The sequence below is a fragment of the Theobroma umbraticum genome, unplaced genomic scaffold, assembly GCF_002168275.2.
Source record: "Theobroma umbraticum cultivar Fairchild unplaced genomic scaffold, ASM216827v3 scaffold_147.0, whole genome shotgun sequence".
Lineage (NCBI taxonomy): Eukaryota > Viridiplantae > Streptophyta > Magnoliopsida > Malvales > Malvaceae > Theobroma > Theobroma umbraticum.
The window spans coordinates 7,143,266-7,209,724 of record NW_018397259.1 but is presented as its reverse complement, the minus strand read 5'-3'; the positions used below and the strand labels follow the sequence as shown (position 1 = coordinate 7,209,724).

The following is a 66,459-nucleotide window of genomic DNA, read 5'->3' as shown; positions in this document are numbered from 1 at the left end:
AAGAAAAAAGTTCGACTAGCTCCGGTAGCCTACACTGTCAATGCAACAGGTGGGGTTTACAATTTAGAGCCGAAAAACACATATCCAGCCTGTTAAGGTAAGCAAATGACCTGATTGGCTAGATTCAATTAGTCATGCACGGATTTAGCCTTATCTTATCTGATGCAATCCGTGACGCACACAAACCCAATATTTTTCCCTTCCAATTACCCTTCAATTCTATTTCTCCCCCAACAAATTTTTGCATCTTATCTTTTGAGGCAGTCACATCAAAATCCAGATGGATATGACCTGTCCATTGACATTGGCATGATCAACGAGACCGCTGCCTCTAGTGATGCATCGTGCGACAGTTTAACGAGTCTGCCGAGGGATCGTTCCACTGCTCGCGACGATTGACAAATCATAAAAAATATTCGCAAATTGGAAGATACAGGGTTTCTAATCTTTACACATTTTTTTCATTACAATTTTAAAACATTTAGATCGTAATAAAGCATCATATGAAAGTGATTCCTTACCAGAAACTATGCTTTCCCTATCATTGTTATTATTTTTTTCTTTCTTGTGCTGCAGGGTAATGCATTAAACTAAACCAAATTTTAAGTAACATGCATTAGTAATTTTATACTATAAGGGAAATACCTGCATAAGTCCACAGAACTCTTGAGTATTCCGCACGATATTGGCATCGAGATAACCATATCTTCAAAACATAGGACACCGAGATAATCATGTATAATGTTGATGGAGATTGGAGAGTGACCTATTCAATACAAGGAGAGATGATTGTAACAGATACAACTTACTAAAAGTTAGGACTTTTGGTCTTTGTTTTTTCAGATAATTTATGAATCTTATAACTATTTCCGTCGTTTACAGGGAATACACAAATCAAAATATAAGGTAAAAAATTAAAATTATGATTTAAAAACTTATAATTTATACTTGAGTTGAGTAACAAAAACCGAAAACTAATACTCAAACCTTTTGTGAACTAGTGGCACGTAATATTCTTTATACCCGACAAAGAAAACATGAGAAAAATCAGTACTCACTTATACCATAGAATCAAACCTTGTTAAGGTTGCCTTGTACAAACTCAAATAGGCTTTAACACATCCCTAATCATTATTAGAACTACATTCCTGAAAAATATTTATGTCAAGAGAACGCAATTCAAACTCATTTATAAAATATTTTAATTTTATTTTATCAGATCAAATTAATAATATTGAACACCCATTTATAATCTATTAAAACTGTTTTCTATTGTCGTTCGAGTTAAGTTCACAAAAATATTCATGTTGAGAGAAAATGATCTTAATTTTTTTTATAAGATATTTTAATTTTACTTAGTTGAGTTAAGAAAATCGAATAGTATGTTTCATCGAATGGTGTCATATACTTATTTATAAGGGTACTATATATCATCATCTTTAATCATCATTAGATGATTAAAGAAAATATTCATGTAAGCTAAAGATGATCTGAACTTATTTCTAGAGTATTTGAATCCTAATTAATTTGATCAAGTATTATTTGACACTCATTACAAGGTACTATCACCATCCCCAATCACCCTAAGGGTGCTAGACACACGAATAGATCAAATCGGAATAACTGCACAACAAGGATGCATATCCCATGGCCCTTTTTTTTTTGTTTTAATGTGGGTGCTGCAGAAAAATGCAGCCATTAACCTTTTAATGGCAGGTGTGTTGGAGCTGCTTTTTCCTAGAATTGAAGCTTGTTGATTTTCTTTGGGGCTTTTGCCCCGTTGCTAACCGGATAAGAGGAAATAAACAAAAGAAAGGCTTTAAAACCTATCTAACAAAACCTAAACCACTATCAAAAGATATTCAAATAAAAAGGTAGAGGGTCACAAAGTCAGAAAAGAGTACCTATTTGCTTTCTTTAGCATGTCAGTTTCGCACATTGTGGGTGTTGAATATGCACCGTGTCGCATGTCAGCCTGGGAGATGTTTGCGTCCACCTTATCAGTTCACTTCTTCCCCACCTGGCTTGAAGAAACTGTTAGCCTATAATCTGCTGTAATCTTCTAGTTGCTAAAATCAAGTTGTTTTTTTCAAATATATATATATATATATATATATATATATGTGTATGCATGCTTAATGCAAAGTTCATTTTGAATCCAAATCCTCTGTCCCATCAAGTGTCTATTTTTTAATTACTGATTAATACATGTTTAATTTTAATTTTTTCCCTTCTTTCTCTCTCATATTTTTCTCCTGTTTCTCTATCTTCCAGATCCCAATCTTAACCGGTCTCCGGTGATGCAACTCCTGCTACAGCAGCCTCCTCTACCCACTCCTTGCTGTGATCCTCACGCCGATCGTCCTAATCATCCGACAGGAAAACTACCAACCCCTTTTTCTTGAAAGCCAACTACCCTGTAATCGTGGACGTTCACTCCAAGAAACTTTTATAACTCATGATAAGCATATCTTAAACAAAGCAACTTTGCCTATCAATTCCGTAAGAAGCTAAAGCAGACACTGAAATAACATACGAAATATTTGTCTTGCCCATAAAAAGATGGAAAAGGATGATTCTAACAGCTTTGACCAGAGGCCAACTATCTTGGTCACCAATGACGATGGAATTACGCACCAGACTTGCAAGCCGTGATTCATCTGCTTTCCCTGCTGGAACAACAACATATGGGGAAGACTGCAACAAGAAGTAGATGAAGAAAGAAGTTTACTTGGTAATCTTCCGGCAATTAAAGACCATCTGCCATTAGAGAAAGAAGAAAAAAATCAGTAATAAATATAAAAATGTGGAAATTTATGAAAGATGAGTCAAAAAATGGGGTCAGAGGATTTGAATTGGTTAAAAATTCCTTTTTAATTTTTTACCAAGCCGCCATCAAATTCATTAAATAAATGCTTGAGAAAATCAAGCAAAAGTAAGTCTTGCATATAGATGCCTTCAAGCATTGTTAAGAGAGCGCCAAAACAAAGTTCCAACTATACCGTACAAGAGGTCTTTAACCTCCAATATGTTTTGTATTAATTCCAGCAGAGATACAAAATGCTGATGAAGTCTTTAACCTCCAACAATGGCAGAAGATTTGTTGCAGTAGAACACCGTCCGCATGTAACATCATTCACTACCAGAATATCATTGTTTCTCTGCAGAAGAACATAATGAATTATCCTGCTATTTACCATCCCTGCAAAATTGAGGTCAACCAGAAGAATATAAACACGCCTCATACAAAACAATTATAAGTAGTTGAAAGATTGTAGCCCAGGAGCACGTTAAACTAATCCCATACACCGAGGCACGTTAATTTTTCCTTCCTTGATATCGATTTCCAAGGATTCATCTTTTTCATTATTTTTTAATTCATTTGAAAGGAAACATTTTAAACTTTTTATCTAAGCTTCAAAATGGAAAAAGATCATAACATGAGGGTAAGGATGGGAAGGGTTTGGTCGGAAAATTTTGTACTAGTGAAGAACATATAGTTATGATCACAAAAGGTTATATTTCTGCTTTCAACCGATCAAAATTATAATGGTTTATATGGATGGCTTCGCCTCAACATTGACCAAGCATATAAACCAGGTATCGGGTAGAGACAATCCCGATGTAAAAATTGACTGGCGTCTCTTCAACCAGGGTTGCCACTGTAGCTGCCGGCAACCAGAAACTTAAATGCCAGGATAAAAAGGCCTTATTCAGAGCAGGCATAGCTTAAAATATCCACCTGTAGACACCAATCTTCAACCAATTAATTAACACCACAGCTTCAACGCTTTTTTTTTTTTTTTTGAAAAGTAGCTCTAATTGATCACCTCTTCGACATGCCACTTCAAGTCTTAAGCTTGACTGCAAAAGACTCTCATGGCATAAGCGATGGTAAGAGGAGTGAAGTCTGTACAATTACGCAGAGAAGGCGGTAACCAAGTCTAATTAGTGGCTTCACTAAGTAAGGCCTAAAAACCACAGCTTCAACGCTTAATTTGCATAAGATAATTTTTTTCTCCCTTGTTTGCGGTGTAAACAAGACTGACACCAAAAAATCAAAGGGAAATCTCACAATCTAGCAAGAATTGAACCTCGAAATATGGTTCTTATTTCAGGGACAGAGAAAGAGAGAGGGATAGATGGTCATACCGAGCTAATCTTAACTTATAAACATGAGAAGTAATTTCCAAGCCTCCTTTTTTGACTAAGAGCAAGTGATAGCTTGTTTTCTTTTTAAAACAAAGTAATGCATTTTCCCGTTGGCAATAGGAGTTGTGGGACCAGCATTTTTGCTCCTAACAAAAGAAGACGTGAACAGAACAAAACCAGGCTTGAAGCCATGGAGCACATGATAGTATTTAAAGTGTACAAATGACACATCACACACGTTACCCAGATATGTCACCCCAGATATTGAACAGATTAAACCAAAGACCATAAAAACTCTAGGTTTAGACCTTCGAGTCCCTGTACATATTAGTCAAAGCTCGTTTAAGTTTTAAAATTGAAACGAAGCACACGCGGTCCTATGGTCCATATACTGCAACAAAAGCAAACATAAACATCATACAAAGCACTGCGCCACTTATTAACTTCATTCCAAAATAAGGTCATTCACTTATTCTCCGATTCAAAGGAGACCCAGCTTGAGCATCAGAAAAGCTTCAATTTCCTTCATTTTCAGAAGCTCATTCATTCCCGTAAGCAGGTTATCCATCACTTCACTCCTTCTCATAATCATCTGCGCAAATTCTAACTCGATCAGATTAACTGCTTGTTGCACCGCCATTAGAGACTCAGCCGAGTCCCTCATTTGCACTTTCAGGTTTGCCAATTCGGTTTTCGTCAGCTTAACCTGCTGCGGCCTGGATTGGAGGCGCAGCTTCTTTCCAACATCTTTGGGGCTGCTCCCGTTAATTTGTCTGCAGAGGCCTGCAAATAAATTTGAGTTAGACAGAAGAAATAATTGCTTCAGTAAAGAATAGTGTTAACGAATATTTAAACAACAAATTTTTATAAACTTGATGGATTTGTATGATAAATTGTTAAACAGTAAACAATTGCCACTTTATTTGGTTTTTTGTTACCAAAATAAAAAGTAACATGCCTTTGTCTTGGTGAGCCAAAAACATACAAATAGGAGTTATACAGCATCGATTGACCATGTTTAGTAGGTAGCCTAGTACCACAAAAATGAATATTAATTTGTAACTATAAATAAAGTATCCACAAAACTCAAAATTTATTAGTCATTCTTGAGAGAAGACAAAGACATCAAAATTATTTTGGTCACCAATTAAGACCATGCTATTTTCCCCCTCAAGGATGTGACCTGCTGTTTGTTCCTGGTCAAAGTTATATTTTACGATTAATTAAAAACTCAAAGAGATATTTATTTAATTAAGGGACATTATGGAGTAGATATATTCTTCAGAAGTTTGTAATTTGACTTTTTGAAAATTAAAGAAAAAATTGGAAATGTTATTTACAAAATTACAAATGTATAATATTTATAAGCATTCTTAAACAATTCACAAAAATTTAAATTAGTATTTATGTTTTTATTATATTCAATCAATTTTTTATATATTTTTATTTTAAATTAAATAAACTTTTATAATTAATGGTTAACTAAATGTTTTTAGTCAAAACACCACATACAATTTTATATCACATGGTACTAGTGTGATATACTGACATGTCATAGTGGATAATTACGTATTATATTAATGTAGTATAATGATACGATTATATGATATTTTTACTTTGTCTCAGTATTATGTCAATATTACGTGGATAGAAAAATAATAAATTTATTAATTATAAGAGTTTATTTAATTAAAAATTAAAGTAAATGAATTTGATTGGACAACATAAAAGATTAAAAATTTATTAAAAAATTTTAAATAGTTTAAAAAGTTTTAAACCAATATAAGATTTAAAATGTTCATCATAAAGTTGAACCATATCAAATCTAGGTATTTAATCCCTAATATCATCAAGTTCTTAAGGTGTTTGAGGAAGAAATTAATCTTACCAAGACTGCCGGTTTCGCTGCTTGAAAATGAAAAGTTCTTGCTGCCATGGTTCCCGTATGACCTGAAAGTAGATTGGAGTCACAGAAATGCAAATCGATGTAGAAAAAATACACGTTTTTATTTTCTTCAATTGATTTAAGAAAAATAATTATAAAACTAGGTAGTTTATGCTTTAATTGCTTGTGATTTATTGTAAAAATTAATTAAGTATGATCCGTGTTGTAAACTAACAATTCCTTTTCCATTTAAGTTAAGATTTCATTTAGAATTCAATTTAAATTAAGATATTCAACTCATTAGTTACCAGTTACTAGAGTGGTGCCCTGCTTTTAGTGGGTGTCAACTTTTACAATCAAGGAATAATAATTCTTTATATATACAACTAGAGTAACTCGATAAAGTAAAAAAATAAACCAAACTTCATGTTATGATGGGACAAGCTGTATTGGAGGTCAACCCTTTTGTGTTCATGTAGTGTTACGTAGGAATTAAGTTTAATTAGTCTAGAGATAGTGTTAGCCGATCCTTCTTTTGTACAGGGGATGTTTACCCCTTTGTTGTGCTGCCAAATACCTTTCTGATCAGCTGATCCTTTTGTAAATGTGCTAAGTTTCCTCAAAAGCTAGTCCTTTATGCCAAGAGGAGTCTTTTACCAATATGGTTAAAGACTTGTTATGGCATGCCAATGTTTAGTCCAGTAATAAAATCCAACTTTGAAGAAAAGAAAAAGATAAAAGTAAGGTTTTCAATGGCTCAAACCCGTAGGAATGTTGCAGTTGTTGTAATTGTGGCGTGCTTCTGTATGGGCTTTGGGTTATGTTATTGGTCTATTATTGTTTCGGACAAGAGTTTAAAAATTGCGCTTTTAATTATTTTATTACAGAAACAAAAGCAAACATAAACTTCATAAAACCCAAGTCAAAGTCTCTAGTGCTTAGGCATTTATTAACCATACATTAAGCTGAAGTACATTCTAATTTTTGGTTCTAATATAAGGTCAATTCACTTATTCTCCCATTCAAAGGAAACCGAGCTTAAGCATCAGCAAAGTTTCAATTCCCTTCATTTTCAAAAACTTATTCTTTCTCCTTATCAGGTTATCCATCAGCCCATTTCTTCTCCTGATGAGCAGTGCGAATTCTGACTGGGTCAGATCAGCTGCTTCTCTTGCTGCCATTAGTGACTCAGCCAAGTTCCTCATCTGCACTTTCAACTTGGGAAATTCGGCTTCCATCACCTCAACCTGCAGGAGCCTGGATTGGAGGCGCAGCTTCTTTCGAGCAACTCTGGGGTTCTCCCCTTTAACTTGTTTGCAAACGGCCAACAATTAAAAATTTGAGTGAGACAGAAAACATATTTGCTTCAGTAAAGAATTTTGACTAAAGGAATAATTAAAACTAAATAATTACTTTATTGAGTTTTCTATTACTAAAATAAAAAAAGTAAAATATTCTCACTTTTTTAACTTTTAATTATAATTTTATGTAATGTTATTAATTTTTAAAATGACACTCATCAGATATGATACTCTCTTAAAATAAATTTTTTAAATGTATACAATTATATTTTTTAAATTAATAAAAAAATTATTTTTTTAATATTATCACATTATCAAACAAATGAAAATATTAATGATTAATTACTTTTTTACAAAAATATTAATAATTAACTAATAGTTGGATTTATGTGTTTAATGAAAAATATTTTTTTAGAGTTTAAAAATTAATAAATTTGTATGAAATTATAATTAAAAATTAATAGTAAATATATTTTACTCAAAATAAACTTTAACTTAAAAAAGAATAAGAAAATTCTTTTGAGATACACATCCTCCATTGACCATGTTTAGAAGGCAGTTTAGTTACCACAAATATAAATATTAATATTTAACTATAAATAAAGTATCAACAAAACTCGAAGTTTAGTGGTCATTCTTTGAGAAAAGACAAAAGACATCAAGATTATTTTGGGCCCCAAGACCACGCTATTTGACCCCTCACGGATGTGACCTGCTGTTTGTTCCTACTTAACAAAGTCCTCTTTTACAATTAATTAAAAACTAAAGAGATATTTATTAAATTAAGGATGATTGTGGAGTATATATAGAAACAAGTAATCCTTATAGAAAATATCAGTAATTTTTTAGGATGTTGGACAAAGAAATTAATCTTACCTAGACTGCTGGTTTCCCTGCTCGAAAATGGAAAGCTCGTCCTGCCTTGATTCCCATATGACCTGAAAGCAGTTTGGAGTTATAGAATTGCAAATCAATGGAGAAAAGCACATGTCTTTTATTTTCTTCAATTGATTTGAGAAAAATAATTATAATAAGAAGATAGTTTGGGCATTTAACCTCTTGTGATTTATTATAAAAATTAATTAAGTAGGACCCACATTGGAAATTAATAATTTTTTTCCATAAATTTAGTTAAATTGAGATTTCCAAGGTGATACGTAATCACAACTCACAAGGAAGTGATGTAATATCAACTCAAATGTAGGGAAACAGGGTTAACACAAAAATGAAAAAAGAGATCTCACTCCTTCCTTAATTGTTTCTTTTGAAGACAATGTCTGCTTTATATTTTATAAAAAAATGTATTATATCGCATTAAAAGAGAAAGAAAAAATAAAATTATATGGCTTGGGATGGGAGTAAGGACGCGACGAACATTCCCCTGGCTCTGCTGTTCATAGTGTGGAATTTGGCGGCAAAGATCGCCATCCATTCCTGATTCCAACTTGGCCGGCGGGGATCGATTAAAGTTCTCCAGGGAGACAAGTCCGGTGATTTCGGTTTAATCTTTGTTTAAAGTTTTAACTGAACTTAACCTGGTCGGGTTTTGAACTGTTGAAAACACCAAAAACCCAGACCTATCCGACCAGGAGGCCAGAGCTCCACAGGCTTTGGTATCATCCAAAAGAATAATAATAATAATAATAAATCAATGAACCAAAGTAAACATTGGTTGTTGTCTTTTTGCAGTTTCCCTTGGACTAACCTTTTCCCTGCCTTGCCTCTTTGCTCCTCGCTTATTATTTCCATCTCTGATTGCAGCGTTTTCATATCTGCTCTTTTCTGGGGAAAGAATAAACGAAGATGTGAGAAGTTTACAAGAATTCAACAGTTGAACAAATTTTATAAAGTAAATGGGATTTTTCAAGTACCCTCTGCTTGACGTGCCCTGACTTTGCATGAATCTTTGCAATCCCTCTCGTCATAGAAGCTTTCCAATTAAAACGATGTGCTCTATTTTTTATAGGCGGAAAGTAATGATGCCGTTAGCTCATTTGCTTTGAAAAGTAACCTAGGCTCGGGTCATTATCAATTCCTTGGTATCATGGCATTAGGTTATTATCTCACAATTTATTTTTTTCAACATTGATATTTTTACCTTTTCTAAGTTAAACACAGTATATTTATTTGGAAAGTACTGCTAGTAAAAAAAGTATTAAATATAATTTATATAAATACCCAATAAACATTATTTCAAGTTCAATTGGAAATGTTCAACTACATGACCATCTACACCTTTTCATGTATCAAAGGCAAGAATAATTTTTCAAATGTCACTTAATTGGTGCAATAAAGGTAGAGCCATAGAAGTTTAGAGGTCACAAAACCCTTTTACCATATTTTTATAAAGAAACGTAAATTAAGCCGAACTAAGCTTATAAGGAGGTTAAATTACTTTGCAAATTAAAAATAAAGGACATGGCCAAATTCTGAATGCTATTAGTATATTTTTTTTCGTTTTCAGTGCACTACAATAACAGCATATTATCATTAGATTCTAATGTCACATTAAAATTTACTTCACATAATATTTTGAATAATAATTTTTGTGAAATATATATATATATGCTAACTAATTGGACAAAGTTTAGATTCTCGTTGTCTCCTTTTATAAGAATAAACCAAATCAATTTCTTTAAAACATTAGAGGAAAAAAAACTCCATTATTAGTATATAGCTTAACTCATTCATGTTTTGTCTGTAGTGAAAAGGGCTGCAAAACCAAAGAATTCATGATCTTTGTAATTGCCCTCACTATAAAACAATTTCAACATGGTTTAAAATCAATTAAATTCTTATTTGGTGAATTATGAAAATTCGAATTTGGCTAATTATATTGTTGCTCTTCTTCTAAGGGCTCATATATAGTCTGTTCAAATCCATTTTTTCTTCTTTTTCTCCCTTAATCTTCTGCAATAATTTACAAAAGAAGGAAAAGGTTAATCATGTGTTCTTCTTCTTCTTCTTCTTCTTCTTTTGGGGGGAGGTCAGCAAGGAAGAATTTATAGATTAAGAAATGAATCAATGATGTGGATTTATGCTTAGCAACTTGCTTCTTTTTCTTTTTTTGGTTTTACCTTTTTTTTATTGGCAGGAAGGAAAATGCAATAGGATAAATTAACCAACAGATTGAAGATTCTAGGACACATTAATCAATGCTGTCAATCCATCGTGTGAATCGTTGAAGCCTTGCATAAATTCTATGAAAATCGAAGTAAAGGTCCATATATCGTGCGATCACTAGCTGTAAGTTCCTACAAATTGAGTGACTGCCAACAAAGAGATTATGGTTAGCAGTTGGATTGAGGCTGAAAGCTTGACTTTATCACGAACGGCCTATCATCGCTCGATCACTCGCTTCAAGTCTGTACAAATCTTACGATTGCCGACGAACATCATGGACATTGACATGGCAGGGTCTGGAGAGCGAAAGTTTTGTCTTCATCATAAGCAACATGTATCAATGATGAAGTGATGATGGGATCAGATGGAAAATAGCTTAAGTTAAACATAAGCTTCGTTAAAGAAAAACAAAAGACAACATACATCATCGCACGAACCCTCACACAAATCGAGCGATGGTTGACAATGATAACAACGACACCATCGAGATTAATGCCGATTGAAAATAACCCTATGAAAGTGATCAACGCACAATGGTTCATCGATAGTGATATTTTAGTTGACTTCAACACTTCCATTTGAAAAGAGAAAGGGCTTCACTTAAGTTTCAGGATTAGTCAAAAGATTTAGGCCCAGCAGCAAGGCCAGAATTTTCAGAAACCAGGGAATCATAAATTAGAGAACTTCACGCCTACGCCCTTTGCAAACTTATCGGCCATTTCTCATATCATGGGGGAAAAATTCATTCATTTCAGAATTAAATTTGATCTAAGAATAACTTTTTTTCCTTTGAATATAATCTAAAAAAGATAAACTATATATAGATATTGTATAGTCTCAAGATCAATAGAAGATATATCATATCCCAGAAATAATTATGAATTACAGTTAATGAAAAATCAGGGTTTTGAATTCAAGACTTAAATAAGCGTAAAATATAAGTTTCATTTTATGCTTCAGCACATAACACAAATTTGCTTCAGCACATAAGTTTCATTTTATGGTCCAAGCCCTGCCATCGGTCCTACCTTAAGGACCATGATGGGGCTTACAGGACTGATCAATATTGCCCACATATTCAAACGGAGACAGCCTCCGGTAAGAAGCAACAACCCGATATATTAGTGGCAAAAGAAGTGGAAGAAAAAGCTTTGCCTTATCACTTGAAAGTTGAAACACTTAAGCTTCAACCTTCAATTTGTAAAACCTTTCTCCTTTTTCTTTTTACTTATTGATAAATGAATGAAATTAAAAAAAAAAAAAGGAAGAGAGAGTGAAGCTGACATCTTCGTAAAACCTTTTTTGGGTATTGATAAATGAATGAAATTGAAAACAAAAAAAGGATGAGAGAGTGAAACTGACACTGTAGCATATATCTCACCATATGTATAAACGAAAGTTGAAAGATTCTAGCGTCTAAATCATCGGCTTAAGACTCTGATAAAAAAGAAAAAGGAAAAGAAAAGAGAGAGAGAGAGAGAGAGAGAGAGAGAGAGGAGGATGCCAGGAATGAGATCATGGGGGTTTCGAGGAAGCTGCCAGGAAGGAGGTTTATTTATAGGCGGTGACTCGGGGCTCCTAATAAAATATTCTTGGGGAAATAACAAGTTCAACTCAGGGGGCAAGTTTGGTGAAAACTGAAAATGTGGGTCTTCATTCTTGACTTTTGATCCTCTAATTTAACAGTAGTTAATGTACAAGTTTGTGATTGAATTGGGATCTCCTTGTCCTTTATGTTTTCATCTAAAAAAACATAAAAGAGAGGTATGATTGAGTGCAGGGCCTACCCATCGATTGGGCCAGCTAAAAAATAAAGATGGTTAATTGGTTATGCATGGGAACCAGAGATATCCATAATTTTCTATCTATAGAGTACTGGTGATAATACTTCCCCCAAAAGAAAAAAAAAACTGGTGATAATTTGCTGTAGGCCGGCTGCCGGTTCTTTGAATGTCCAAGAACACTTTCAAGTTAGCTTCTGTCAACTAAGGTAATATTCAAATCTTTGCAGTTTTGCTACATCAGGACACAGTTTTACTATTTTTTATTTTGAGTTCAAGCTGAAGTTTGCCTGCCTGTGGAACGTTGCTACAATTCCTGATATTAGATGGTTTTTCATATGGGGAAGGTGAAATTCAAAAGGACTTAAGGCATTAATTAGCTTAAATTGGACTAGTAGGTGAAACAGACCCATCACTGGATACCCTCCAGAGTTTTAACTGTTTTAGAGATTTGACTAGTTTCATTAAGTGAAAAAACCAGTTACAGTTTCAACTTCTTGTGACTACCATTCAACCTGGCTGCAGAAAGAAGAAACAAAGAAGATTTTTTATATGCATGCCATGCGATCGGATAAGAATCCATGTGGTAAAAGATTAAATAGAATTTTGCACTGTCTTATTCATGTGTATATTGACAGATTTCAATATTATCAGATCAAATAGCCCATGAAAGCCATATAATTTCCAAGCTGTGATGCCTAGTTGAATGCCCTATAGAATTGAAGAAGCATTGCTGGCATGTTACTACATTTAATTGTAGTAAAGCGGCACAAGTTTGATTACAATTGCAGCCGGTTGCCCACAGCAGCTTTAGAATTACGCTAATGACAATGAAGTGGCTCATTTTAAATTCATAATCACACTTAAGAAAGAAAGGAAATATTCAATAATATGTGAAAAATTACTAGTTTGATTTCAAAACCTACTGATACAAGCAATAAGCATAGGGAGAGAGGGAATTCAATGATCAGAGGATTGCTAATCAAAGAATGATTCACCCAAAAACATGAAAGAAAAAGGAAATGATTGTAGACTTGGTCTACCTTCTGGTTTTTGAGGCCAAAATATAAATGAAATTCAATGACTCCAACCTGTAAATTAGCATGCTCTTACTCAAGATTTCACAACCCTCAACAAAGTGATAAAACTAGGAAGAGTTTAAGCATAATCACAGTTCATGGTATCAAATTTGTAAAATATCTAGACTAATAACATAAAACTGGCTATCCCAAGTTCCAATGAACCCTTACTTGTGCTTCTTTCAATTAGTAAAATTGTTAAGAAAGTTCCAATCCTATATGCCAGAACTAAATAAATTCACAAATTGCTTAGTAAGACAAAGCTAAGAAGTGAGCTGTTATATGGGAAATGCTGCAAAAATACATACAGATATTTAACTCGTGGATTGGCATCTCGTTAATACCACCCCTCTCTCCCCCCGCCCCCTCCCCCAACTATAATTTGCATATTCGTTAAGTGCGTCCAAATCGACTGACACATATAAATATATATAATATATATATATAATTACTTAATTTCTTTAAGTTCAATTCTATCAAATATCTTTTTCTTTGAGGTAATACTATCAACTACCTTAATAAAGAAAAGTGGTTTCTAAACACAATGCCTGTGTATACCAAGTTCCCAGCTGTTTTCTTGATGCACTTGAAGTTATTGTGAACAGTTTTGATGAACTTGGTGTGATTCCTGCATTGCCATTCTGCCACTAATAGTCTTTAGCAAAGCAATTAAGTCAAAGATGTTTAGCTGCTCTTTATACCGGGCAATGAGCAAACCTTGTTTTTCCAATGCAAACACTATAGAATTCTCCTAAACCTGCATTCTATTTCTTCATTGTTGTTCAATACAAGGCAACCATGTTGAGCCAATTATAACAATGATTAAGAAAAGAATATGTTCAAGGTTCTAAGTAGTTATAGTTCACCTGTTTCTTCCACCTACTTAAAAAGGGAATTTGCACCAACTATCAATATGCACCAAAGACAGTTCTTCTATATCCTCATCATTTCTTGACTGCGCTCATAATTGACAAGGGAGTTTCCATGCCAAAGAAAACGCTCAAACTTTGCAATCGCCCAAAGACAGTAACCACAGATGCAACCCTGGCACCTAATCCACAATTTTCTACATTTCTTTGGCTGTGCTTTGATCGTAACAGGTCACTATGGCCTCAGAAGTAGCCTATTCAGGTTCATTCGAGCACAATCCCACATTACCAAACGTGACGTGCCAGGGGTGAGAAGCTGCCTTTAAAAGATGCGGGCTTGGACTTGTTAGAGCATACCTTTCTCGGCCTTTTGGCTAAGATCAAGTGTAGTATCTGTTCTTATCAGTTTAATATCTGATACGTGGGCCATCGGTCCACATGATATTAAATTAATTTTTGAGGGGAGAGCTCGCTACAGTAGCTTGCTACTGGGGCTCTCGAGCGTCGCCCAAGCGTTGCACTGAGCTCGGGCCTGGCGCACCTCACCTAATCACAGTCTCAAAGTTCTAAACTCAATTGATAGGTCTGTGTTTTGTAAACGAAAATGAACTAATGTTGGGACCAAAATCTACTTGAATCTGTTGTTCGAGATGGCTCTGTGCGAGTCTAGCTTCCTCTGCCGGTGGCTATTGAATTGGTGGAGTTAAAATTTTAGTATGAATCTAGGATTATGATCAGCCGCAAGTTGCGGAATCTACATTAGACTTTAGACTTTTTTTATTTCAGTACTCCTTAATCGCACCATTCATTTGAATTGTCACAGTTCCAAATTCCAATCAGTTATGTGTTATTGACCTGTTTCAAACAATTTGAGAGATTAAATGTTTTCATCAAGAAAGCACCACGTTAAAGTGAGTATCTAATTAAGCTTGAATTGAAGAATTGAATTCCAATAGGAGGTATGAAAGACTCATCAACAGTCCCTTTTCGATTTTCATTTTTTTTTTTAAATATGCCAATCTAATTGCTAGTTGATTTAAATGCCATGTGTTAAATAGGGAAGCTTCCTATGTTAACTACTCCAATAAAAACGTATATAGAAGTCTGGAAGATGTCAACATTAACCATTGTCAACTTAATTTCATTTGTAAGTTGAATGCCTGCAGCGCCGGCGTCCCACTGCAACTTCAGAACTGTGCTGAAGTCAATGAAGTGAAGCATTGGAAGAGGGAACTCCACGAGGTAAATCCAGAAAATAGCAGGAAAAAGATCACTTTAGACTTGGTAAGTGTTACATCTGCTTCTTGGGAAGAAAATTTAATAAAGAAAGAACAAGCTAAGACTAGTTTAATGACTCCAACTATAAATGGGCAAAGTTGTTCAATCAAGATTTCTCACCTCTCACCGAGCATTAGAACTCGGAAGTTTTGGAGCTAGAAATCTGCCTTGTTTGCAATGGAAGGTTTTAAAATCCTTGGACCAATTTCCCTATTGGTTCTGGCTTTCTCATTTGCCACTGCCTCTGATCCTAGCCCTCTTCAGGACTTTTGTGTAGCCCTCAAGGACACCCAAAATGGTGGTATGTTCTGCCTTTATTTTTGTTCAAAGTATTTAAATTAATGTCTAAAACTCTAAATTAAAGACATTCTGCAAAGAGCCAGAATTTGTGAACAGTTATACTCTCTAATTAGAATCTCTATCATTTGCAATGCATGATGTACATCAACTCACATTTCTATCGTTTTAATGCAGTGTTTGTTAATGGCAAGTTCTGCAAGGATCCAAAGCACGTCAAAGCAGAAGACTTCTTCTATTCAGGACTCAACATGCCAGGAAACACATCAAACCAACTAGGATCAAAAGTCACTCTAGTCAATGAAGAACAAATACCAGGACTTAACACTCTTGGTATATCTCTGGCTCGAATTGACTATGCACCTTACGGTGGCTTAAACCCTCCTCACACTCACCCTCGGGCTAGCGAGATTCTAGTAGTCGTGGAAGGCATTCTCTATGTTGGGTTTGTTACATCTAATCCGAATAATCATCTCATCACTAAAGTCCTATACCCTGGAGACGTTTTCGTTTTCCCAGTTGGTCTAATTCACTTCCAGTTCAACATAGGGAAAACAAATGCAATTGCCTTTGCTGGTCTTAGCGGCCAGAATCCTGGAGTAATTACCATTGCAAATGCAGTGTTCGGATCCAAATCATCCATTAATCCTGATGTTCTTACTAAGGCTTTCCAACTGGATGAAAATGTGGTTACGTATCTTCAGTCACGTTTCTGGTGGAATAAGAATTAAAGGATTGTTTCAACAGACTTGAAGTCTTGAAGTAGTAGCTTATGTTAAAGAATGTTTGACAGGTTTTCTCATTGTTGCAAACTAGTTCTTGTTGGAAGTGTGATGAAGAGGTTCTTTAGGTACATCTTCTCTTGTAAGGCTCGTATGTTGATTTTAATTTTGTTTGTAAGTTTGCAGTTTGTTTTCAAACTTGGACCAATGTCGAGGTATAACTTTGTTTGTTAATGACCAGGGTGCTATGCAACTTTTTTTTATACTGTCAAGTTTGAAAATACTTTACTTTTTATATGTATGAATATTTGAATGAGTACGTGTAAATTAATTACCAATGACAACATAAAAAATTTTTTAAAATGATTTTTCTGTGATTCTTTTAAGATTAATAAATTAAGAAAGTTCTAATACTAATTAAGATATGAAGAGAGTATAGTGAAAAAAATAATATATTTGTTGTAACAATGAACAAATTGATTAACAAAGCAGCAACATGTACTGGGAACAAGGCTTACAAAACCAAAGCTTGGTTTTCTCCCCACAAGAAAAAGCGTTCTTCCCTTGTTGTTGGGTCTTAACTTATGTTTTCTTTGACAATGAAATAAGATATTTATGTAGATAAGATCATCATAGTAGAAATGAGCAAATATAATCCAAATACTAAATGAATCACTTACTGCTTACATGTCTAAGTTGTGATGGCTAACATGCTTTTTCCTCATGGGTCTGTGGAACTCAAACTTCTGCTATTTAATTCTGATATTAGTTTGTATATGAATATGTTACAAGGACATAGTTTTCTACATTCCAATTATTTCTTGACTAGCAACTATGGTCTTAAAGGTAGATTTCAAGACAAAATGAACATGCTCAAACTCAAATGAAATTGAGATTGAAAGGGAGATTTCATGCAGAATAGAGTTCGGTCAAAGAGGGTTTTTATGTTTTTAACGTTTGCTGCGCACAATTTCATGAGATCCTCCCACACTGGCCAGCAAAGACAAGAAGGGACAGGAGATTGCCTATAAAACAACTGGGCTTGGACCGATCAAAGCATACCTTTCTCGGCCTTTTGGCTAAGATCAAGTGTAGTATCTGTTCTTATCAGTTTAATATCTGATACGTGGGCCATCGGTCCACACGATATTAAATTAATTTTTTAAAGGGGAGAGCCCACTGCAGTAGCTTGCTACTGGGGTTCTCGAGCGTCGCCTAAGCGTTGCACTACAGCTAAGGCTGGGCGCACCCCACCCAAGACAGTTTGAATGATTAGAGTTGCCTGTTGCTTTATTCTATTAGTCGAAGTCCCGTCAAAACAATACGAGATTTCTTATAGGAGAACATGTCCCACAGAAACTGTGTTGTCTGCTGGTTTCAAACTGTTCTTTCGAGTTTCTTATGGACTGCTCTTTGTCAACCAGCGATATTTTAGTACATCTTCTTCTCTTGCCACAGTTTGTGTTCTACAAGAGTCCAACTTACTATACTTGTCCTTATCTCAAGACTGGATATGCCACGATAATTGTGTTCTTGGAGTCTCCAACCTTACTAAACTTGTCCATATCTCGGAATCCCATTCCTTCATCAGCTTTCGAGAAAGAAAGTTCATTCTCTGAGCCAGTGAATACCCTTTCTATCATTACCATGATTCCACCAGCAATTGCTAATTATGCTGTTATACTCTCCTCTAACAAAAGGATTTTGGTAATTACCATCATGGCAATTAAGGGTGAAACCCATTTTGGAATGAAAGACAATCTGCGTATTTGGTAAAATTATCAGTGTTTAGGATAATGATAATGATCACGGTTGATGTTATCAAAGGGTTATTTCAGTAATAAATATTTGGACGGCAGGAAGATAAAGTCTTAGGTTTTTTATAAATGGGTGTACTACATACTGTAATTTTTTGGGGAGAGGGTAATGATCCCGTGACACCTAGTATCAGTTCCAACCGAACCTCATCCGAACTCACGTCAAGACGACAAGTCCCCCAATGGATCGGAGTGGCCGACGGCGACAAGGGCTTTACCGGGATTGAAGGGGAAAGAGTGTTATAAAAGGTGTCTCTATCCCACATCGAACAGGACGGAAAGTCCTGAGTTCCTTAGGGGATGTGCACGCCAAGCGGCTCAACAGATCGGGATAAGCAAGATGACTGACGGTAATGAGGACTTTACCGAATCAAGGGAGAGATATCCACAAAGGATGCCTTTATCCCACATCGGACAGAAACGAAAGATCATGGGCTCCTTATCAGGGTGTGCACGCCAGGCTCCCTAACAGACCGAGGTAGCCGAAGGCATCGAAGGCTTTGCCGGAATTGAGTGGGAGAAAGTGTCACAAAAGGTACCTCTATCCCACATCGGATAAGAATAGAAAATCCTAAACTCCTTATAAGGAAGTGTGGTGAGCACCTCACCAATCGTGCTTTTTGGAGAAGGTAATGACCCATGACAAATGACTAAGGTACCGAATGTGGCGATGTAAACAATCCTAAATTATTTTATGTTCTCCAAACGGAAAGGAGGAGTTCCTACATCTTGTTGTCTCAGTTCTAAACAAACTTGCCCTTAGAGTTGGACCCATCTAAACTACTTTCAGAAACCAACATTTTCTCAAGATAAAAACTGAAGATTTTCTTATCCCTGTGAAACTGATACCCTGGACCCGACATTGCTGAGTTTACAGTTGACAATTTACTAAATCTTTGAACTTGGGATTTAGCCCGCGAAGGCCATCACAGCCCAAGCAATGATCAGTTTTTGACATTGAGGGCTCTGACTGCGGGCAGTCTTCACTGCAGAAAACAGAAAGGCTTATAACCCACTCTCTTTTTGCCCTAAAGCAGAGCCTCCAGCAACGCTCTAAGGCGCAGGGTGGCTCAGAGAGAAGGGAGCCCTGAATTCTCTGCTCAGATAAGATCAAGCAGTGAGTTGCCCAGGTTTTGGCTTCCCTTCCCCATTTTATAATACGGTGAAAAGCCCTAGTTTTGCCACATTAGTATACCTAAAATATCCCATATATGTTTGGGCTGGTAATGGATTGGGTTGATCCATAAAGACTATATCCTAAGCCCAGACCTCAAAGAAAGTTAAGGCCCAAGATAGCCCAATACAAACATGAAATGCATGTGCTTCATTAACATCAAAATAATTTCAACATTTTCATTGGACAAACCATTGGAGTTTAAGAAGAGGTTTTAAAATTTTGCAGTGGCCAATGCCATTTGTCATTTTGTGAGGAGATCACATTTCAACATTCCAAAGTAAATTAGAGGTGCTGAGCTACCTTCATGGAAGATGAAATGCTACCAACCAATTGCCCCATTACCCCTTACAAGAAAAGCAAATAAAAACTCTATATTTAAATACAAACTGTTTTGACATTAACTATAGTATACAGTTGAAGCTTACAAAATGATTGGTGAAGGAAGTATTGAACTAAAAATGTCCTCCACAGGACAAGTTTAGATAATAAAAAAGAGAGAGGACACCATTCCTTTTGTCTACCCTTTTCTTTTACCTCTTGAGCTCATTTCATGATCTTTTCCAAATCATAATTCACATCAACTCCCTCATTCTCTATCTAAAAGGTACCAGAGAAACATCCTCTCTTTTCACCATGTTTTTTAATGATATCTGAATTTCTTAATGTTTCTCTTAATTTGTCTTGTTTTTTCTTTGCAAAGCATAAGTTGGTGTTTGAAAATAATATTAAGCAGACAATACTTCAAATAATTTTCCCCTGATGATTGTTGCATTATTCTTCTTTGAATGAAATAAACTGCTGATCAAATATTATATTCTCAGCATTGAAGAATTCAACTTTAATCTTTTTCATTCTGAACTGTTTCCTTTGACATGTTTGCCCTTTTTCTTTTGTGCTTCCTCTGTTCCTTTCTAATCCTATACTATTGCCATTTTTTAATTGTATAATGGAGCAGCCAAATATAATTCTTAGTTTTACGTCTAAGAAGAAACAAAGCATCCATTTATCCCTTCTCATAAAATTAGAAAAAGAAATTTGGTGCATTAGGAGAAGGTCAAGGTAAGTTTGTTGCAGATGATTATGAAGAGAATATAGCAACATAAAAGGGGTTCTTTGGTGGAGCCTTCACCATGGGAAGTACCTTGTTCTGAGTTGGTTACTTGGTTTCCTGTTATCTTAATTTCTTAGCCCTATTCTCTTTCTTTGTCTACTTATATTTTTGTTTGTAAAATTCAAGTAGGTTGTAGAGAAAGATGGGGGATAGGATGGTAGGTAGATATTGGTGTTACATGTGCTCTCAAATGGTGAATCCAACGATAGAACCTGAAACCAAATGCCCTTTTTGCGAGACCGGATTTGTGGAAGAAATGACCAGCATGAGACAATACTCCGACGACAATGGAATTGATTTAGGATCAATGAACACTCTGTCGCTTTGGGCTCCAATCTTGCTTGGTTTGATTGGTGGTTTAGGTTCTGCACAGTTGCGTATCACAGGCAGGGAGCAAATCAATGATAGTAACTCACAAGATGCAGTGGAAGATGAACTAGGAAGAGAATTTGAATCCTTGCTTAGGAGGAGAAGGAGAACCTCAGCTTCAGCTTTTCGGATGCTTCAGGAGATGCGTACTGTAGCAGCTTCTGAATCAGAGAATCCTGAAAATAGTAGAGAGAGGAGTGGCAGAATGATCTTATTCGATCCATTCAACGATGAGGCCTTAATTGTTCAAGGTTCATTTGGTTTTAACCAAGGACAAAACTCAACTCATAGGGCAGCCAGCTCTTTTGGTGATTACCTGATGGGACCTGGTTGGGATCTGCTGTTACGGTATTTGGCAGAGAATGACCCTAACCGCTATGGAACCCCACCAGCACAGAAAGAGGCAGTTGAAGCAATGCCAACTGTGACTGTAGAGGACAGTATGCAGTGTTCTATATGCTTGGAAGATATTGAGATTGGAAGTGAAGCAAAGGAGATGCCATGTAAACATAAATTCCATGGTGGGTGTATTGTTCCGTGGCTGGAACTTCATAGCTCTTGCCCAGTATGCAGGTACCAGTTGCCTTCGGATCATTCCAAGATTGAAGCAAATGTGAGCAGAAATAGTGAAGGAAGAGTTGACACTAATGATACCCAAAGTGGTAGCAGGGTAGGAACTGGAAGAAGGTATTGGATCCCTATTCCATGGCCTTATGATGGTTTGCTCACCTTACCAGGATCGCAAAGTGGTTCTACTTCAGCTTCCTCATCAGGGGCCACGCCAGGAAGTGCAAGTGCAGGTCAGACAGAAGATAATTGAAACTTTTTCTTATTCCTGTTATGTAATGTACTGGACTACATAAGCTAATACTGCTTCTGGCCTAGCCTGAAAACTTTCTGCAGCATATTTTTGGCTGCATTGAGGTGGTCTCTTTGCTGCTGTTGTAAATTTGTTTTATTCCAAAACTAAAAACAAAAAAAAAAGATTTTATTTTATTTTTTGACAAGCAAATATTCCATTGATCTGTGCTGGTAAACCAGCTTATTTTATTTTTTTGTGGTCTTAGGGTATTGCTGTCACTGTTTGAGTTTGTTTTCTAAAAATTATGTCTTTGTTGTATAGCCTCATTGTTTTCTGCTGTTGTTTTTTATCATAGGCAGGATCGAGTTTATTTGTGAGGTTACTGATTGATGAGGGTATGCTGCTGGGTTATATAAGCAGTGGTGAACCTTTTTGTTCTGGCTTTTCTTGCCATACCGATTTTCATTCATACTAATGAGAGTCTCTGGCAGCTCCAGTTCGAGACTATCAATGGTATATTGGTTAATCGCCAATAAATTTCATTTTTCAAAAAAAAAAACCAGCTTGTTACATGTAGAATAATGGGGTAACCCATGCAAAAGATAATTACCCTCTCACAGCCTACCATAACTGAATCTACATAAAACAGGACATCAACAATCAGTCAACCTTACATCAAATTCAGCCACTATAAGCGCACCCACACGCCCGACATATCTAGCATCGACCCAGAAAATTGGACCAGAGACATAGTTGAAAGCCATACAGCATATCGTGCAAATAAGACCACCACTAAACATCCCAGAATTGGCATTCAGAACAACCAAAACTCAAAAGGATTTATACATTGTATCAATATGCTCTTGAAAATTAATTGAAATGAAAAGGATGAATTGATTAAATATTTCGTTACAAAGAATTGCGATGACATAACATTCATGTGAAATTGTCCTCCAACACTCAATCAAACTTGTTTGTTAAAGAAGCTACCAAAACTAAGCTAGAAAGAAGGTATCAACAGTTAGAAGCCGCCAAAATCTAACCTCTCTATCAAACTGTCAAGATCTTAATCACTGAAGGGTGCAATGCCACAATTGAGTCTCCAGGTTTGCAAAGTCTTCTTTCCTTTGCATATTGAAGGGCAAACTTGGTTGTTTCCTCAATAGACTCACTGTAAGAAGCTTTTGCAGAGCCAGCGCTCAAAACAGGTATCAGACCCCTGTAAATAAGGCAATGCCTTGCTGGAGCTTCATCACTGCATGACCAGTCAAGGGAATCTGTCGTTATCTCTGGGATGATCATAGACAAAATAGGCATACTTGGCCTATACTTGGCCACCAGCTTAGCTGTGGTTCCAGTTCTGGTTAGGACCAAAATTATAGATGCTTTAATGCAATTGCCGGTCCTCACAGCTGAGGAAGCCAGACTTTCTAATGGGCTCATAGGCGTAGATGCAGTTTCCATTATTCTCTTGAAAAGATCTCCATAGTTTATAAAGTTTTCTGCCTCTATGCAAATTCTGGCCATGGTTTGAACAGCAAGGTCAGGGTAGGACCCAGCAGCAGTTTCTCCACTTAGCATCACACAGTCAGTACCATCGAGAACTGCATTGGCAACATCGGTAGCTTCAGCCCGAGTTGGCCTCGGAGATTTGATCATGGACTCCAGCATCTGAGTTGCAGTTACCACAGGCTTTCCCAATATATTGGCCTTAATAATCATCATTTTCTGAGCCAGGAATATCTTCTCAATTGGGATCTCCATTCCCAAATCACCTCTTGCAACCATAAATGCATCAGAATTTGCTAGAATATCATCAAAATTAGCAACTCCTTCTTGATTTTCAACCTGCGAATCCACAACAAAAATGTTAAAATGGAGAAAAACACATTAAGTTCTAAGTTTGTCAGCATGTAGTCTGAAAGTCTCATTGTCTGTTAAAAACATGACAAACCTTTGACATGAGAATAATGCTATTTCCATTCTCTCCCAGCAGCTTTCTGACCTCTACAAGGTCTGAACCTTTACGAACAAAAGACAAGGCGATTATGTCTATCTTGTTTGGAACACCCCATTGCAGGATATCTTCTTTGTCCTTCTCTGTTAAGGTTGGAAGATCAACCACAACTCCTGGAAGATTGACATTCTTCCTTTCACCCAGAACTGCAGAGTTCTCACAGCGGCAATGGACCAATCCCAATTCCTTGTCACAAGCCAAGACAGTGAATGTAATTGTCCCATCGGAACACAAAATAACGCTCCCAGGCTTTAAATCTTCAGCCAACTTCATGTAACTCATGGAGATCAGATTCTCATCACCCTTTACGCTATAGTCAGTGGTAATAGTAATCTTTTCACCCTGAGTGAGTTGTATGGGCTTCCCATCCTTCAAAAAGCCAGTTCGAATCTCTGGTCCCTAAAATATTTACAGAAAAAAGAAAAGTAAAAAAACATTGCCTGGACAAATTCCCCATATTATGCCCTATAACTTTTAAAATTCCACAAGCAAATTAAGTAACTACAACATTATCCTTCAAAAGATTAAAAAGAAGGCAGTGCAGCAAGTTATTAATAGTTTTCTGAAATAAAATAAAAATTCATTGAAAAGAAGAAAGCTATTTAAATAAAAAGATTAGCTTGAAGCATGACAGACAGTTTCTATCTAATATAAGTTAATTGCCTTCTAGTAGAGAGAACATGAACTCGCAGAATCTCTTTCCATTGTTTTGAAACTTAGAAAGAAAAAATAGAGATCCATACTCCATATTATTTATGAACAAAAACACCCTTTTCAATAAAGTTCAATCATAAAGAAAAGACTGTCATTCAAACCGAACCGCATGCAACTTCTTTTTAATAAAACATTTGGCCAAAGAACTGCACAACATTAATCATAGTAACAATCCATAGATCAAAAACAGGCTACAATGAGAATCTTGAGAAGGAACACTAAAGAAAAAAACAAACAGAAGGGTACCTTAGTATCCAACATGACAGCACAAGGAATGCAGGTGTTGTTCATGGCAGTCCTTAGATTGTCCAAGGTTTCCTGGTGGTATGCATGGGAACCATGCGAGAAGTTGAAACGTGCGACGTTCATGCCAGCTTTCAAAAGCTTCTCAATCATCTCAACCGACCTCGAAGCTGGCCCTAAGGTGCAAACGATCTTTGTCTTTGGCTTCACCATGCCCTCTACTCCTGTTAGAATCACGTTCTCCATACCTATGACAAAAAAAAACCACACAAAAAAAACCAAGGTTTAGGGTTTCGTGGGGGAGTGGTAATGGGAAGTTTTTGGAGGGATTTAGGGTTTTAATAATTGTGGATGGTTTTGACGAGAGGTTGTGTTTTATATTTATAGTGTTTCACTAAACAAAGGACTGAAGAGAGTCAGGCTGCTTGGAGGTCAAGGAAAAAAGTACTAAATTTTTATTTCCTTTTCCTAACTGAAGTCTTCTTTCCCTAAAACATTCCAATAATTAGGGATAAATAACTGCATTTAACAATTTTTTTTATGATGAATTTCATAAGTAAATAAATGTTTTATTACCGGTTTTCATTATTTTCCAAATAAATATTCTTTATATATAAGTAATTATGATTTTTTTTTAATTAAGGGAGAAGGGATTGGAATCCTACTTTTTAAGCAGGAGGATAATGCACTAACCAATAAATCAAATGCTTGGATGCAAGTAACTGTAATTTTAACATTTTAACACTGAAAAATTTCAAACTTTGACTGACAACTTATGTAAATGTTTAAGTTTCAATATTTATGTTGCTGGCTATATAAGTTTATATTTAATAGTAGATTGCCTAAAGAGTATGAATTTCAATGTGTTTTAAATATTATAAAAAGAAAAAAAGAATGAAATAGAATCAATATTTTTATTTGATTTTATTATAAAATATCAAATTATTGGTCTTCTGATTATATATTGGTCTGAAAATTAACAAATTTATCATTGATTTCTGACCTTAGATTTGGTTTAATTTTTCTTATTTATGATTAGCTGTTGTAATATTCTCATGCATACATATATATATATATATATATATTATGTTCCAATTTAACACCTGTCCAGTCAGTAGAAAGTGAAGGTTTTCACCTGCCCCAGTCAGTAGAAAGTGAAGGTTTTCAAGGAGCTATAGCCTCCAATAAGACAGAACCAAGAATTAAGAATATACACTAAAGCACAAATAACAACATTCTTTGTGCACTCCAAAAAAAAAATTCTTTGGGTAATATAAAATGATATATAGCTGGGTTTCGTTCACTCTAATAATGTCAAGCATAATTCCTTAAAATCCCACTTTTCTTAAAATTTCTGGCATTTGATTATACTAGTGACTTGGAATAGTTTGAACATATAGCTCAATAGGCTACATATTCCTAAGCATATTTGTGATCACTTGATGGTATATGCTTCTTGGCCAGGATTTTCTTCTTTTCATGTCATAGCAAGTGTCTTCTTTTACTCTTGAATGGCATCTGGGGAGGGGAACGCCTCAACAGGCGTCAAAATCTTTTGAACTAAAAATTTTCTCATTCAAGAGGGAAATCAAACATTACTCCAATATTTCAATCCAGAAACAACATTATTGTAATGGCTAAGAATGTAGCCACGTTCTGGTGAAGGTGGAAGGTCAGGTATCAGACCAGAAGACCAAGTGCTGAAAAACGGGTATCCCTACCCATAAACAAAAGTTTTGGCATCCTGGAATTTATTCAGTGCGTGCAAGTGAAGCATAATCATAAAAAAACATAAATGCTTTGCCCCCCCATTTGTTCTTCACATTCAGAAGCTTTATAAATCACTTGTTCATATGTCTGTTATAACTTTTGGCCCTTCCCAAAAAAAATGATGCAGTTATGACAACAAGAGAGCTTGAATAGCTCCACTCATGTACTACATTCACCATTCCTTAGGAAACGAAGACAAGACCATGATATCAAGTCTCAATTCTTGTATTTTCAAAATTAGCCTGGCTCATCTTGTTCCCGCAGAGAATGTTATGGAGTTCTAAACAAATGATACGTGTCTTTCTAGGAAATTCTAACACCGTGTAACCTATTAAGCATGACAAAAATCTTGATCCTGTTTCTCAGCCGCAAAAGAAAAACAAAAAATTACATGAAACCAACAGTTGTCGGAAGTTAAGCAGGAAACGTATTGGTGTATCTGTTGAAAATTGCAATCTGCTTTGAGTTTCTGATCCACCCTTTGGGAGAAATTATAGCTGTCACATGGAGTTAGCTCATAGACAAGCTTCTGATCCACTCTTTGGAGAAACTACAGCTCTTACATTAAGTTAGCTCATAGACAAAGATATCAGTTGGCCACTCTGAAACGAAGCATGGAAGACAATCAGATAACCAACCCCAAGTATGATCTTTCAAGAATTACCATTGAAAGAATGAATAGACTGTCCAAATACCCACCAGGATCGAAGTAGATGTAGGCAAATCAAAGCTCATCATGACTCCATGGTTGTTCTCTGTTCATTGATTCTAGTTTCTGTTTAAGTTCCTGCCAGATCCACCATTTGATAGAAGATACAGAATAAAAGCAAAAATACATGATAGCTTCTTCTACAATAAAAATTACCTTAAGCTTTTCCTCTAGGCAAAGGGCAGGGGTATACATGAGAGCAACATATCTGCCAAGACGAAGCAGACTTAGATGGCAAAATTGTTCAAGTGCATGCCGCACATGTGTGCCTGTATGTGTATGTGCACGAAAGAGAGAAAGAGAGAGAGAGAGAGATACTCGCAGCGGCTTGGTTCATCCACACTAGTTAATTCAGTTTTTAGTCCACACCTTAACTTAACCTGTAAAAACAAAAGGATCACTGCTCAGAATTTTGCATCTAAACAGAATGCTTCTCAATGACAAGCCTTTCAGCTAGCTCAATCCAGCCAATTTGATTATATTTCAAAGTGGTGCAACTTTTCTTAGGATCAATCCATAATTTAATCTGTAATCAAATACAATTCATATAGCTAACATGGACCGCAAATGGAGGAAAACTTTTACAGTTCTGTACAATATCACTATTTTTCAACATATAAAACTTTAATTAAAAAAAAACATATAAATCTTACCTTTAAACTTCTATCAGGTCCATTCCAGCATCCATCTCCATTTGAGAACAGCATCATTCTATATGAACTCCCAAACTTCTCCCAGTTGCTACAACAAGGGGGAAAGGTTAAATTTTATTAGAAGAGAACTATTTATTGAGAAGAAAAAAGGCATCAACCAGCCAAACTACAAAATTCTCAAGTGTTTGGCCTTTCCAAAAGATTGATGTGCCTTAGATTGAAATTCATATTGAAGATGTAAGTGAACCCACAAGGCATCTTCTCCCAGTTCCATCGTTTTCTTTTCTCAATGTTTTCCCACTACCCTCAACACATTTAGATTTGAATGTTGTTGCGTAACCACATATTTGCATCTACTTGTTCGTGATTAAAGGTCAAAGAAGTGCGACCCCATCTATCCATTTAAAGATGTGCTTTTTGTCAAACTACTTAATTGCAATCTAAACTTAATATATTTTGACCTCATACTGTAGAATTGTTGATAATAACTCTGCAAAAGGAATGATTGATTTTCAAAATCTCTATTAACCTGTCCATATTTATATTTCTTCTTTGCTTCTGAGATATTATGATGCAACTAATTATCTTATCCATAAATCAGAACAGGAAGTAATATTCTAGCAATTATTTCTGCATCTTCATCTATTCTGCCTTGTTATTTACAACCATTTTTTTGTGATCAATCTAATTTGCAGCAAAAATATTTGGTAACTCTGACAACAAATAAATTCTATATGGTACCCCCAACATTTGCAGTTATGGAAGCAATTATGAATAGAAAAGGAGACACATACCCCAATCGGGTTTCACTCCTGCCTTCCTCTTGTATTGCATGTTTAAATGGACAAACTTTATACACATACCTAAAACCAAAAAATCCATTTCCCAACGAAACAACATTGAGAGAGTAATAATACCAAGCATTAGCACAAGCACAAGGTAAGCCTTATTCTTACTTGTCCTGCTTTGACTCAAAGCAACGATCATAGAATAAATAGAATTCATTATCTACACCTGGAGTTTAAAAGCTAAAGTCAACAAGTGGAGAAAAAGTACTAACACAATTCTTGTATAACTTAAATTGTATCATATAAAAGTCACCAAATTATATCTATGACTTACCAAAATCATATTTGAACTTTTCTGTCAAACTTGAAATCCTTGACTCTATATCATACAATCTTGTAGTGTGGTTATTGTACTCATTCTGAACCTGATTTGCATCTAGAAAAACCAAAATGCAAGATATTATGCATATTATGTGTTTATTAGTTTTTATAGAACATTGAATATAGGCAACCGTAAATTCATTTACCTAATTAGTGACAGGGGTTGGATAAAAGTTAACTGACTGTAGTATATTCTGAGCAGTTTCTTGGATCTTAACCAACCAAGATTGATGGCTTGGAGTTGCTATATCTGAAGAATCAAGAAACCAAAAATGAAAAAGTTTACTAGATATAACCATGCAAGTGATAGTTTGCCTAACTGCTTCAGAAGAGCTAAAACCTGATGAGTTCTCAAGATCTTCTGAGCCAATGTTGTAGCAGATGCTAGAACTACCAGCATCATCTGCTACAGACTCTTCATCTCCAGCATCATTTCTGCCTTTCTCATGATGCTTTTGAGTCTTTTCATTGAATTGTAAAGCATTATTAATAGAATGTTCATCATGTGCAATCTCTTCTTTCTCCCTGTTGCCCACATAGTCCCTTTTAGCTGTATCAATCTCCTCAACTTGGTCCCCAGTCTTTTTCCCTGTCCAGCGTGATGCAACAAGACGACCAAGCTCTTCTCTAGACAATCCTTCAGTACTTTCAAATTCATCTTTCTCATTCTGAAACCAATAGATTCAATATACAGTAATGACAATATTCTCAAACAAATTATTTTCCTAGCACTAAATCAAGCAGATCATAGCATTAAAAGACAACTGTTTGTCCATCTGTAAGTTTAACCTTTAGATTTTCTATGTTAACCTACAATGTTTATGCTTTAAATATCAAGATCATATTGACACTCCTCCAAGAGTTAATGGTATCTAATATTCAATCAACAGTGAACAATTCCGCATTGAAATTCAAGAGAGCCATTAGGAAAAAGTTTGGATATGTCAACCTTCAGTTACCATTGTTTAAATAATATGACACTAGTGCAGTCAAATAGAACAAAGTGTGAGACGAAAAGAGGAGGGAGGGGTGCTATGAAAAACTCATCTAGAGTCAATAAACCATTTGCTTCTATTATTACATCTCCTAAAAGATTGTCACTATAGAGGACTTAGGAAGCAATCTAGTTGTGGACCATGCTTTTGCTATCCCTCACAAACACACTATACATTTTCCTCATAGTTTTACACTTTAGCCAATATCTTGTTTTTAGTTCTTCATCATGCAATCAGTTTCATTTTCTCAGCAAAGATTTTGCCATTTCCTTTTTCTCTCAGTTTTCCCTTAAGTAAGAAGGAACCAAAATTGCATAGGGAAAATCTTTCAAGCAAAACTAAAAAGATAGAAAAACATGAACAGATAGGCTGAATTCTAAAACAGAAAGACCAAGAGAGACAGAATAAGGAAAGGAAAAGCAACATTAGCCGACAACACAAGTAGAAATGAGGTATGGGAAAATATAAACATATAATTGAAAAAGAAAATAACAGTAGGAGGTAGAAGGAAGGGATCAATTTGACTTGCATTTACATCCAACCTGATTGGACGGAGATTTCCATGACAGCCCCATTTTCTCCTCATCTGATGTTTTCAAAGGTTCTTTTTGGCTGTCAACTTTCTCCTCAGTTTCACTCTTTTCCTTTTCAACTTTCTCATTTGAAGCTTCTTTCATCTTCTCTTCTTTCTCTAGGTGCTCTTTCTGCTCCAACTTCTGAATTTGCCCTTCATGTAATATGTTGGAAATTAAATAAACAAGATATATAGCATGGACATAATAAATTATCAATCACTAAGCAAAGTTATACTATTTTGCATATATATTAATTCATGAAGCAACAATGATCTGGAAGCAATCTTCTCCAAGACATATGCACATTTTTTATATTTATATTGTTTACTGCTTCTATAATACTATTAAACTCATATAAGGCATTACCAATGGGAATTTAGAAAATATACATTAGGTAGAAGGCCAGGGCACTTTTGGAATAATCATGATAAAAATGATTACATTTGCTGAACATCAAAGAGATATAGACCATAAACCATAAATATTTAAGGACAAACAAATCAGAATTATACCTTCGAGCTGCTTAACAAGATTTTCAAGAACTTCCTTTCATTTTTCAGTGCCAACAATTCTTCTCTGTCTCTGGCTATTGCTTGTTTTGCTTGCTCATTTTCTTGTCTCCGCAAGGCAACACCCTTGTGATACATTTCAATCTTTTTCTTCAACTTGTCCCGGGCTACTTTGCCAGCCTCCCAGCATGTATTAGGACATTTTACTTTACCATCATACTCATCACTCCCATCACAGCAATCTGCTCTTTTTATTCATATATCAAAATAATCAATAGGACTAACTACACATCAAAAAGGCCACCCGCAGGGCAGGGAAAATTTACTTCAACAAGATTTAGAAAAGGCAAATAACAAAAGTGGGAGATATTCAGCTATATGAATCATATTGAGTATACCAGAATAAAATATAAAAAGATAACGTTCCTGTGCTCACACAAAGAAACTAAGGGGATTCAAAAGGCAAAAACAATTAAACAGATGATCCAAAGGTTTCAGATTGCTAAAAACAAAACATACCACAAATGCCATCATTGACTCTGGAGGAAAACAGCAAAGAAGGAGAATGCCCAGCATTCCTACAATAAAACTTTCCCTGCGGACAGGCTGATGTTCCTGAACCAAACATTTTAAGAAATTAAAGAACGATGAAAAACAGAAAAAGCAGAGGAAAAAAAAACAAGTAAACTCTAACATAAACAAGACATCCAAATTCCTCAACCAGCATGTTTCATTATCACTTCAAATAAATAAAAACCCAGAAAATCTATCAAACCATTGAGAAATTAAAAGAAAAAACAAAGGAGAGAGACGGACCTGGCTCATCAGTGCCATCTGGACAGTCACAGAAATCATCATTGAATTGGGTTTTTGTGAACGTCTTTGATCCACTCTTGCACTTTATGATCTCTCCTTTGAAGTAATCTTCATCTGTTTTTTTTTTGTTTTTTTTTTTTGGGTTTCATTTCATCCAACAAACAAACAACCCAGTTTCCTTTACAAATATATTAACCCAAAAAGAATGAAACTTTAAAGGGAAAAGAAAAAAAAATGTGTACCTTGAGGAGCAATTCCAAGGAAGGAATTGGAAGGAAGCGAAGAAGATGATGCATGGGATGGAATTATTAAGGACGAGATGGTTAAAGAAAGAGAGATAAAAGAAAGGGTGAGTTTCATTTTCGCAGAATGGGATTAAAGTTGAAAATGCATGGAAAATTTTTGAGTTGTTTTTACGTGAAAGTTTTTAAGTTTGAGACTGGGTTGATCTGAAGAAAGACAAAGACAGAACAGTGGCGATGAAACCAAGGCTCTCAACGGAGGAATTAGAAAATAACCAGGTAGCACACGGGCAAACGAGATATTGTCTTCAATGGTTTACTTTACTATATTAATGTGTGGCGATGACCTATAATCGATTAGTTTAGATTATCCGATTCCAACTTAATCAATAAGATTAAAATATCTTTTGGATAGTAAAATGATTGTTTATAATGAGTGTAGTAGAGTTCAAGTAATGATCATAGAATATCAATTACTCAAACTTGATAATATTAAATGTTATTTTTTTACATATTACTTATTTTTATAAATTTTTTATAATTAATATAAAATTTATTAATTATTTTAAATATGATTTTAAATTTTAATTTATTTTTTATAAATTAATTTTAATTTATTAATTTAATTTTTATTAATAATATACATAAATTTAATTTAATCAAGTGTTTAATAAAATATTTAATAGGTAATGTCTAAGATATCTAAATATGGAATTGAATGAAAAATCAAAACTTTAATCAAGTTTTTTTTTTGTCAAATATAGAATGGCTATGTGATTTAATTTTCCAAAAAAAAAAATCATTTATAGGGTAAAAATTCAGTAACATTGATGGCAAAGAATGTAACTCCCTGATGAATAATAGTTCTCATTCCTGCACTTTGCAAACTGGAGTTCGTGAACAAGGGTTTTATCATGCCAAAATGTGGTATTTGTTTATTTATATATAGTAAAGAAACTCTAAACAACGGGGTTGAGAGATGAGAATAACTAAGTCAAAAAAAAATGCAAAATCCTTTTATTATACAACATAAAACATAATAATCATAGCAGAATATAATTAATCATCAACATAAACCTACACTTGTATCCAGAAACATTACAACATTTCAAGGTAACTAGCTTCAAGGGCAAACCGTTATCTCTCAAAAGCAGCATATATGAAATGAGATAACTATATATATAATTACAAAGTATTGGAAGGCCTAGACTTATGCATCTTATCTTCCTGTGAAGATGGAGGCAATGAAGAAGATGAAAATGCAGCATGGTAAGACGAAGATGCAAGTTGAGCAAGGGCTGGAACAGCACCACCTATAGAGTTTTCCAAGAGAGGTACCGTAAGAGATATCATGTGGCAACCATAAAACCAAGTTAATATGATTTAAAATCAAGTTAATATAATTTAATGAAACAAGATTTCGCAGCGAATGATTCTATCTTCTGAGAGAATGAATAATATATACTCCCAATGCAAATGCCAGAATGCTAACCGAATAACCCACCAATAACGAAACTTGTAAACAGTATCTATCCTAAAAATTATTTACCCAACAGGGCAGAAGGAAGCAATCAAGACAGACTGTCAAAATTTGGACAGCAGTTACTTGGACTACCAAATGTAAAGTTACTAGGACAGATTATCTAACTTGTCAGGGTGAAAGAAGAAAGAGAGAAAAACACACTTTTTGCAAAGTGGATTTCAGGCAGAGGAAGGTCAAACTTTAGATTGTTGACCATTGTTTAATAATAACTAGGTTTTGTGAAGTACCAAGGCATTCCCATAACAATCATAGAACATATTTTTCAAATATTTTAAGGGAAAGAACATCAGGAAATCTTTGGAAGCACAAAATTTTCCAAGACACTCTTTACAGTCTGAATTAAGAAACTTTAATTTACTAGTTAAGTAAATATGATACCAAAAGAGCTTGCACAAACATGAAAGAGACAAAATAATACTAAAAAACAAACTCTTCTCTTTTTTTTGCATAAAATGTTATTAAGAAAATCACAAATCATTTTAAGTCACAAATACATAAGATAGCCATTGAAGAGAAAATTTCTAACCTGCCAACCCTGCACAAGCAGAAGAGAACACTATCACCGGTGGCGCCTACATGTAAATAAAGATATTTTGTAAGTTATCCTTTTCCATTGATGAGAAAAATGAGCATCCTATACGGCACAGAAAGTTCAGTCGGAGTGAGGGATCGGAAGGTGAGTGGTGAACCAGCAGGAACAGCCATAAACCAAATGGTTATTGACAAGCAGGCAGCACCACAAGAAAATGAAAATGTATTAACCTTGACAAACAACTCATCCAAAGCATTAATGGACAGGAATCACCCTTGATCAGGTCATCATTACAAACAAGGTCAAGCAACTAAATAAGGACAGTTTGCATCTCATCAGTTATCATAGAAGAAAGGGGTCTAAAATTTGGCATATTAAAGAACTTACTCCAATGAGGAAATGCACCCACATGGGTCCTTTAACCCACCTCCTGACAAGTGGCATCACTGCACCAAAAAACACAAGTCAAAAATACAAACTAAACTCTGTTCTCTACATGTGGTGCATCAAAAATAACTACTGAAATGGTGGGATAGAGTTATAGTCTTATAAAGTATGTCAATTAGACATCCAACAGCAACAACCATGCAGAGTAAATGCATAAATAGATGATAACAATATACCAACAGAGTAAGATTCATAATTCATATGTCAGACGTAAGATGAGTGAAACATATTTTACAAACTTAGCAAGTGAATTTCATTTGTGTTTGAATTATTTAAAAACAAATCATTGACAGAAATTGTAAATGTCAAAGACGTATTTGGAAGTTAACTCTTCTGAAGCAATGTGGACACTATTATCCCCAAAATGAAAGTTTCTTAAAGGGCAAAAGTCTATAGAAGGCATTGCACAAAAAAAAAGACCATTGACGAAGCCATGACAGTTACACAAAAACTTAAGTTACAGTAATATGATCAAAGCACATGAACTGAACGACATCTGACGAACCTAAAAAAAAGAAACAGAACATTATACCATGGTTGAATCCGTAGAATGCACTTGTAGTACCGCCAACAGCAGAGCCAATCTAAAATAACAAGAACAAGCATTCAAACTAAGCCACCCCTTAGAAGTATAAAGTACCAACAAAAAGAAAAGCAAAACTGCAAGAACATTGTAATATTGGAAACCCAGTTCTATTAAACTGAAAAAGTATCCAAATTTCCAAAAACCCATTAAATAAAATGCCAAAAAAGGGTCAGAATTAGCATCAGCAAAACATATCCGAAATTGCCACAAGAAAAAAATATGTAAAAAGAAAAAAAAAAGAGAAGGGAAGGGAATTCTTACCATAGAAAAACTATCCCTCACAAGTGGAGCAACAGTCCATTCACTTGTTTCCTGCACCATAAAACACGAAAGAGAAAAAAAAAAACAACTTCTAAAATTAAAACAAAATTTGAAAAAAAAAAATAGAAAGAAAAAGATGAAAGTTAACATCATTACCATCTCTTTGGAAAGAGGGCCAGCGCAGTGATGGCAACGCAAATTGGTTCGAGGGTTGGAATTTGCCATTGCGTTTTTCTCCCCCTTTGTTTTATTATTATTATTTTTTTTCAATGTTTCTGAGACCAAATCCAAAAGCCCTCCATGAGAGGCCCCTGAAATTCTGAGTTTCAGACTTTTGGTTCGAAGGGTTTTATGAAGGGGGGTTTTTTGTTGAGTGTGCACGCCAGTCAGAGGTTTATGGCAGAAATAGCCCGTAAGTAGGTGCCACGTGGTATTTGCCTCACAACTGCCAAGTGAGAAAAGGGCCTAAAGGGGTTGTTTCTTTGGGCTTTGGGGATCTGCTTCTTCCTTGGTTTTTTGGGGCTCAACTTTTGAGTTTAGGAGGTTTTGAATGGGCCTATAATCCTTAAAAACAATCCATAACCAAAAAACAAATAAATCACTAAACTAAATTGATAATCAATTGCCCGGAAATTGCTTTTAACCAGAAAGCAAATGAAATCCAACTCATTGAAACTATTGGCCTAACCTTATTGAATTATTTGAATCTAAAGTGTGAAGCAATTTTTTCCATTTACACTGTCTAAGAATGAATTCGAGACTTAACAGATAAGCAAAGCATGTTGCCTACACGCCTAAGTAATGGCTACAACAGTCTGCTGGTTGGTCTTAATTATCACAAACTCATATATATATATATATATATATATATATATAATCATTTCATTATCAATTAGGTACTAAAATGCCAACCAATTTCATTACAAGTATTTAATTAGGTCCAGCCTTATCACATGGTTGTAGCCCACAGATTAAACATTATCTTGGAATAGCATGCCAATGCTTACAATAATTATAAACATTTTTATATTGTACCAGTAAACCTCTCATGCCCATATATTAAATCCCAAAAGCAAAAATCACTTTGTCTACTCGAAGTTAGTCGTAAATATGTTCATTCCTTCCACCCAATTTGTTGCAATTGCCAATAATAACAATGACCCAATTCCATGTGTACTGTTTTGATGGCCTTGATTTGAAGGCATCCACGTTTTACTTACAAACTGCTTCAAGTTTGAAGAGTAGGTGAAACTTGAAAGTGAGAATAGCAGATGGTATTGTACTTACTGGTCCAACACCGGGTACACGCGGAGCCTTCATGAATTCTTAGCCAGTAAGCTCCCTTCCTTTCTATTGGAATTAAGTGTATAAATATACAACTACATGCATTGTTCAATTTCATCATGTTCATTACGTTCTAGAGAGAGAAGGTAAAGAGGAGAAAAGAAAGAGAAAGAGAGATGCCGCCACCAGGATGGGGACCGCCGCCAGGAGGACCGCCAGGGCCCCCCGGAATATGTGGCTGCTTTGATTTTCTTTGTGGTGGTATTTGCCGTCTTATATCTTCATGGTGAGTTGTTGCTATGATTTCATTCCCAAAGTTAGCCATTGGGTTATGTTGCTTGATAATGATCATGTTGTTCTTGCAAGATTAAATTGAGCTTGTAGTATGTTGCTGTTTGATAATGTTGTAGAGTTGCTTAGATCCCTACCACCATCTATTCTTAAAAAAGAAAAAAATTACCAATACATAGTTAAATTTATGTAAAAAAAAAATCATTAAATCAAATTCATATTTCTAAAGTAATGCTGCATTTGAGCTTAGTATTTTTGTTTCATGTTATAAATAATTATTAATTAATGTAACACAAGTTCTATATATGGTATGCATGACCTTCATTTTTATCATTATTGTTAAGCTAACTTCATTTTTTTTTTTTTTTTGCTTTTCTCTTTTTTGTAGTTTTTATGTACTGTGCTGTTGCTGCATCTTTGAACGCTGCTGTGGGCCAATGTTCGGTGGCCCACCTGGACCTCCAGGGCCACGACCTTTTTAATCAGCCCATTGCCCTTTTACTGTCCATCTGCGTCTCTTCTAGTTGTATATCATGATTTATGACATGTCATTTATGTGTATGCAACTAAAAATCTAAAACATGTGCCTCTGAGTTTAATTTGAATGCCTATTCTACTTTTATATGTGAGTTTAATTTATTTTAGCACACCATTGTTTTCTTCTTCTACAAAAAAGAAAAGGCAGTAGTTATGAAAATTTGAATCTCTGACAAAAAAAGATTATTAAGCAAGTTAAAAAAAAAAGAATTATAAAATCATCAGGATAAGTTAATATGCATATATGGACAGCTTGCACTGTTTCAATACAACATACATGATGGCTAATTGGAAGATTTATTCTATTAGCCACATGAAAACAAAATTGGAAAAATGCACCAAGGGTTAGCCATGCAAGAATTCCTTGAGAAAAGCAGCCACTCATGATCCATCTCAGTCTTCTTCTTCTTCTGCCTCTCTCAACCACTACGATAAAACCCAGGGGATACATGAGCAAAGCAATGATGTTCATTTGACAATCATAGAAGCCAGATGCACACTCTTATAAACATTATTAGTTCATTTCTTACCTGAAGAAACTTTTCTGCATGCTGAACAAAAACTTTATCTGATTCATCTGCCCCTTCCTTCTCGTCAGCCCACCTTAAAATAGCATCTTCTTCTAGAATGTCTTTATCATATAGAAGATGCAAAATCTGTGAACGAAAAAATCACATGAACAGCATGCTACATTCAAGCTCATATGCTCCATTTTCTTGTATACTACTTTGGATCTCATGCTGCTTTCTCTAGTCAAGAAGCACGCAAATACACAAATATAGGGCAATTGCCATGCAAATTTCATCATCAACCGATTAAGACATCTTAAACGTAGTAGCTAGACTAGTTACCCTGCTATTGCCATCTTGGTCTGGACCTGTTCTCATCTATCAATCAAATCAGGTTTACCATAAAAGTTATTGAATATTGACTATGACAAATCGTGGAGTAATTACAATATGCTTTTAGTGAGGTTAGCCATTTAATTGTGAGATTGGCTACAGAAACTTTGTGAAACCTTGCTAGCCAGATCTTTTCAACCTATCTCTCCCTACATCTGGGTATATCATCAGAAATACCTGTGCAAACAATGGGGAGAACTCCTTGGCAGATTCCAGGCATATTTCTTCAAATTTCAAGATAACCTCAATCTGTCAGGCAATACCATCAAAAATATTATTAGCACAATTGGAATATATACACATTAAAGCCCATCAATCAAAATAGAGATTAAAGAAATTCCAAATGAAAATGCAAAATTCAAAAGTAGCCATCTCAAATTGAGGCATAATCAATAGCCAAAATAACAAGGGCATAAACAATTGAAAGGCAAAATGACAATGCCTAAGGACAAGACTTGGATAGGTTCCTTAAATCATTTTCCTCATGTTCCCCCAATAAAATGAGCCGAATGTTTAACATTTGCTGTCTTGGCATGGACCACACCAACTTTATTTTGTCAAATCAGCAAATATGAATACTTGGCTCATTTACATAAGGAATCTTAGATCAGTTCTAGCCATGTCTAGATTGATGACAAGGCAGGGATAATCCCGAGAAAATTACAGTTATAGATAGACAGGCAGTGATGACAGGAAAAGTGTGCATTGATTTTGACATGGTACAAAAACTGAGAAGTTACCCCACCCATCTAATGAATGATACAAAAAATGAAATTAGATGTAGCAGTCCACAACAAATATTATTTTCTTCATCTTATAATTATTATTTAATCAGATACAACATATGGAAATTTCTACCAGATCAACAACACAAACCTCCTCATCTATATCATGCAGGAAAGACTTCAAAAGTTTTTGCCATGTCGTGATTACATCTGCAGCGTTTCTATGTAATTCACCTGTGCAATAGATTGAAGACAAACTAGTTAGTAGTTACAAAAATGTTAAGCATGGAGGCTGATGTCAAAAATAAAAGATAAACTGATCTATTGGTGTTTTTTCAGTGGGAAAGAGCATCAAAGGATTGACAAGAGAAAGACATGCGCTTGTATAATAGACAATTTGCAAGCATGCACATTTATGCAGATACATAGCTGAAATAATTGAACCATTCAGCAGAAATGAAGAAAAGACAATTTAGGTAAAATGAGTATAGTTAGGAGCATCATCTACTGTCCACTTCTGTCCTATACTGCACAGCATTTGCACTCATGGCTAACAATTCTGCGAACACATGGGAGACAGCTTCAACATTTTCCAAATAATTTTTCAAGCTAAATCCAAGGATATGGCTCCATGCTACCAGTGTTGCCACTCTAGCAGACCAATCAAAATCATCACAAAACAGCATTATAAAGTCAACAAAGATTTTACACAACTTCTAAGAAGATTATAGGGTTATCATCATTGTTGTTTTGAACACACCATGTGTGACCGCCAGTAAGACAACTAAAATTGAACTACGAAATCAATATGCAACCACTAAACTTGGTCCATGGTAAACAGACTTGAACATAATTTAAAGATTAAGAATATAAATCACTGAGATCTAACATATCACTGTTAACTTCATATGTTTTAGATGATAACATAGCATTCTTCTTTTATTATCTGTCTAACTTCACTATTTAAGTATAGAGGAAAAAGTTAACCTCCTCAATAAAATTAGTGTTTACAGGCAAGATCACATAATAGATAGGTTAATCAGTTAAAGTGAGAAAGATGAAAAAGGTTAGCGAAGACATAACTGGGCAACAAGTAAGTTGAAGCAAAATAGAAAAATCTTACTTAGTTAGCACTAGGCTTAACTGATTAAGAAAGTACTGGACAAAGAAAAACAGAAGTGTGCTAATCGGTAAAGGCATGGGTTAATCGATTAGTGCACAAAACTTGAAGAACCTCTACACGCCAAAATTCAAATTTGACATAAGTATGACCGTTGAAGGGAGCCAAAATGGAGAAATTCAAATTCAAAAGTTTTCTAATTAATCAGAGTTTGTGTTAATCGGTTAAGAATGAAGGAAACAAAGCTTTAATCAATTAAAGAGAGAGTTAACCAATTAAAGGAAGTCTGCTGAGTCAAGAATCTTGAAAACAGAGATCTTTTAATTGGTTAAAGTCTCCTGTAATTGGTTAATGCAGAGTACACGGCAGCAAAATAGTGCAAGACAGAGAAGCTGTAATCGGTTAAAGCTGCCTGTAACTAGTCAGCCAAACTATGTCTGCTCATTTGAATTTAAATCTTAGAAGATAAAATAACGGTTAAAATGGCATCAGAGTTGTCCCTAATGACTAGAATCTGTCTTGAACAACAAAATCTATTCCCCAAGTATAAAAGGAAGCTCCAACGGTTAAAGAAGGGTAATTGAACCAAAAAAGAGCCATTTTGAGCAAAAAGTCAAATATCATTCACCAAAAACACCCACTCTGCATTCTTATTCCAAAAAAAGTATTTGAGCTTGCTTGTAATCTTTTCATATTTATAAAGACAGAAATTGTACTTCTTTTTCTTGAGAATTTAGAGTGTGGGACAAACTCTAAAAGTCATTGTAAGAGATTAAAGGTTAGGTTAGAAGCTTACCTTATAAAAGAGTGGTGGAAGCTATTAATTCCACCAAAATAGTGAAGTTAGGTTGAAAATCCTTAACTTGGAGATCAAGGTAGTGGATGTTAGTCAAGAAGACCAAACCACTATAAATTCTCTTACATTGTTCACTTCTCTCTACCCTTCCTTACTTAGTGTCTTTTAGCTACTACAAGCTTTAAATCTCTCTCTCTCAAATTGATTAAAAGTTCTACAATTCAAAAAAGGCTGATCTTAAAATTTTTAGTATTATTCACCCCCCTCTAGAATTCCAATGAGACCAACAATCATGACAAGAAGGAATTGGTTAATGATGCTATAATAATTTGCAAAATGCTGCAATTTGGGGCTTCTACGATGGATGAGTTAGGTCAAAAATTTTTAGATGCAACAACTCACTGTCCACTAATGTGACCGTTATAACCTCTTTGCAATTTTTAGGTCTCTAAAAACAGAAGCTAGAAGTCTACTTGTGTGTACATATATGCATCCGTATGAATATTGAATTCAATCATTTAAGCATGCATAATCACATCGGGTTTCTTTGCATCAATTCAATGTAAAAGATAGTGCCACCAGACTAGCCATGAAAGAAAAACAAATTAAATGAAAAGAAATGAATACGTTAATAATACACTTACTAGAAGAGCTATGTGGAGATTCTACTGCCAATTTCATCATTGAGTAAAATATTGCTCCAGCACAATCCACAGATGCCATGTTGTAAGACAATCTGAAGAAATAGCAGGAAACAAGTCAGGCAACATATTAGTCCATAACTAATCTTCAATGAGAATTACAGCAAAAGCTCAGTCTGAACACATCTTTGAAGCAATATAAGAAAAAATCAATGCTAAAAGTTATTGAAGATCCCCACAAGGAGATGGAATCAAGGATGGTCTGTGAGAGATAAGTGGTAATTCCGCTGAACCTGTCAAGCACCTTTCTGTTGCTAAGCAGGCATCAGACTAAAAGGGATAAACAAGGCCAAATCAGACGAAATATAACTCAAAAAAAAAATGTGGCCCTGCTAAATAAGAGGCCATTTTAACATGCGCTCATAAACCATGATAAGCAATAGCAAAGAGAAGAGCCATTGTTAACAGCAAAACTTACATGATACAAACTATATCCATTTTTGGAAAACTTCCAATTTTAGGTTTTATACTTTCAAATAATGTAAAAAGAGAGGACTTTTAACACAGACAATTTAGGAAAAGATTTAAAAATTTTAGTTGTGAGGTCCATCACTAGATTTATGGCCTTGACTTGCTTGGAGATTTAAATAAACAGAACTTACCGAAGTGCATTCACCTCTAAGATTGCATGGTCTACTTTGACATTTTCATGAACAGCCCTTAAAAAGGTTGCTTCCACCTGCAAACCAGAATGGAAACTGTAAATAATTCTTTGCACTACATCCTATTGCTAGCAATCCAGTCAAAACACTACCTCTTTCTCAAAGGAAACATAGTCATCTCTAGAGCCTTCATTATCATCGTCTTCGGAATCATTACCATCAGAATCAGATTTCAGCTCTCCTGAAGGTGAGAGAACATTGCCATCTTGAGTTAACAATTCCTCATCCTCATCTTTATCTAGCATTATCTTGGCCAGTTTATCTGTGGTAATGGGTGCAACTGAATGCCTCCATTCCTCATCATGCCCTCCTTCAAAGATTGACCAAATATAACCAACTCCACCAGTACCAAGCTGATAATCCATAAACAATTGCATCATGCAGGTTATTATTTAATTGCCAAAGAAGCTTGTGAGAGAGAGAAAGAGATAAACAAAAGTCTATGTCATAGATACATTCATACTCAACATGATATGCTATTTAATAATATCAAGAAAGATAAATCATGAATTTTTTTTCCCTATTTCATAATACTCTTGAATTGCATTATTAATTCATACTTTCTCCATATTCACTCTGCACCAATTTGCAAGCGAAACCAGTAACAATGCCTTAAAGTAATATCAGAAGCAAGCCAAAGATCTAACCTCAGATGTGGGCCCATGTCGTGTCTCGGATAAATCAGATGTGATATCCCCATTCAATTTAGCTGCTGCATCAATAATTGCTTTGTTAACTTCTATAAGGAGATATAATGATGAAGATCTCTCCTTTCCAGAAGATAAACCATAGCTTACCACAAGTATAAAAGAACAAAGATCATAGGCACAAATTATCAATCAATAAACAGCACATAGAAAGAGGTATGTGCCGAAATATAAAGAAGTCTGCCAAAAACAATAACCAAATTAAGCTATATTTCATTTCTACTTCCTTAGCAGCAAAGAGAAACTCCACATCTCCATACCGATATGCACCAATATTTTATACCAAGAGGAAGCAAGAAAGGCAGTACTAACCATGTAATCTGGAAGTATAAAACAAATAAGGAAACAACTTAAAAATGCAATGCATATAGCATCTCAAAGAATCAGACACAGCAAATGACAAAAGTTAGACTCAAGCCAACTAACCTCACTCTAGTCAAAGGTAGGACAAACAACAAAATTTTTTTTTTGCACAATCTGGTCAGAATCAAATCATTTTCCACAAGTTTCAACGAAAGTGATTTGTCTTCTGTCATTAGTTTTCTCCCATTCAACCAAACCTAATCAGCACATTCCTACACCTATGCTGTCCATAATGAAACCACTTCGAACAACTTTCTCCCAAATTATGCCGAATGACTAGAATCCCACCTTCTTACAGGGCAATTCTCATTCAGACCACATTTATGCACATACAATATTGTAACTGCAAATACTCAACACCACCACTCAATAGAATTTCTTTCAGCAGGACAAGCGTCCTTCTCTTAGACATCAAAACACTTTGCTATATGCAACCAATTCCAATACATTTCCTGTTTCTTTTGGTTATATGTGTCTTATATTGCCTTTTTATTTTTTTATCTATTACAGAGAAACTTCATAAAGGGGATGGATATATACAAGAGCAAGAATTTCAAAGATGATAAAGAACAGAAGAATGGTAGTTTTAATTAAATTTGAAAATAGACTCGAGTCTAACTCCCATGTACTCTTTTTCAAGATAAAAGGTGCATGAGGCTCTGGTTGCTTATCAGTTAGTAATAAATTGCAAAATTTTATTTCCAAGAAAAAAGTTGAAATAGTATGTCTCAGGCACCAATGTGAAGTATATACAAGATAGACTGCAAATAGTGACAACCAAAAGAAATAGAAAAATAAAACACTGCCCTCAACTGAAAGAAAGAATAGATCAAAGAAGATATTAGTTCTGACTGATTTATCTAAATCCATAAACCTGCATGATATTGGAAAGGCTTCTTCATTTGTCACCATAAAGTACCAGCCCATAATTATGTCATATCTATAGATTCTAGACACATAATATGTTCGATGAGATTTCATTGATATAAAAAGGACAAATAAGTAGACCTCATGTGCTATGTTAAAATAAAATCAAGGTTGAGGTATCACAGTATCCGCTGAAGACTTAAACAACTGTTTTAAAAAAAAAAAAAAACAAAAATGCAAGAGAAGAAATTAGGAACTTATATATGCTTGGAACTTACATGGAAGCTCTACATTTCCACTACTACTGTCAGCATATTCCAATTCCTCATCACTATCTTGCTGGGTTGGCTGTTGAAGTAAAGAAACCATTGAATACGCAGGAACAACAAACTGTTGTCCAACTACAACCTGGAGAAAAGAAAGTTAAGATCTCTTGCAATCAACAAATAAACAGAGAACAATACCTTTGAACTATAGAAAAAGCATTATTAACTGGAGAAAATGTTGATGAATATATAAGAAAAAGGAAAACACAAGGATCTATATTAGGCATACTGTTTCGAAACTCCGGCTTCCATTAAAAATAGGACCTGGGAAAAAGAGTGAGAATGACCATGGGCAGGTTGCAAAACAGATAATAATAAACACACTCAAAGGGCATAGCTAGGACTTTGGGAAGGGTAGGGATTAGATTGACTTTTGTAATAAGACATGACATTGTATTAAAGGAGGATGAAGCATAACCACAAAAAAAAATAATTACTCATATAGCAATTACAAACATTTTAAGTAGAGCTTTTTTTGTGCGTACATGGTAACACGTTTTAAATCCCACAAAGAGTAAATCTGGTTGACTTGATGTTTCAATAGTAGCAAGAAATTATAAGCTGCAATCCAGACAGGAATGAGATCAAGGCCAACAAAAGTCAAAAGATTTGAGTTACTTCAGTTGGGAGACAGCTCATAATGATATTGCTGCAATATATCCTAAAATTTTAGTCTAAATCAATTATTAATATTTGAACCAGCATATATCTTGGGGCATGATGCAACTCCATATGACAGCATATAACCATTTATTTAAAACTAATCCTTATAATAATATTATAAGATTTGACACTTCAACAATGGATCTAAAATGTTTGAAAGGATGCATACCTTGAAAGAGAAAACAACACCAGGTTCCAAAACTGCTCCTGACTTCATTATCACACCATCACATACTATTGCATGCCTTAATTCACAGCCATCTTCAATGGTAACATTATTCCATATATAGGAGCCTTCTATTGTAACATTTGATCCGATAGTACACCCTTCTCCAATAACAGAATGAAAGATTTTTGTGTCATTCCCTATTTTGGTGCCTTGTCCAATGACAGTGAATGGACCTATTTGTGCAGAACGTGACAGTGTGACTTCTGAAAAAAAAAAAGTTATAAGAAAAAGAAAATGTTAATTAAACCACTTCCGGTGAAATTCCTCAAGAAAAACAAATCAAATAGGTAAAAATATTAGTGATGCAAACCTACACGTTTAAAACGTGAAAATTTTTATTGCAGTCAAATACAAAACCTTAATTCCTTTCTGCCTATACCTGATGCTCGGTAAGTTCCCTGCCTCTCAACTTTTATTGCAGAATTTCCACAGAGTATATCTGGCACAAACGGATAAGTCCACCTCTGAATTATGTCCTTGCTAATGGTATCATAGCTTCGAAAGTTATCTATCCTAGCCGCATAACTTGAGTGAATTTCATGAGTAAAAATCTTGTAACCCATAATCTGCAGCCGTAAATAATTAGCTTGATAGGACTGGAAAGCAATAAGATACTGAATCTTATAATATTCAGTCTGGTATTAACTAGCAAATGGAATATTTCTCAAGCTTCTGTTTATCATAAGTACTACATCATATACCATGTATGACATTTTTGTATGTTATTTGCATAGCATTATACTAAGATACACATAAATGTAAGTAACTTTCATTCCAAAATCCTAGGAATTTCTATAATTCCTGTAATTTTATTGATATTTATATTTTCGTGAATTTATCAGTATTTAATGGTTTAAATATTCCAATTAAAACTGAGCATTATAATGACTACAAATGCCTACATTTAGTGAAGAAGAAATAATTCATTGTTTTTATGAAGTTGCAACACATGTTTACCTAATCCAAGGAGCAGTAAAATAAGCAAAGATGCTTGCACAAAAAATTATAAAATTAAAGGGAGCAAGATAGTTTAGGGAAATAAAAAGTTGCTTTCCAAATTCTAATGCAAAGATCTAGAATAAAGCTTCCTACACAGCTATCATATGGTCATGCTTATCCAGACATTTGGGTGTATAAAGACAACCCTCCCAGTTCTTCCGTGTCTTATTTTTTTTTAACCTTCGTTTGTGTTCATGCACATATTTTCATTTTGTTGTAGGCAAGGGATGATAAAAGAGTATAATATGTAGCACGTACATCATCAACGAGCAATCCTTTTACAAAATGACGTCGTAGATGTTGATAGTCAAAATTGTCTGTAAAAAGACTTAGTACTTCTTCAGAGCATATGTCAATATAACAATCCTGCAAGAGCAAAACCTAACTATTTAGTGTACAATTATCGACTAAAGAGAAATAGCATATATCATATATGTTTAACCTTTATCCAGGTAATATGTTAAAATGAAAATAAAGAATTTGGGCTATTGAATAATGTCACCAACTGAAAGACATTGTTTACAAATGCAGGTACCAGTAGCCAAAGGTTTTAAGTGTTGTAGCATGAAAAAAGTTAGAATCTTAAAATGGACCTAGGTTGAAGCCAAGGTTTAAAATTCTTTCTCGAGAATCAAAGTGCCAACCCAAACAGTTAAAAGCCTGTAGAGGAAGAGGGTAAAGACTGTCTACAATAAAATGTATCAAAATTTCAGAGTGAATAATGAATGAAGAACAAAGTAATGTTACAAAGAGCCATCGGAGATAAGCAAACAACTTCATAACAGATATATAATAGCACAGAAACAGACATATTGACTGCTACCTATAAATTGAATAAGCAAGAATTTTATGGCATCAAAAACTGGCCAACCAAGTAAAAGTTCACACACATTATATCTATGTTATCATTATTTAGAAATGATTCTGTTCACTACCATGAGAAGCAACTAGAATTTGCAAAGATTCACACCAAAACCAAAAAAAGATCAAATCTTTCACTAACATATTAACAACTTCCCTTTTCAGTGTCTGTCTGTAAGAAGAATTAATGATGGCATAAAAGGTAATCTGAAAAACAACCAGAGAATTTCATGGGATGATCTGAAGAATGAACCTGCTTATCATTGTGCAGAACAATAGAAGGATTATCAGCTATCAGTGTTTTGTCAAGAGATATAAACCCTTTTGAATATTCTGCTTTATCCTCATAACATAAAAGCTGTTTCGTGTCAGGATTTATAGCCATAAAGAGTTCATCAGTACCAAGTCGAGACTGCTGAGTGATTGGAGAAGGCTTTGACTGTTTAACAACCATGGTCATTATTGCATTGGCGTCTTTTTTCCTTCTCTCCTTATGTTCTTGAAGTGCCTGAGTAAGTGACATGTTGCTCACTGTATCTCCACTAATAAGAACAAAATCTCCATGTATCTGAAAAGATAAGAAGAAAAAACAGGAGGTAATGAGTGAAACAAGCTCCAAATCATGAATGTTGTAAGTAAGATCCAAACATGAGATTATAAATCACCAAAAAAAAAAGCAGCATCCCAACTATAAACTCTACAAAAGATCTAAACCTATTGAGAAATGAGGTTCAACCAAAAAGAACTCTAGTAATGTGGTCCTCATTACCTTTATATAGAAAACTTGTCTACATTTAAACTATCAACATTTAAAAAAAAAAAAGACAAGAAAAGAAAAAACACTAACTGCCCACGGAAATGACTGTGAAATGCTAATGATGGTGACTTGTTCACATTTAATTAGAGGTGATCCATGATGGTCAAAGATTAATAGCTCAATGCTCCAAATTCCAACATTAACCCATCTACATAGCCTAGTCAACAGAAACCTAGGACCCAAACATCACACAAGAGGCAAGCTGATAGCTACGTCCGTAGGTCTCCAAGTCATGCCAAAGTTGTAATGATAATCCGAGAGTTTCTAATTAAAACATAAACCTGTTGTCAATTTCCCATGGATTTTGGCGGTCGACAAATTTTAACATGGTGTTGGATAATTTGGTATTCATTAGACACTTGCTTTCTATAATATTTGTTTTTATTCTCCAGAAGCACCTTTGAACAAACTGGTGCAATGATTCTTTAAATTTCAACACCCTTATGAAGCAGATTTTCCAACAAGTGGAGTCATACTCAAAATTCCAAAAACACAAAATTAAAATGCAATACTTTAACAAAACAAGCAGTTTCCAGTATTTCAAACAACAGAACCCAACAAACCAACCTCCTAAAGCTCAAAACTAAGGAACTCCAGCATGGATAAAACATAGGTCAACATTTTAACTAGAGGCCTTTTCCACATTACTTGACAGTATTTAATTTCAATTAAAATGCATTTCAATCTTATTAACACATTTCTGAAAAAGACAAAAAAAATACGTCATTACCACATGGCGTTCGTAAATCAAACGCAAAGCATCACCAGCGCTGATGGAATTGTGAGATTCGATCGTTGTAACCAAAAAATTCGGCTGAGAAGGCCAATCCGAACTCTCCAAATAATCAATGACTTGCTTCGAATGAGCACAGCAGAACACAAAAACCTCCTCCACTCCCGCGGATTCAAGCCACGCTAATGTGTAGTCTATCATCGGGATATTCACTAATGGCAATAACACCTTCAACAAAAGAAATGATGTTCATAACTAAAACAATTAACAAACTTTGAGTATACGAATATGAATACGGATTTTTATACGGATACCTTGGGGCGTTCAAGGGTGATTGGACGGAACTTGGTGGTGAAGCTATCGGCTAAAAGAATGGCTTGCAATGGATGACGTGCGAGCTCCTCGGGGTCCTCTGATACCCTAGCGGTTGCGCCCTTTTTCTGTGCACCCATCTCTCCAGTCCTTCCTCTTCTTCTTGTTCTTCTTCTCCACGAAGATTATTAAACTGAAGTTAATAGAATGAAAATTGGGGGGGAAAAAAAACTTGTTAATTGGAAAACTAATTTAAAAAATTCAAAAACCCCAGTTGAAGGCTTTCAAGCTTGATGGAGAGAAGAGAACAGTGTTCGAAGATGATTTTTGGGGTTTTGGCTACACATCATTTAACAGACAGCTTTTGCCAGTGCTATTGAAATTTTCAATTAACTTAATTTCAAAATTAAGGCTAAAACAATGATTTGGATCCATTAATCCAAGGCAAAAGCCCAAAAAGAAAAGTTTTAAAGATAATGGATTGGATCTGAGTTTGTTAAAGGGTTAAGGCCCGAAGAGAAAGCCCGATTTAAAGCGCTTCTTATGCAGGACTGATGATAGTCTTGTAATTTGCTGTGTGTCGGTCTTATTCTTGATCTGCGTAGGTTTTTTGTGGTCCTAACAAGACCATTTTCAAATCAATTCTTTTCGAAAGTCCAAGTGTCACATTTATGTGATTTAGAATTAACATAATACTCAAAATATTTTTTGAATTACTTAAAAAAATTTAAGTAACTTTTTTTTTTTTACACCCAATCAAATTTTTATATTTTTATTTTAAATCAAAGTAATTTTTATAATTAATAATTAATTTATTATTATTAATTAAAATAATTTATATATTTTATAATAATTAATTTATTATTATTATAATTTTAAATAATTTAATAAATTTTTTAAATATTATACCTTTATAATTTATATCAAAGTTTTAAAAAAATTATTTAATTAATATAAAGTTTATTATTATTATTATTGTTTAAATTAAAAAATAAATTTATTTATCAAGATAACAATGAGCTTGTCATGATTTGAAACTTCAACGTCAAGACTATATAAAGTGAAAGGTGCGAAGCATTCCTAACATCATAAAAATGTCACATGACGTTGGGTATCTTTAAACATCAATGGCCTGTGCCATAACTTTGAGCCCATAATTAGGTGAAAGATGCCAAGGCTTCCTGACATTATGCCATTGTTGCTTGACATCTAGAAAACACTCACAAAATGGTTTAAACTTGATCAGAGCTTAGAGTTTATTAACAAACAAACTCTTACCTATTTTTTAAATTTTAATTAAATAAGGTATAATCTTTGAAAATAAATTTAAATTATTTTGTAAATTTTAAATTAAATTTTATTCTTTTGTTACATTCGATTAAATTCTTATATTTTTATTTTTTGATTAAATAAGTTTTAATAATTAATAATTTAGTAATTATTACTAATAAAAATACCACTTGTCATTTTATATTCAAGTAATATTGACATAAAAAGAAAAAATTATTATATATATCATGTTATCCACGTCAACATACTATGTCAATGTCACGAATGATAAGTGATATTTGAATTTTTTTAAATAATTAAAAAGAATTTTAGGTATTATACTATTAAGTAATAATGTTTTCTAGTTTATAGCATGCCTAATTACCAAATTTAGCTGATAGTTACTCATAAATAGCATTTAATGGTGGATTCAATGATGGCGACCCATCACCAAATATGTCCAACAAGACACCCAACATTTCTTATCAACAATATTAGTAGATTGAAAAATTCAATTTAACATGTCATTATTTTGTTGTATTATTAGTATGACATGGTTAAGTGTTTGGACTATTTAAATAACAACAAGTTGAGATCTAACACATCTGCATCTTACTTAAATTTCAGGCGCAAATCAATAAAAGAGAGAGATCAGATCATGGATTAATGGATAATTAAACAACATAACCAAAAGCATCCATCCGGGAAACTTGCTAATATATAGGTTTTGTTAAATGCCATTAAATTATACCAATCCAAATAAGCAAGAACATGTAGCAACAAAATTTCAGGGCTGTTCCCATCAAATAGAGGTAGAATTTTTTAATGCCTTTTTTTAGTATGTTTAACCAGTGAATCAACTTAAATAATTCATACATATATATATATATATATATGATCTTAAATTATAAAATAGTTAGAAATGACATTTTTCCAAATCATAAGCTTAAATCGTCTATTTCAAGATTTAAATTCAATATTTTTAAGTTCGGGATTTCAAATTTAACCATTTAATTAAAATGTTGTTTTAGTAATTTGCTATAATTGCATTTCTCTTTCCATATTAGATCTAAAGTTCATATGATATGAGAATATTTTAAAAAAAATTACTTTAGTAAAAGGAATATACCTTTTTATATAATAAAGGTATAACCATCTACTTATTGATAACTATAAAAGCTTATAAGTTACAATCAGATTGATATGATTATCGTATTGATATGATTATCGTATGATAACATGCCATGGCTTTGATGACCCTAAATAAAATTGAATACAATTTTGTCGGGATAACAACAACATCACCATCATCAATCAAGTCAAAACTGTAGGCAGCTTGTACTTACATAGCCATGTAGTAGCAAATTTTAAACAGAATTTTCAATCATCTTTACGAAATTAACACTCCGTTAAGCAATTGGCAATTATTAGCCTTGATTCAATGTACTCTGACAAATGAACAGAAAGGCATGTAAGAATGACATAAAAGAATAGCAGACGGACAGAAAGAAACAGACAAAGTAGAACAACTTTATGGCGAGGTCCGTGGCCATCTAAAAGACCGGGAGATTGCTCGTGAGACTTGTTTTGATTAGAGGTTAAATAGCGTTAACATAGATCAAATCAGATCAGATCAGACTTCAGAATCCGATCACGTGCAATATTTGTTAGTAAATTAATTAAATAATACACTGATTCTCCTTATTTTAGTGTAGTCCTTTTCAGCATCATAAGTTATGGTACCATACACCCTTACCTTCCACTATAAAGTTTCCAAAGTACAACTAAGAGACACATGTACAAAATTGTAAAATTTTTCACTAATTTTATTTAATTAATCTGAATGATTTTTTTACTATTTTCTGTTTATTATTTATTAATTAATAATAATAAATAATAATAAAATATCAACTAAATGAAATCTTAATAAATAATTCTTCCAATCTTTTGTTATATTTTACGAATTTTTATTATGTATTAAAATTTGTTGTTTTGTATTACATTTTCTGTTATATAATTTTTTTTTTCATTTTTACAATTTTTTTGACTAATTGTTTTGTAACAAGTAACAAAAATAAAAAACTATAAAATGTAACAAAAAGTTATAAAGTTAATAATATATAATAAAAAAATTATAGCACATAACAAAGAGTTGTAATAAGTAAGCAGGCTAATTTCTAACACACAACAACAAGAATTTGTAACAAAATCTAACAAAAAGTTGAAAGATGTTATTTATATTATTTCTTACATAAATAATTCTTATAATAACAGTATTGGAGAATTTATTTATATTGTTTTTATTAAAAGAGTAGTGATTAATTTGTTTTTGTTGATTTAAAATTATTTTTATTTGAGGTAATAGACATATGTCCAAGCTGAGTGGGCAGACATAATAATCATATGACAAGATTAATTAGGAGATTCTCTCACTAATTATTTCTAGTAATAAACCATTAGTTTACTTTATAAAAGCCGGTAATTTTAAACTGTTGAAAAAGGGAGGGAGAGGTAAAAGTTGTTACATGCGTTAGTATTCTCTTAACTACCATATTCCCCTACACCCGATATCACACTGGAACATTTATCAGAACCACTCGATTTACCATAGATAAAAACCGTCAACAACTCAACGGCCTTGATTTAAATGATACATCTTGATTTGTATTCCATGGCCGTATTTTAATACCCTTTCCTTGTGTTCACCCGCGTAATACGCCTGTCCTTCGTCTCTTTATCTCTCTCCACACATTTCTTATTTTTATTTCTTTTAATTTCCAGAAATTTCTCATCAAATAAAAACTCCAATCTCTCTTCCAGGAGCAAAAATCAGAGCAGTTTCAAAAGCCTTTCAACGTTCTCTCATTTTGTGTTTTTTGAGTTTATTTCTCTCCCATTAAAGCAAAATTTTGAAGCTGAAAAAGGAAAATTGCGGCAATTTTTGCGAGATTGGTGGGGGAGTCGAAGACTCAGGTGGGAAAATTTCGAAACAGAGGAACTTTGGATTCTCTCTTTCTGTTTTTTCCCTAAGCTTTTCTCTTCGAATTTGCTCGCCTCTCGAGATTTCGTGTTGTTAAAATAAAAAAATCAAAGAAAAACCTTTGAGTCGAGCTGAAATGCGAATGCCTTCTTCCTGCATGCTGTTGATTCTCCGAAACGATTCGGTAAGTTTTAGTTTTTTTGTTGTTCTTTGGATGTTTGATTGCTGAGATAGTGGCAGGAAAGGAAAGTAACGGAAGAGGAAATTTTTGGAATTCTTTGAGTTGTGTTTTGCTGTTTTGATTCAATGAAATCGCAAAATATTTGTAGAAGAAAAAGTTCAAGAAAGATGAAATATAAATGCGGTCTTCATGCATGCCGTTGTTTCTTCTTCTGCAAATCCATTCCATAAGTTTTTTTTTTGATGTTTGGTTTCTGGGAAAGTAGAGGAATTTGGAAAAAAGGAAATTATTTGTTGTTATTTTTCAGTTAAAAAAGTCGTTTTGAATAACTAACTACTGTAACTGAAAAGAGTTTCTAACTTTTTCACTTTTCTTCTTCCTTCCTACATTTTTAATATTACTTATATAATTAAACAAATAATAATTCTCTTTTTTTTCTCAATATTTCGAGGTTTTTTTTTCTTCAGTATTCTAAATTTTGTTGAATTAAGACAACGAGCAGCGAAAAAAAAAAAAAGAACATAAAGCAAGACAAATGGAAAAAATTTGAGGTTATGAGATTGAATACTGAAGAAATGAGTTTAACTCTGTGGTTTTTGTAAATGCAGGGTTCGTGTGAATTATGAGATTCGAAAGTTCTTGAAATGGACAGCTCAGAGACATAGAAATTTTTGAAGATTTGCATTGTTGAAGGAAAATCTATACCTACAGCTTTGGACTATAACTACAGTCAATCTCAATTAATTGGTTGTTCAATAAATTTTGATTAAAAAAGAGCTCAATATGGTGGCACCACAGTTAGCTGCTGTCGTTTCCAAGTTGCAGACACTATCTACTTCAGACCATGCCTCTGTGGTCTCTATGAACATATTTGTCGCGCTTCTTTGTGCTTGTATTGTGATCGGTCATCTTCTGGAGGAGAACCGATGGATGAATGAGTCAATTACTGCCCTTGTCATTGTGAGTTTCTCTCTTGCCATCTATGGGAGTGGAATTACGCTTTTTTGAACAATTCAACTAAAGTTTTGATTGCTTGGATTATATGTTTAACTCGCGTGATGTATTTGATTTAATCGGTTTTATTGGCAGGGTCTTTGTACTGGAGTCATTATTCTGTTGACAAGTAGGGGTAAAAGCTCACATCTTTTAGTCTTCAGTGAAGATCTTTTCTTTATTTATCTTCTGCCCCCAATTATATTTAATGCTGGGTAAGTTTGTTCTCCTTCCATTTTCATTTCTCTTTTGAGTGGAAAATATGGAGATTGTTTGTTATACAGCTTAAAAGGTAAAATAGATAGATATGCAACACTTATCCAATATGAAACATTATTTTGTTTAAATACCTATTCCACAGTTATCTATTCTGGGTTTGAACTTAATACATTGAGAATTTCCCCATGTTTTCCATATTGTAAATAGAGGAACGTAGGTGTCTTTTCTACGATATTGAGGTTTATTTTTTAATTTAAAATTGTTAAGAGTAAAACATGAAGACTATGTTTACTTTATTTGCCTTCCTAAAGCTTTTCTGATCTCTTCTGCTTTCTGTGCCAGTTTTCAGGTGAAAAAGAAGCAATTTTTTCATAACTTTATCACCATCATGCTGTTTGGGGCTGTTGGTACATTAATATCTTGTACAATTATATCATTAGGTATTTTTCACAACTTTATGAATGCACTTTACAAGTAGTGTAGATTCAGTTTCTTTTCTTTTCTCTTTTGCTTTTGTGCATGGGGATTGGCAGCCAGGGGGCAGAGTTGGGGGTTGACTTAAATTGTTGCTTTATGTCCTAGTATTGCCGAGACTAATTTTGCTGATTGTGATTGCAACTCTGATGCATCAAACAGGTGTTATTCAGTTCTTCAAGGAAATGGACATTGGCTCCTTGGATATTGGAGATTATCTAGGTATTTGCCTATCATTCCCTTATTTTTCAAAATTGCTTTGTTTATGTTTGGGTATCTTATTATAGTTCCCTGTAATTTTCAGCAATTGGTGCAATCTTTGCTGCAACGGATTCTGTTTGCACACTGCAGGTATTCATAATTTAAAATTGTTGTAGCACTTCAAAATTGAAACGACAAGTATATCAAACTTGCTAAAGTGGAGCTGTTTCTTCTGATGGTGTAGGTGCTTAATCAGGATGAGACTCCGTTACTCTACAGTCTGGTTTTCGGAGAGGGTGTCGTAAATGATGCTACCTCAGTGGTGCTTTTCAATGCAATCCAGAGCTTTGACCTTACTAATATCAATCCCAGAATTGCTTTGGAGTTTATTGGCAGCTTTTTTTATTTATTCTTAACGAGCACATTTCTGGGAGTGATTGTAAGTCTCTTTTTGTTCAATTCTGATTCATTCTGTGAACACTGCACTTCTGCTGAGGTGTGATTTTTTTCTTGTCCTCACAGGTTGGGCTGGTAAGTGCTTACATTATCAAAACATTGTACTTTGGAAGGTATGTCTTTTATGCTATCTGTGTTTTTATATCAACTAGCCTTTCAATAATTGTCTTCTACGCATCAAACAACCTCGAAATACTTCTATAAGAATCTATACTCATCTCCAGGGAATGAAGGTTTACATGAAAGTAGCATTTGTGATATTAAAATTTTTTACTTATCAGAGGACTTCAACTGAACATGAATTTTGTTATTATAGTACAGTGTTAATGGTAAAATGTTTGAGAAGTCTAGAACTAATTATTGAATGTACTTGATTTTAACATGATTCAGGCACTCAACAGATCGTGAGTTTGCTCTTATGTTGCTCATGGCGTACCTTTCGTACATACTGGCTGAAGTAAGACTCCTCTTAGGATAATATGGCACTTTTTTGCAGTCCTTCCTCTTCTGATATGATGATTCTAAATTTTATGATTTACGTGCTTGTTGAATAACTCTAATGTTGCCTCCCTGCAGCTGTTCTATTTGAGTGGCATTCTCACGGTGTTTTTTTGTGGGATTGTGATGTCACATTATACCTGGCACAATGTTACTGAGAGTTCAAGAGTAACTACCAAGTATGTATCCTCCATGGTGTTATCTTAGTGCAATCAAGGTCATAGGTCATTGTTATTAGGAGAAAAAATAAGCCTTAAACAAATGTTTAACTCATTATATGCCTCATTGATTCAACTTTGGTTTTAACACAGGCATGCTTTTGCTACCATGTCGTTTGTTGCTGAGACATTTATCTTTCTTTATGTTGGCATGGATGCCTTGGACATTGAGAAGTGGAGATTTGTAAGTGATAGGTATGTTCTATGCGCCTGCTAGGAAATACACTAACTAGATTTTGGTAAAGTTTATATTAGTGAGTCATTGTTGTCTTGAACTGCTGCCTCAGGTATATCTTTTACTTTTTCTTTTCCATGTCCTTTTTCTCCTGTGCAACTTGTGCAATATAACTTCCATTTACTGAATGATCTTGCTGTTGTGACATGATGTTTGATCTCCTTTTTGCAGCCCTGGAACATCAGTTGCCGTTAGTTCAGTGCTGCTTGCTCTGCTTATGGCTGGAAGAGCAGCTTTCGTGTTTCCCCTTTCATTTTTATCCAACTTAGCAAAGAAATCAGCTAGTGAAAAAATCAGCTTTAGGCAACAAGTAGGTGTTCGTGTTGTTAATTTTTTGCTTCCAGATCAACTAATGATGTTATTTGACATTATTATTTCTCCGTATTTCTTTGTTTAGATTATAATATGGTGGGCTGGTCTCATGAGAGGTGCTGTATCTATGGCACTTGCATATAATCAGGTAAAGTCTGGATAATCTTATTTCATTTGAAATGAAAACCTTTTTATTACATGTCATGGAAAAGTAGCTTCCTTGTATTAAAGTTGGCTAGTAAATTATGAGGAAAGTAAAAAGTGCTTGATGTGTGTTTGAAAATAAGTAGAAATACTAAAGGTAGAATGAGAGGAAAAGGGAGAGAGAAATTGTGAAAGGGAAAGGTGAGAGATTTGTTTGATTGATGTATGATAATAGTATCTGATAGGCTTTTACTTCATATAAATGCAGTTTACAAGGTTAGGGCATACTCAGTTGCGAGCAAATGCAATTATGATTACGAGCACTATCACCATTGTTCTTTTCAGCACTGTGGTAAGATGTCTCCTGCCTTCATTTTAACTGCTTAGAGATCAGGTAGTTTCTCCCAAATTACGTGGCGTTTTACCCTTATTATTTAATTTTTGAAAATGTTGAAGGTTTTGCTTCACATTAATGCACCAAATATGTTTGGTTATTTGAGCTTTATCACATAATCTGTTAATTCATGAAAGTTTCGAATTTAATAAGAATGGTTGAGTTGTCTTGCAATGAGAGAAGTGTGAATTACTGTTACTTTGGCCTTCTATTATCATTTTTGGCCCTTTGGTTACTAGTCTTAAGCATGAGAGTTTCTTGGAGATGTTACTAACTCTTTATCTGTTGGTTCTACTCAGGTTTTTGGTATAATGACTAAACCTCTAATCAGGTTCTTGCTGCCTCATTCCAAAGTAACAACCAGTATGCTCTCAGACCCATCCACTCCCAAATCAGTTACGGTTCCACTTCTTGGAAGTGGCCAAGACTCCTTTGAGGATGGTTTAGGTGGAATTCCTCGGCCAAGCAGCATTCGCGCACTTCTCACAACTCCAACGCACACTGTTCATCACTACTGGCGCAAATTCGATAACGCCTTCATGCGCCCAGTGTTTGGTGGCCGTGGTTTTGTGCCCTTTGTTCCTGGCTCCCCAACAGAAAGGAGTGAACATAATGAACCTCAATGGCAGTGATCAACGAGAAGGCTGATCCCAGATGTTCAAAATATATGTACCATGCATCAGAGTCGGTCATAAGAAAAACACAAACATATTGTGAAAATTTTTTTGATGAATTTTTAACTTGGCCGACGAGAAGCCAGCACATTATATTTTGTAATTACCTCTTGTATGCTAGTATCGTTGTATAGGTTATTTTGCTCACGTTAAGTTTCCTAAAAATGGTATTCATGTTTATTCTTCCTCAACTATGTTGACATCATCATGATATACTCTTCTTTGACATTTTGCAAGAGCTTTTATAGGTGTCATACGAATTCAAATAGCAAGTTAATAATTATCAAAAAGAAAAAAAAAAACAGTTCCTACTCTATGGGTTAACCTCATATGTTCTTTCATTTCCTTTTGGCAAACAGGTAACACAAACCTTTACATGCAAATTTCTGCTTATATGGCCGTCCCTATTGTACTGTGCACACTTTCTATGAGCAGGAAAGTATTTTATATTCCAGCTTTCTAACTATTAATAAACCCTGTGTGATTGTTGCTGGTAACCTGCATGACATGGAAGTATTCGTTGTCAACGGCGCAGAAGGTACCCGAGAAAGACACTAAGGAGTGCTACCATGCAAACAAATAGGAGAGGAAATCCCACTTGAACTTTTCTTAGATTTGTCCTTTTCCTCATTAGGGCCTGCAGAAATAAGGAATTTAGTGTCAATAATTTAAAGGGTTTTGCATAAAATGAAACATACATTGTTTCGCTGCAATCTAATAAAACTGCTTTGGACTGGTCTCTAACTTTATAACAAATTGGTTTCTGGTGGGTGATTCAGAATTCTATGATATAGAGTTTCCACTTGCTTTCCTAATCAATGGTAAATGATCCAAGGTGGTGGGTACTAAGTAGAACCCTGAACTTTGCCCTCCACCTCTCCCACCTGCTTCCTTGTCCTGCAATTATAAGCCTAGAAGTAGATCTCCTAATGACAAGGCCATCATTCCATTCAATATAGAAATCAGGTGAAGGACTCTGCTGCAATTGGCCCATATATCAGCGGTCTAAGGGAGGATTTATAGCAGACCGAAAAGACACAAGGATAAATTGAGAACTTTGTGTCACATGGTAAAAATAAACCTCCGGCCTATTCTACACACCGAGAAACAAGCGACTAGGAGAATTGACTGTCCATGATTAAACATGTGATATGGATCATATAACAAGAACCTACAAGAAGAAGAACAAAAACAGAAAACTTACTAGTTCTTCTTGTAAGATATTTCTCTCTTGAGTGCTTAACCTACTCTCCTCTGTCAGTTTTGCAATGGTAGCTTCAGCCTGAGAAGGAAATGACCAACTATTATTACTGAAACTATATAGAGCAGGAAGAAAACAGAAGCAAATTAATAATGGCAAAATATAATTCAATCTTATTCTAAACTGTCAATATCAAGCATCATTCTTTGCCTTACAGACAAAAACTTACCTCGCCTAGCTTAGATTCAAGGTCATTTAGTTTTGATTTCATTTCCTCGACATCTTTGACTAACTTCAGCTCCTCCACAGCCTTCAATGTTTTTACCTCGCCATCCTTCAATGCATCTACCTCGCCATCCTTCAATGCATCCAACTCCTTTATCTTCACTGACTTCAGTTCCTCAGTATCAAGAATATCCTCCATTGGCTTCAATTCCACATCTTTCGCGGGCTTCGATTCCACATCTTTCACTGGCTTTAACTCCTTGCTATTGACAAAATTATCCTTTGGCTTAGGCTCTGCATCCCTTATTAATTTTAAGTCCTCACCATTAACACCATCATTCCTTGGCTTCAGCTCTGTATCCTTCTTTAGCTTTAGATCTTCAGCATAGAACATATCCTTCCTTGGCTTCCACTCCACATCCTTTGTTGGCTTTAAATCCTCAGAATTTATCATCTTTGACTCCTCAACCTTGGCAACCTGGCACAGGGAAGAGAACACTGGTATTCTTAGAGGTTTTAGGTATAGGCTTCACTGATAGACTTGAAATTTGTGTTTAAATCTCATACTCAAACAAAAATTCTCATAAAGTTTACTTTCAGATTTAAAAAAATATATTTCCTTTACAAGACAATGCAATCACATAAACACGTACATGCGTGCATAAACATATGTATGCCAGAACTAAAAGCAACTTGACTTTAAGGGCTAAAAAATAGACAAAGTAGGTAGATCTAACCGTCTGCGGTGGTACAAGAACCCCAACTCTGCTCAGCACTGGCTCTTTTGGTATCGAAGCATCATAATCTAGTCCCTGATTCATTGTTCCATTAATTGGTGATAATACTGGCGAATGAGGTGGGCTGACAAGAGCAACCTTTAGCTTATTCTCTTCAATATATCTTCCACTGTCCTTGACAAACTGCCAAGCAAAATGAGAAACCAAAGTCACTTACTATTATCAGATAAAGCACAAGCAGAACAAAAAATCACTTACAGCAGCAGATGTAATGTCTTCATCAGTTGTTCCAGCAGGAACAATTGTGCTTTGAATTAAGAACTTATCTCTGCATATCATATCAGGAGGGGCTTCACGCTGAGCTTGCATGGTAACTAAATGAAAAAAAACAAAGATGAGAATATATATGCGTACACCGCAAGGGGCTAAAAAAGTTATAAAAAAACATCATATGAGAATTTCAGCACTATAATTTATTTCTAAGTTGCATCACTAGCTTAGATTCACTTGTCCAGCTATCGAAGCAGCACAACAGCAAATTGTCCTAAGGGTCAAGAATGTCATTTGATAATATGTAATTTTTGTTTCTGCAATAGATTTGCACTCTCGGGGCATCAATCATGTATTATCAGATATTAGAAACCAACTTCTACAGAGGAAACATGCCCTGCAGTTATAGCACCAGAAAGGCCAGAAACTTTACTCTATCCCAACCCTTTGCCTCACATCCACTTCTACAATCTTAATTTACTTTCATTGTCTATTATGAGCCATGAAGATTAAAGACCGCTTAAGCTTTGAAATTCATTCATTACACGCACACACATACAAATATCAATCCTAAAGCAAAAAAAAAAAAAAAGACTTCATTACCTGTAAATTCACATAATGATTTAGGCAAAATAATGCCAACATTAGGCCGCACGCAATATTTCTTTGGAGATGTAGTTTTAACCTGCAAAATATCATTGCTCCAATTACATTGCCATCGGGAATTCTAACAGTCCATCCCATGAAATAAGCCTTAGAAATTGCAAAATGATAGACATAAATTAAATTAAAAAAAAAAGTAAGAAAAGAGAAAAGCAGAGCATGTTTCAGAGTTCAGACCTTGAAAGCAACATATTGATTAGTGTTATTCCTAAGTGAAACCGAGCAGGAGCATTGCTTCTTCAATATAACTACCAAACAAAAGATAAATTTAAATGAGAAATATATAAATCAATAAATAACGAAGGTAAATATAATATGTTACTAACAAAATTAATTAACAATAAATCCTTATTCTTTACCGTTTTTAGTATATTTATTTTTAAAATAATTATATAAAAATAGATAAAACAAATAGGTTTACACAAATCCTTCTTGTTTTCCCTGCGTATCTAGTAATGAAACAAAGTAATAATTCTAAATAACATAAATTATTTATTATAATGATAAATAAATAAACTAAGATCGAAAAGTGACTTTAGCTAATTGTTAAAGTACCTTATAATAAAAATGATTAGGCTAATAAAAATGAAGGGGCAATCAAGTAATTGCGCACTCACATACGAATTTAAGCTCATTTGGTTGAATCTCCAAAAGTTGCGTAGTCATTTTCCTTCCTCGCTTAGCATCCAAACCTTAATCTGCATATAATAATCATACTACTAATCAGCAATATGATCGGAATGATTAACTATTTCCTTTTTTCATTTTTCGAAATATTCGAATTAATATTTAAATATTCCAAAAACAAAAACAAAAAGAAGGTGATGTCGAAACTGAATCGAGTTCAGATGCGCTTTGACTCAGATCAGACTCGAAGCAACTCAGTTTGAATTCAAAACTACGAACAAGCTATGACTCGTGTTCGTTGAAACTGACGCGACAGCGTTTAGAAATCAAAGTAGAAAAGCAGAAGAGGTTCGAAAAAATTTTCAAAGCAAAAGCTCAATAATGACTCGGATATTGACTCGATATTTAACTCGGATCGTTTTCCTTTTTGAATTAAAACAACTAAAATCGTCGCCATTTTGATTTTTGAGCTCCAACGGAACTCAGTACTGACTCGAATTTCAGCTCAAGAGAAATGGTAAAAACGTTACGGTACTGACATGTTATCGCCTTCTTTGAATTCGATCCTGAGATCAAAACTCGAGAAAGAACATGTCAAAAACGACACCGACTTCCAGGTCTCGAGTTTCCACCATGCACGAAAATTCAGCGCGAAAATGGAAAAAATCGGAGCAGAAAGACGACAACGTTTTTTGAAAAATCAGAAGAGCGATAGCTTACCGGTATTACAAAAGAATCTATGGTCAGAGAGAGAGGAAACGGAGAGAAATGGAGAGAGTATTTATAGCGTGAAAATAGAGGATTTGGTGGAATTTAAAATTATAAAATAAATAAATAAAAAAAGACAAAGCGGAGAGTCCCAGAAATTCTTTTTGAGAGAGAGAGAGAGAGTTGTTTGGGTTTGGTGGTGGAGGCGAAATGGGGAGACAAAAGAAAAGACTGTGAAGAAGGGAAGTGAAAGACAAGCATAGATAGATGTTTTAAAGCGAGAAAGAAAAAGCAAAGCAAAAGACTGGAGCGTTAGTTGTACCCGCCGTTTCCTTCTCTACAACTATTAACCCTCTCCGTTTTGCACTTCCATGGCTTCGGCTCAGCTTTGGCTTCCCTCATTTTTTCAAGCATTAATAATATGTTACATTAATTACAATTAAAAGGTTGTAATATATAGAGGGATTTGTTTAAGACATGAAGGATAAATTAGCCAATATAGTATAATAGTTGGATTAGCATAAAGAAACTACTTATTTGAGAAGATTTATTGCATCCATATCATTTAATCATGTTTAATTTGTGCTAATCAATATCATCAATTAGCACTTAGCATTCGGTAATTTATAGTTGGTTTTGAACTATGCTTATCTTGTATACCTACTTTAGCAAGCATTGCAAGCCAAAGTTCACCTAATTTCCATAAAGAATGAAGCAAAATAAGGCAAATAAAGGAAAGAAAACAAAATTTTGATCACCTTAGCATAACTGGAAAATCACTAGTAAATTGCTTCCAATCACAACCTTTTCAATTGGATTGATCAAAAGTAGTATGAAATTCCACTAAAATTAATTTTTCATTTATTATGTAATTATACCAAATAAATAAATAAATATGGCTAAAAATCTCCCCGAGCTGAGCTTGAACAGGAACTGTTAAGTTAGCCATGAATTTATGTGTCCCACTATATTTAATAAATAATCACTATCCTCTTATCTTTTTTCTTCTTCCTTCTCTTCCTTCTCGTTAAAAAGTAAATCATCTTTAAGGCTCATAACACAGAAACACTGACCAAATTTTCTCCCATAAAGACACTTTGAAGGAGTCATTTCCGTTTCTTCACTTATGATGAAGAAAAGCTTTCGAGTATTTACATATGTTATAAATTATTTTATTATAATTTTAATTATTATTGTTATACATATAATTATATGAAAAATTAATTAATTGCCTGGATGAAATTTTTTTTGTCTCAATAGTTGTTATTGAATATTAAGCTATTTAGGAATCAATTATAACCTTATATTTGTGTGGTTTCCTACGGTGAATCAATTCCTCAAATACGAAGGCTCTAGGAATTGTAGGGATTCCAAATGCCAGGCGAAAAAGGTTCATCACTTAATAGATACAAGTTACCTACAGCTTATTCTTTAATCATTAATAAATTACGTGGTTTATTAAAAATATCAAACAATATTTTTTTTACGAATTTTTTTCAACTTGTGTCTCAATTAATTAATTTATAATTAAACAATCACGTCATCGAATTGCTTCTCAAGTATATGTTATTCGACGTATATATTTTGTTTGTCGGTGAAGAAAATTAATAATAAAATAAATTCTTTATCTTTCAATTTGTAATTCACGTATCGTTATTGTTATCATTTGGGATTTGTTATTATTATTATTATTTTGGGTGGAATGCAATTCCATGCATGAGCTTGCTAGCCTCGTATCAATAAAAAAGGAGAGATTCTACATGGAAAGTTTTTCCCCCAAAAAAGACAAAGTGCCCTAAAAGTTGAATTGCCATAGTGGAATATGATTGAGACAAAAAATAATGCATTATGAGAATGTTTTTTTCTCAACTTTTTATTTTCAAAGAAATAAAAAAAAATTCACTTTTCAAAAGAATATATATGCTAGTCAAAGTTTGATCAAAATAATTTCAGTTGTACCTTTGTTTAGGAATGTGGTGCCTTTAATTAGGTCGGTTACATTAAAGTACATACCAATATGGTGCTTTCTTTTGGGCAAAAAAAAAAAACAAAACAAAAAAGAATCAAAATTGAAAAAGTTGAGATGTAATGAGGAATAAAATTGACGGAATAAAACCACATGAAAATGACATATTGGTTAATAAAAGTAAAAAAAGTATACCTTGTTTATGTAGTACAATTATTAAAAAATAAACCTTTTTTTTTTCAGCAATTTGTTTTTAAAAAAAAAAGAACCTTAGTTGAGATATAGAAATTTGTTGTTTTTTTAATAATAAATTCTTATTAATTTTTGATAAATTAAAATTTAATTACAAAAAAAGAAAATAATAAGTATTTAGTAAAAAGGAATTATATTTGACAGATTATTTGTTAATTAGTGTATCATTTTATACATTGTTAATGAGTTATAATATATAGTAATTTAATTAAATCTTATATTTTTGAAAGATAATAGATTTGTGATAATGGGAGTCAAATTCTACAGCCATCTCTTGCCTTCAGTCTTCCCTGCAGACAAATTTCACACCACGTGAATGACAGTCCACATTGAATAAAAAACAACCATTCATTGCAAATTTCAGCTTTCAAGCCTAAGTCCAATCATATCATTTTAGAGATGGCAAAACCCGATTCGTCTTAACAAGGCGGGTCGAGGGCGGGCCGATTATGGTGTTTGGTTGCCTGCCTCATCAGTCACGACCGTCTCGCTTACGTTAATGTTCAAAAAATTTTAATTAATTAAATTTAAATATTGAATTTAAAAAATTTGAAATCTATTATATATGGTTAGACTTATTATTTTTTTTACCATAAATTCTTTGAAAATTCTATTATGTTTGGTGCTAGACACTTTTTTTAAAAAAAAGTGCTAGACGTTTTTATTTCATTTAATTGTGATAATTATATATTATTATGTAAAATGACAAAAATTATAATTATATTAATAATAAGATGAAAGTACATTAATTACATGATTTTTTTGTTAACAATATAAATTGAAATGATTTTTATAAAAAAATTATTAATAAAGCGATATAAACATAAATGTTACAAAAATTTATAAAAGCAATAATGAATATTAGAATGTAACATCCATGAGACAAGCCGACGACCATGATTGTCGAGACGCGATGGGGCGAGGCGATGAGGCAATCCTCGTCCTACCAACTTCCATTGTCATCCCTAATCATCAGTCGAATGCTTTTCTTTCTTGATCCAGGAAACATGACATCAGAAAGTGATTTCATACTGATATATATATTAGATTGTATTTTTTGATTGGTTTTGATAATGTAAATACTAATAATATATGTATCAATTCATTATAAATTGTCTATTGA

General features: G+C 34.2%; 8 protein-coding genes, 2 long non-coding RNA genes, 2 other non-coding genes and 1 pseudogene across 20 annotated transcripts; 6 read left to right on the top strand and 7 right to left on the bottom strand.

Annotated features, from left to right (window-relative positions):
- On the bottom strand, positions 1-4,136 carry LOC110415273 (uncharacterized). 4 transcript variants are annotated; one of them, XR_016351149.1, is made up of 5 exons: positions 3,003-4,136; positions 2,638-2,760; positions 1,905-2,020; positions 646-766; positions 1-34 (listed from the first exon to the last, which is right to left on the bottom strand). It is a non-coding gene; the product is annotated as an uncharacterized LOC110415273 (long non-coding RNA). The 4 variants fall into 4 exon arrangements; XR_016351150.1 differs by having other exon boundaries at positions 1-29; XR_002445087.2 differs by lacking the exon at positions 1-34 and adding an exon at positions 56-382.
- Positions 4,137-6,882: 2,746 nt separating this feature from the next.
- Positions 6,883-9,332, bottom strand: LOC110415807 (uncharacterized). 2 transcript variants are annotated; one of them, XM_021427538.1, is made up of 4 exons: positions 9,210-9,332; positions 9,044-9,120; positions 8,215-8,276; positions 6,883-7,346 (listed from the first exon to the last, which is right to left on the bottom strand). In XM_021427538.1, the coding sequence occupies exons 1-4, from the start codon at positions 9,261-9,263 to the stop codon at positions 7,060-7,062; spliced, it is 480 nt and encodes a 159-aa protein (XP_021283213.1). In that variant the 5' UTR covers positions 9,264-9,332; the 3' UTR covers positions 6,883-7,059. The 2 variants fall into 2 exon arrangements, with proteins under 2 accessions (XP_021283213.1, XP_021283214.1); XM_021427539.1 differs by having other exon boundaries at positions 6,883-7,340.
- Positions 9,333-9,771: 439 nt separating this feature from the next.
- LOC110414933 (germin-like protein subfamily 1 member 13) lies at positions 9,772-16,496 on the top strand. 2 transcript variants are annotated; one of them, XM_089783261.1, is made up of 3 exons: positions 9,772-9,792; positions 15,673-15,769; positions 15,943-16,496. In XM_089783261.1, exons 1-3 carry the CDS (start codon positions 9,772-9,774, stop codon positions 16,494-16,496), a joined length of 672 nt encoding a protein of 223 aa, XP_089639387.1. The 2 variants fall into 2 exon arrangements, with proteins under 2 accessions (XP_089639387.1, XP_021282014.1); XM_021426339.1 differs by lacking the exon at positions 9,772-9,792 and having other exon boundaries at positions 15,646-15,769.
- On the top strand, positions 14,544-14,736 carry LOC149527280 (U2 spliceosomal RNA). Its single transcript, XR_016351188.1, has one exon. It is a non-coding gene; the product is annotated as a U2 spliceosomal RNA (small nuclear RNA).
- Positions 16,497-17,545: 1,049 nt separating the features above from the next.
- On the top strand, positions 17,546-17,741 carry LOC149527279 (U2 spliceosomal RNA). Its single transcript, XR_016351184.1, has one exon. It is a non-coding gene; the product is annotated as a U2 spliceosomal RNA (small nuclear RNA).
- A 2,231-nt stretch (positions 17,742-19,972) lies between these two features.
- LOC110415413 (E3 ubiquitin-protein ligase SIRP1 pseudogene) lies at positions 19,973-21,957 on the top strand (annotated as a pseudogene). Its single transcript, XR_016351146.1, has 2 exons — positions 19,973-20,085; positions 20,722-21,957. The product of XR_016351146.1 is annotated as an E3 ubiquitin-protein ligase SIRP1 pseudogene (transcript).
- Positions 21,958-22,813: 856 nt separating this feature from the next.
- Positions 22,814-24,983, bottom strand: LOC110415577 (pyruvate kinase, cytosolic isozyme-like). The gene is made up of 3 exons (XM_021427276.1): positions 24,741-24,983; positions 23,718-24,179; positions 22,814-23,611 (listed from the first exon to the last, which is right to left on the bottom strand). Exons 1-3 carry the CDS (start codon positions 24,981-24,983, stop codon positions 22,814-22,816), a joined length of 1,503 nt encoding a protein of 500 aa, XP_021282951.1.
- A 1,617-nt stretch (positions 24,984-26,600) lies between these two features.
- Positions 26,601-32,499, bottom strand: PSL4 (calmodulin-binding protein). Its single transcript, XM_089783417.1, has 15 exons — positions 32,176-32,499; positions 31,934-32,047; positions 31,637-31,732; positions 31,121-31,359; positions 30,576-30,749; positions 29,379-29,706; positions 29,190-29,288; positions 28,992-29,093; positions 28,826-28,883; positions 28,664-28,732; positions 27,870-27,957; positions 27,535-27,596; positions 27,373-27,424; positions 27,207-27,294; positions 26,601-27,109 (listed from the first exon to the last, which is right to left on the bottom strand). Exons 1-14 carry the CDS (start codon positions 32,291-32,293, stop codon positions 27,232-27,234), a joined length of 1,662 nt encoding a protein of 553 aa, XP_089639543.1. The 5' UTR covers positions 32,294-32,499; the 3' UTR covers positions 26,601-27,109; positions 27,207-27,231.
- A 666-nt stretch (positions 32,500-33,165) lies between these two features.
- On the bottom strand, positions 33,166-35,931 carry LOC110415378 (uncharacterized). Its single transcript, XM_021427011.2, has 6 exons — positions 35,701-35,931; positions 35,545-35,595; positions 35,230-35,281; positions 34,638-34,696; positions 34,245-34,290; positions 33,166-33,488 (listed from the first exon to the last, which is right to left on the bottom strand). The coding sequence occupies exons 1-6, from the start codon at positions 35,767-35,769 to the stop codon at positions 33,361-33,363; spliced, it is 405 nt and encodes a 134-aa protein (XP_021282686.1). The 5' UTR covers positions 35,770-35,931; the 3' UTR covers positions 33,166-33,360.
- A 739-nt stretch (positions 35,932-36,670) lies between these two features.
- LOC110414966 (uncharacterized) lies at positions 36,671-37,743 on the top strand. The gene is made up of 3 exons (XR_002445065.2): positions 36,671-36,877; positions 36,966-37,114; positions 37,508-37,743. It is a non-coding gene; the product is annotated as an uncharacterized LOC110414966 (long non-coding RNA).
- An 81-nt stretch (positions 37,744-37,824) lies between these two features.
- LOC110414965 (uncharacterized) lies at positions 37,825-49,801 on the bottom strand. Of its 2 annotated transcripts, none has more exons than XM_021426390.1 (15): positions 49,442-49,801; positions 49,125-49,355; positions 47,831-48,145; positions 46,975-47,082; positions 46,097-46,283; positions 45,658-45,920; positions 44,778-44,907; positions 43,210-43,274; positions 42,655-42,915; positions 42,503-42,579; positions 41,844-41,935; positions 39,435-39,517; positions 38,736-38,807; positions 38,187-38,312; positions 37,825-38,082 (listed from the first exon to the last, which is right to left on the bottom strand). In XM_021426390.1, exons 1-15 carry the CDS (start codon positions 49,577-49,579, stop codon positions 38,050-38,052), a joined length of 2,181 nt encoding a protein of 726 aa, XP_021282065.1. In that variant the 5' UTR covers positions 49,580-49,801; the 3' UTR covers positions 37,825-38,049. The 2 variants fall into 2 exon arrangements, with proteins under 2 accessions (XP_021282065.1, XP_021282066.1); XM_021426391.1 differs by having other exon boundaries at positions 43,210-43,271.
- Positions 49,802-53,402: 3,601 nt separating this feature from the next.
- Positions 53,403-58,878, top strand: LOC110414621 (sodium/hydrogen exchanger 2-like). The gene is made up of 15 exons (XM_021425898.2): positions 53,403-53,872; positions 54,478-54,829; positions 54,959-55,077; positions 55,424-55,521; positions 55,718-55,777; positions 55,860-55,906; positions 56,001-56,195; positions 56,279-56,325; positions 56,603-56,669; positions 56,789-56,889; positions 57,022-57,123; positions 57,335-57,473; positions 57,561-57,623; positions 57,888-57,971; positions 58,313-58,878. Exons 2-15 carry the CDS (start codon positions 54,653-54,655, stop codon positions 58,643-58,645), a joined length of 1,632 nt encoding a protein of 543 aa, XP_021281573.1. The 5' UTR covers positions 53,403-53,872; positions 54,478-54,652; the 3' UTR covers positions 58,646-58,878.
- An 11-nt stretch (positions 58,879-58,889) lies between these two features.
- On the bottom strand, positions 58,890-63,368 carry VAP27-2 (vamp/synaptobrevin-associated protein 27-2). 2 transcript variants are annotated; one of them, XM_021425901.2, is made up of 9 exons: positions 62,950-63,368; positions 62,401-62,481; positions 61,961-62,031; positions 61,724-61,805; positions 61,109-61,224; positions 60,851-61,033; positions 60,118-60,591; positions 59,892-59,969; positions 58,890-59,324 (listed from the first exon to the last, which is right to left on the bottom strand). In XM_021425901.2, exons 2-9 carry the CDS (start codon positions 62,447-62,449, stop codon positions 59,211-59,213), a joined length of 1,167 nt encoding a protein of 388 aa, XP_021281576.1. In that variant the 5' UTR covers positions 62,450-62,481; positions 62,950-63,368; the 3' UTR covers positions 58,890-59,210. The 2 variants fall into 2 exon arrangements, with proteins under 2 accessions (XP_021281576.1, XP_021281575.1); XM_021425900.2 differs by having other exon boundaries at positions 63,131-63,368.
- Between the last annotated feature and the right edge of the window lie 3,091 nt (positions 63,369-66,459).

Bases quoted from the DNA above. Each gene is read 5' to 3' on its own strand.
- LOC110414933 (XM_021426339.1), top strand. From the start codon at position 15,646: ATGGAAGGTTTTAAAATCCTTGGACCAATTTCCCTATTGGTTCTGGCT. The intron at 15,770-15,942 runs GTATGTTCTGCC...GTTTTAATGCAG, and splicing joins CAAGGACACCCAAAATGGTG to TGTTTGTTAATGGCAAGTTC.
- VAP27-2 (XM_021425901.2), bottom strand. From the start codon at position 62,449: ATGACTACGCAACTTTTGGAGATTCAACCAAATGAGCTTAAATTCGTA. The intron at 61,806-61,960 runs GTCTGAACTCTG...GATATTTTGCAG, and splicing joins ATCAATATGTTGCTTTCAAG to GTTAAAACTACATCTCCAAA. The intron at 61,225-61,723 runs GTAATGAAGTCT...TTTTTCATTTAG, and splicing joins ATCATTATGTGAATTTACAG to TTACCATGCAAGCTCAGCGT.
- LOC110415807 (XM_021427538.1), bottom strand. From the start codon at position 9,263: ATGACGAGAGGGATTGCAAAGATTCATGCAAAGTCAGGGCACGTCAAG. The intron at 8,277-9,043 runs GTTAGTCCAAGG...AACTGCTTTCAG, and splicing joins AGAGGCAAGGCAGGGAAAAG to GTCATATGGGAATCAAGGCA. The intron at 7,347-8,214 runs GTAAGATTAATT...TTTGCAAACAAG, and splicing joins CAGGGAAACCAGCAGTCTAG to TTAAAGGGGAGAACCCCAGA.
- LOC110414965 (XM_021426390.1), bottom strand. From the start codon at position 49,579: ATGGGTGCACAGAAAAAGGGCGCAACCGCTAGGGTATCAGAGGACCCC. The intron at 45,921-46,096 runs GTATAGGCAGAA...TTTTTTTTTCAG, and splicing joins GGGAACTTACCGAGCATCAG to AAGTCACACTGTCACGTTCT. The intron at 41,936-42,502 runs GTAAGTTCTGTT...CTATTTCTTCAG, and splicing joins TTAGAGGTGAATGCACTTCG to ATTGTCTTACAACATGGCAT.
- LOC110414621 (XM_021425898.2), top strand. From the start codon at position 54,653: ATGGTGGCACCACAGTTAGCTGCTGTCGTTTCCAAGTTGCAGACACTA. The intron at 55,778-55,859 runs GTATTTGCCTAT...TGTAATTTTCAG, and splicing joins GGATATTGGAGATTATCTAG to CAATTGGTGCAATCTTTGCT. The intron at 57,624-57,887 runs GTAAAGTCTGGA...ATATAAATGCAG, and splicing joins TGGCACTTGCATATAATCAG to TTTACAAGGTTAGGGCATAC.
- LOC110415577 (XM_021427276.1), bottom strand. From the start codon at position 24,983: ATGGAGAACGTGATTCTAACAGGAGTAGAGGGCATGGTGAAGCCAAAG. The intron at 24,180-24,740 runs GTACCCTTCTGT...TAAATATTTTAG, and splicing joins CTGTCATGTTGGATACTAAG to GGACCAGAGATTCGAACTGG. The intron at 23,612-23,717 runs GTTTGTCATGTT...GTGGATTCGCAG, and splicing joins GCATTATTCTCATGTCAAAG to GTTGAAAATCAAGAAGGAGT.
- LOC110415378 (XM_021427011.2), bottom strand. From the start codon at position 35,769: ATGGCAAATTCCAACCCTCGAACCAATTTGCGTTGCCATCACTGCGCT. The intron at 34,697-35,229 runs GTATAATGTTCT...TTTTTGGTGCAG, and splicing joins ATTCTACGGATTCAACCATG to TGATGCCACTTGTCAGGAGG. The intron at 34,291-34,637 runs GTAAGTTCTTTA...ATTTACATGTAG, and splicing joins GGGTGCATTTCCTCATTGGA to GCGCCACCGGTGATAGTGTT.
- PSL4 (XM_089783417.1), bottom strand. From the start codon at position 32,293: ATGAAACTCACCCTTTCTTTTATCTCTCTTTCTTTAACCATCTCGTCC. The intron at 29,707-30,575 runs GTTGGATGTAAA...TATTGGTTTCAG, and splicing joins GGAAATCTCCGTCCAATCAG to AATGAGAAAGATGAATTTGA. The intron at 29,094-29,189 runs ATTAGGTAAATG...TGGTTTTTCTAG, and splicing joins TTATCCAACCCCTGTCACTA to ATGCAAATCAGGTTCAGAAT.